The following is a 72,089-nucleotide window of genomic DNA, read 5'->3' as shown; positions in this document are numbered from 1 at the left end:
AAGAAACCTACCCCAAATTATGACCAGAACCAAATCAAATCATTGAGCAAAGTGAAGTTTATTGTACTGAGATTTCCAGAATTTTCATTTGAGCAGCAATGTTTGGAGGACTATAACTCTCTCTAGAAAACTCGGATTTAGGCGATTCTTGAACGATGGAAACCTAAGGCATAGTAGAACATTTCATATGAAGAAAGTTAGACCAAATTAGGAACTTAACTTGGTCAAATTACTGACCAAAGTTGGACCAAAATCTGCCAAAACCCAAAATCTCAGCAGGAACAGTGCATGTGAACAGTAAACTTATTTTGGCCATAACTTGAGCTACAAAACTCCAAATGGAGTGATTCAAAAAAGGAAATTCAACTAGACAAAATAAGGAACAACTTTTATGTTTACCATTTCCTCAAATTCCCACTGCAACAATGCTTAATGGAATAGTAAAGTTAAGTTTTAAAAACCGAAAATTGGCAATTTTGCCAAATGACCTAAGCTTTGAGGAAGTGACCAAAACTAACAAGTTTTAAATGCAAAATTTGGTATGTTGGGAATGCCAAAACCAATGTACATAATTTCTACCTAAAAGTCAATATTTTTGTTGACCAAAGAGGTGAATAGTGACACCAAAACTTGAAATTTAAAATTTGAAATTAGAAATGCATCTAGGGGACTTTAAATTGCAATTGGCAATTAGTACTAGCAAATATAAAACTTAAAATGTGGGATCTTGGTGTAATTAGAATTTATATATCCATTAAGTATAAAAAGTCAACATTTTAGTTGACTAGTAAGGTGAATAGTAATCAAAATAATTAGCAAATTAAGATGAAGACCTAGAACCAATTCTAAGCTTAAATGCTTAGAATGGTATGACAAATGTGGACTATGCATCTTAGTCCAAATTGTTAAAAAGGGAATTAAGAGCATAAATTTGAAATCCATGAAATTTTCATGGATTACTTGAAACATGAAAAATAAGTCACCTAATTGATGTAAATAGATAGTTAAGACTTATATGCCCATCACAAATGGAATTCATAAAATATTAGTAACTCAACTTGAAATATAAAATTTGTAATTACATAAGTAGATTCTTGAATGTATAAATGAGAAAGGAAAAATGTTTTGAATACAATGGTACATGTGAACCATTGTTTAGAATTGTGATCAATATGAATAACATAATGAATGGACAAATAAACCGTATTAATGTATGAATGAGACATTAGTTCTCATTATTGTAAAGAGGAGAAGTATTTTGAATACAATGGTATAAAAGGATAATTGATGTGAATTGTGATCATATAAATGATCAAATGAATGTATGAATTATGATTGAAATTTATCATGAAATAATGAAGTCATAAAGCATAATATATTAATATTTTAAAAAATTAATTGCCCTAGTATACCTAACAAGATTGGTTTGGATAGTTTGGCATGCCAATAGGGTATTGTTTTAGCGATCGCGAAAGGCTTTATGCTGTATTCATGGCTTTATGCCCGTATTCATGGCTTTTATGCCTATATTCATGGCTTTTATGCCAATTATGTGATATCATGGCTTTTTAGCCATCTTTTATATCGTGGTTGGCGTTCTGCGTCCCATGGTATGACGGCGAGAACCGCGCGGTGTCCAGTGCCAACGACCCATTATCCAGTCCAGTCGTCTAGTATAGGTTACTTGGGCAGTCAATTAAAGTATTATTCAATTTAGGCAGCTAAGTTAAGTTAAGTATAATGAAAATCCAGTACAATTAAATTAAGTATTGAATGAATAAGCAAAAGAGATTAGCAAAAGAAACATAACAAAAATAAAAATTGCGAGCAAATGCAGACTTGAAATACAATACAGATAGAATAAATTATATACCTGCTAGTATTACTGAAAAGTTATAAACTAAGCACTTCCAAAGAGGAACAAACTAGTATATAAGATTGTTGATACTAGAAATACCATACCAAATTAAATTGATTCTTGAGTATCTGAATTATCATTTATTTCTTTCTTTACTTGTATAGATTATTTACGGTTATATTATTGCACCACTAAGCATAAATGCTTAGCGCGATGGAATTGCTTCCTCACGCAGTCTTGAAGGTAAAACCAGATGGTATCATTGAGATTTTTGGAGTCGGATCTGCAGAAGTGTCAGAAGAGTTCAAGATTGTCACCTCCTCAGCAATGCATGTAGATAGGGCTCATTTTATACATGTTATGTATATTGTTCATTCCTAGCACATAGTAAATTATTTGTATATCTTGTACAAAATAAACTCATGTAATTAACCTATGAATTATGGAAGCTATTCAAAGTAAGTATTTTAGTATGTGAATTGAATTTGAGTTATAATGAGATTATACTTGTGAATATTGAGATATTGAAAATCTAATGAGATTTTTGAGAAATCTGGATACTGCATTGAGATACATTATGTTTGAAAATTTTTGAGACTATTAAGTTTGAGAAATTGAGTATATATTGAAATTGTCTTTGGCGAGTTCGGAAGAATCATTAGTCAAATTACAGTCGACACTTTGTCAGATTATCGTTAAAATTTTTGAAATTTCCAACTTAGTTAGATTTTGATAAAAGTAAAAATAGCCTAAATCTTCAATAAAGTTTTTGAATAAATAAATCAAGGACTGTAATGAAATTAGATAAAATAGAGTGCTCAGACTGCTTGAGTGGCATAACTTGCTCATTTACTGCTGTAGTCGGGTAAGGAGTGTCACATTTAGTGTATCGAGCGCGGTTTAGGCGTTCTGGACCTAGATAGATTGCATATCATGCATTGCATTCATAAGAGTCGAGGTGACACTATTGCAGATCTGTATTTTCTGTTTATTTTAGGTTAAGGTATGGAATAAGAGAGTGAAGAGACAATGAGATAGCGAATGGAGATGAGAAGGAGACTATATTTAAGATGAAAAAGGATGTGTACATAACTGTTTGAGGATAGGATTGAGACTAAGGAGAAAGTGAAGTAGGATAACACGGAAGGTGAAGAAATAAAGAGGTATTAGCTCCTTGGCTATTTACATTGGGTAAATTTCGAGGACGAAATTTAAATAAGAGGAAGAGTTGTAACATCCTCCGGTAGCAATTCATGATCTACTATTAGGTGACGGTGTCGGTCGACGGACTAGAAACGTCAGGAAAAATATTCAAATCAAAGTGAGGACCATAATTAACTCAAATATTAATGAGAAAAATTTAGTAAAAATTTTAGAAATAAAATCTGATTAAGTCAAAAGAGGTGCCCAAGCGATGGGTAACCAGGAGGGAAGTTGCGGTTCTCGCAACTAGGAGCCCTAGACCAGGGGAAAAATTATAAAATAATTTTTGGGACTCCAGAGAAGGGTCATTGAGGTTCCTATGGCATTAGAATGCCAAGAAAATACTTAGAAAAAATTTTCAATCTGTACAGACAATTTTGACCCGTTAAGCCAAACGGAGGGCATTTTGGTCATTTCGCCTTCGAGGTGATTTTGGCCGACTTGTCCAGTTGAGTAAATAATTAATATGACATAAAATATGAATAAATATTACTAAAAATTAATGTGAAAATGAGTAGAGAAAAGAATAAAAGAAAATTAAATAAAAACCTAAATATTAAATAACATGATGTAATTTGTAGTGATTCTACCAATCACAACCTAATAAGCCAAATTAAAAAGAGAAAAAAATGACAAATGAAGACACAAAATTTCTGGTTCTTCTTCTTCATTTGGACGTGAATCTCTCCCTCTCCCTCCACCATTTTATCAAGCTTTGAACTTGATTTTCTCTTCATCCACTCACTAAAACCCATAAGTCTCTTCATCAAAAATTAATCCCACACCTAGACAAAGCTTTTGGCTGCCTAGAAAAGGAAGGAAAGTGAAGTTTTAGCTTGAAGAAATCTGCCCTACAAGAGGTTAAAGTGAGGTTAGTGCTATCCTTTCACTCTCACTCCTTTAATCCTTGTTAAAGCATCATTTTAAGTTAAGAAATTATAAGAGTTTGAAGTAAGTTATATGTGTTAGGGCATCTTTAATTTTTGGCAGCCCTAAGGAAGGATGAGGTTGATTGTTTTAATGAATTTAGAATGGATAGAAATGATGTTTAAGGTATGAATATGCATGGATGTTGAATTAGTGTGCTAATTGAGGTTTATGGATAATTTAAATTGGACATTAGGGTTTTAAGAAGTGAAACTTGGATTTAGCTTATGGAATTGTGAAAGAACATCATAAGGGTCAATTAGTGACCATTTTAGGTATGTTGACCATGAATTGGACTAAAAAATAGTATAGCCAAGTGAATGTGTAGGTTTGCCTTGTTAGTGCTGTGAGGGACTGAAAATTCAGTCCACTTGCACAGCCATAACTTTGGCTGTGTAGGTCCAATTGATGTTTGGCCAATTGGACATGAAACTAGGCTTATAATGGCACATTTTTGCTGAAGAAACCATGCCCAAAAGACCAAAGCAAGAGGACCAGAAGTTGGCCCCAATCCAGATACCACATAAGCGACCCTGAGAATGACCAAATGAACAGTACATTTGGCCATAATTCACTGTAGAAATGGTCAATTGATCTGAAATGTTTACAGAAACAAGTTAAGACATAGACAAACAACTTTTATGAAGAAACCTACCCCAAATTATGACCAGAACCAAATCAAATCATTGAGCAAAGTGAAGTTTACTGTACTGAGATTTCCAAAATTTTCATTTGAGTAGCAATGTTTGGAGGACTATAACTCTCTCTAGAAAACTCGGATTTAGGCGATTCTTGAACCGATGGAAACCTAAGGCATAGTAGAACATTTCATATGAAGAAAGTTAGACCAAATTAGGAACTTAACTTGGTCAAATTATTGACAAAGTTGGACCAAAATCTACAAAACCCAAAATCTCGTGAGAGCGATTGCACGTGAATAGTAAACTTATTTTGGCCATAACTTGAGCTACAAAACTCCAAATGGAGTGATTCAAAAAAGGAAATTCAACTAGACAAAATAAGGAACAACTTTCATGTTTACCATTTCCTCAAATTCCCACTGCAACAATGCTTAATGGAATAGTAAAGTTAAGTTTTAAAAACCGAAAATTGGCAATTTTGCCAAATGACCTAAGCTTTGAGGAAGTGACCAAAACTAACAAGTTTTAAATGCAAAATTTGGTATGTTGGGGATGCCAAAACCAATGTACATAATTTCTACCTAAAAGTCAACATTTTTGTTGACCAAAGAGGTGAATAGTGACACCAAAACTTGAAATTTAAAATTTGAAATTAGAAATGCATCTAGGGGACTTTAAATTGCAATTGGCAATTAGTACTAGCAAATATAAAACTTAAAATGTGGGATCTTGGTGTAATTAGAATTTATATATCCATTAAGTATAAAAAGTCAACATTTTAGTTGACTAGTAAGGTGAATAGTAATCAAAATAATTAGCAAATTAAGATGAAGACCTAGAACCAATTCTAAGCTTAAATGCTTAGAATGGTATGACAAATGTGGACTATGCATCTTAGTCCAAATTGTTAAAAAGGGAATTAAGAGCATAAATTTGAAATCCATGAAATTTTCATGGATTACTTGAAACATGAAAAATAAGTCACCTAATTGATGTAAATAGATAGTTAAGACTTATATGCCCATCACAAATGGAATTCATAAAATATTAGTAACTCAACTTGAAATATAAAATTTGTAATTACATAAGTAGATTCTTGAATGTATAAATGAGAAAGGAAAAATGTTTTGAATACAATGGTACATGTGAACCATTGTTTAGAATTGTGATCAATATGAATAACATAATGAATGGACAAATAAACCGTATTAATGTATGAATGAGACATTAGTTCTCATTATTGTAAAGAGGAGAAGTATTTTGAATACAATGGTATAAATGGATAATTGATGTGAATTGTGATCATATAAATGATCAAATGAATGTATGAATTATGATTGAAATTTATCATGAAATAATGAAGTCATAAAGCATAATATATTAATATTTTAAAATATTAATTGCCCTAGTATACCTAACAAGATTGGTTTGGATAGTTTGGCATGCCAATAGGGTATTGTTTTAGCAGTACTGCGAAAGGCTTTATGCCTGTATTCATGGCTTTATGCCCGTATTCATGGCTTTTATGCCTATATTCATGGCTTTTATGCCAATTATGTGATATCATGGCTTTTTAGCCATACTGACTGCATACGTGGTTGACGTTCTGCGTCCCATGGTATGACGGCCCGAGGCACCGCGGTGTCCAGTGCCAACGACCCATTATCCAGTCCAGTCGTCTAGTATAGGTTACTTGGGCAGTCAATTAAAGTATTATTCAATTTAGGCAGCTAAGTTAAGTTAAGTATAATGAAAATCCAGTACAATTAAATTAAGTATTGAATGAATAAGCAAAAGAGATTAGCAAAAGAAACATAACAAAAATATAAATTGCGAGCAAATGCAGGACTTGAAATACAATACAGATAGAATAAATTATATACCTGCTAGTATTACTGAAAAGTTATAAACTAAGCACTTCCAAAGAGGAACAAACTAGTATATAAGATTGTTGATACTAGAAATACCATACCAAATTAAATTGATTCTTGAGTATCTGAATTATCATTTATTTCTTTCTTTACTTGTATATATTATTTCTGGTTATATTATTGCACCACTAAGCATAAATGCTTAGCGCGATGGAATTGCTTCCTCACGCAGGTACTGAAGGTAAAACCGATGGTATCAACTGAGATTTTTGGAGTCCAGATCTGCAGAAGTGTCAGAAGAGTTCAAGATTGTCACCTCCTCAGCAATGCATGTAGATAGGGCTCATTTTATACATGTTATGTATATTGTTCATTCCTAGCACATAGTAAATTATTTGTATATCTTGTACAAAATAAACTCATGTAATTAACCTATGAATTATGGAAGCTATTCAAAGTAAGTATTTTAGTATGTGAATTGAATTTGAGTTATAATGAGATTATACTTGTGAATATTGAGATATTGAAAATCTAATGAGATTTTTGAGAAATCTGGATACTGCATTGAGATACATTATGTTTGAAAATTTTTGAGACTATTAAGTTTGAGAAATTGAGTATATATTGAAATTGTCTTTGGCAGGTTCAGAAGAACTGTTAGTCCAAATTACAGTCGACACTTTGTCAGATTATCGTTAAAATTTTTGAAATTTCCAACTTAGTTAGATTTTGATAAAAGTAAAAATAGCCTAAATCTTCAATAAAGTTTTTGAATAAATAAATCAAGGACTGTAATGAAATTAGATAAAATAGAGTGCTCCGGCACACTGAGTGGCATAACTTGCTCGGCTGCTTGTAGTCGGGTAAGGAGTGTCACATTTAGTGGTATCGAGGCGCGGTTTAGGCGTTCTGGACCTAGATAGATTGCATATCATGCATTGCATTCATAAGAGTCGAGGTGACACTATTGCAGATCTGTATTTCCTGTTTATTTTAGGTTAAGGTATGGAATAAGAGAGTGAAGAGACAATGAGATAGCGAATGGAGATGAGAAGGAGACTATATTTAAGATGAAAAAGGATGAGTACATAACTGTTTGAGGATAGGATTGAGACTAAGGAGAAAGTGAAGTAGGATAACACGGAAGGTGAAGAAATAAAGAGGTATTAGCTCCTTGGCTATTTACATTGGGTAAATTTCGAGGCGAAATTTAAATAAGAGGAAGAGTTGTAACATCCTCCGGTAGCAATTCATACGATCTACTATTAGGTGTGGCCGGTGTCGGTCGGACTGACTAGAACGTCAGGAAAAATATTCAAATCAAAGTGAGGACCATAATTAACTCAAATATTAATGAGAAAAATTTAGTAAAAATTTTAGAAATAAAATCTGATTAAGTCAAAAGAGGTGCCCAAGCGATGGGTAACCAGAGGTAAGTTGCGGTTCATGCAACGAGGAGCCCTAGACCGGGGAAAAATTATAAAATAATTTTGGGACTCCAGAGAAGGGTCATTGAGGTTCCTATGGCATTAGAATGCCAAGAAAATACTTAGAAAAATTTTCAATCGATGCAGACAATTTTGACCCGTTAAGCCAAGCGGAGGGCATTTTGGTCATTTCGCCTTCCGAGGTGATTTTTGGCGACTTGTCCAGTTGAGTAAATAATTAATATGACATAAAATCTGAAGAAATATTACTAAAAATTAATGTGACAATGAGTATAGAAAAGAAGAAAAGAAAATGAAAGTAAAACATAAATATGACATCACATGAGGTCATTTGGAGGGCTTCAACCAATCACAACCTAATAAGCCAAATTAAAAGAGAAAAAATGACAAATGAAGACACAAAATTTCTGGTTCTTCTTCTTCATTTGGACGTGAATCTCTCCTCTCCCTCCACCATTTTATCAAGCTTTGAACTTGATTTTCTCTTCATCCACTCACTAAAACCCATAAGTCTCTTCATCAAAAATTAATCCCACACCTAGACAAAGCTTTTGGCTGCCTAGAAAAGGAAGGAAAGTGAAGTTTTAGCTTGAAGAAATCTGCCCTACAAGAGGTTAAAGTGAGGTTAGTGCTATCCTTTCACTCTCACTCCTTTAATCCTTGTTAAAGCATCATTTTAAGTTAAGAAATTATAAGAGTTTGAAGTAAGTTATATGTGTTAGGGCATCTTTAATTTTTGGCAGCCCTAAGGAAGGATGAGGTTGATTGTTTTAATGAATTTAGAATGGATAGAAATGATGTTTAAGGTATGAATATGCATGGATGTTGAATTAGTGTGCTAATTGAGGTTTATGGATAATTTAAATTGGACATTAGGGTTTTAAGAAGTGAAACTTGGATTTAGCTTATGGAATTGTGAAAGAACATCATAAGGGTCAATTAGTGACCATTTTAGGTATGTTGACCATGAATTGGACTGAAAAATAGTATAGCCAAGTGAATGTGTAGGCTGCCTTGTTAGTGCGTGAGAGGGTGAAATTCAGTCCACTTGCACAGCCATAACTTTGGCTGTGTAGGTCCAATTGATGTTTGGCCAATTGGACATGAAACTAGGCTTATAATGGCACATTTTTGCTGAAGAAACCATGCCCAAAAGACCAAAGCAAGAGGACCAGAAGTTGGCCCCAATCCGGATACCCTGCAAACAGCCCCTGCAGAATGACCAAATGAACAGTACATTTGGCCATAATTCACTGTAGAAATGGTCAATTGATCTGAAATGTTTACAGAAACAAGTTAAGACATAGACAAACAACTTTTATGAAGAAACCTACCCCAAATTATGACCAGAACCAAATCAAATCATTGAGCAAAGTGAAGTTTACTGTACTGAGATTTCCAAAATTTTCATTTGAGTAGCAATGTTTGGAGGACTATAACTCTCTCTAGAAAACTCGGATTTAGGCGATTCTTGAACCGATGGAAACCTAAGGCATAGTAGAACATTTCATATGAAGAAAGTTAGACCAAATTAGGAACTTAACTTGGTCAAATTATTGACCAAAGTTGGACCAAAATCTACCAAAACCCAAAATCTCAGCAGGAACAGTGCACGTGAACAGTAAACTTATTTTGGCCATAACTTGAGCTACAAAACTCCAAATGGAGTGATTCAAAAAAGGAAATTCAACTAGACAAAATAAGGAACAACTTTCATGTTTACCATTTCCTCAAATTCCCACTGCAACAATGCTTAATGGAATAGTAAAGTTAAGTTTTAAAAACCGAAAATTGGCAATTTTGCCAAATGACCTAAGCTTTGAGGAAGTGACCAAAACTAACAAGTTTTAAATGCAAAATTTGGTATGTTGGGGATGCCAAAACCAATGTACATAATTTCTACCTAAAAGTCAACATTTTTGTTGACCAAAGAGGTGAATAGTGACACCAAAACTTGAAATTTAAAATTTGAAATTAGAAATGCATCTAGGGGACTTTAAATTGCAATTGGCAATTAGTACTAGCAAATATAAAACTTAAAATGTGGGATCTTGGTGTAATTAGAATTTATATATCCATTAAGTATAAAAAGTCAACATTTTAGTTGACTAGTAAGGTGAATAGTAATCAAAATAATTAGCAAATTAAGATGAAGACCTAGAACCAATTCTAAGCTTAAATGCTTAGAATGGTATGACAAATGTGGACTATGCATCTTAGTCCAAATTGTTAAAAAGGGAATTAAGAGCATAAATTTGAAATCCATGAAATTTTCATGGATTACTTGAAACATGAAAAATAAGTCACCTAATTGATGTAAATAGATAGTTAAGACTTATATGCCCATCACAAATGGAATTCATAAAATATTAGTAACTCAACTTGAAATATAAAATTTGTAATTACATAAGTAGATTCTTGAATGTATAAATGAGAAAGGAAAAATGTTTTGAATACAATGGTACATGTGAACCATTGTTTAGAATTGTGATCAATATGAATAACATAATGAATGGACAAATAAACCGTATTAATGTATGAATGAGACATTAGTTCTCATTATTGTAAAGAGGAGAAGTATTTTGAATACAATGGTATAAATGGATAATTGATGTGAATTGTGATCATATAAATGATCAAATGAATGTATGAATTATGATTGAAATTTATCATGAAATAATGAAGTCATAAAGCATAATATATTAATATTTTAAAATATTAATTGCCCTAGTATACCTAACAAGATTGGTTTGGATAGTTTGGCATGCCAATAGGGTATTGTTTTAGCAGTACTGCGAAAGGCTTTATGCCTGTATTCATGGCTTTATGCCCGTATTCATGGCTTTTATGCCTATATTCATGGCTTTTATGCCAATTATGTGATATCATGGCTTTTTAGCCATACCGATCGCATACACGTGGTTGGCGCTGCGTCCCATGGTATGACGCCCGAGGCAATCGGTGTCCAGTGCCAACGACCCATTATCCAGTCCAGTCGTCTAGTATAGGTTACTTGGGCAGTCAATTAAAGTATTATTCAATTTAGGCAGCTAAGTTAAGTGTAATGAAAATCCAGTACAATTAAATTAAGTATTGAATGAATAAGCAAAAGAGATTAGCAAAAGAAACATAACAAAAATATAAATTGCGAGCAAATGCAGGACTTGAAATACAATACAGATATAATAAATTATATACCGCTAGTATTCTTGAAAAGTTATAAACTAAGCACTTCCAAAGAGGAACAAACTAGTATATAAGATTGTTGATACTAGAAATACCATACCAAATTAAATTGATTCTTGAGTATCTGAATTATCATTTATTTCTTTCTTTACTTGTATATATTATTTCAGTTATATTATTGCACCACTAAGCATAAATGCTTAGCGCGATGGAATTGCTTCCTCACGCAGTATCAAGGTAAAACCAGAGATCACAATCGAGATTTTTGGAGTCCAGATCTGCGAAGTGTCGAAGAGTTCAAGATTGTCACCTCCTCAAGAATGCATGTAGATAGGGCTCATTTTATACATGTTATGTATATTGTTCATTCCTAGCACATAGTAAATTATTTGTATATCTTGTACAAAATAAACTCATGTAATTAACCTATGAATTATGGAAGCTATTCAAAGTAAGTATTTTAGTATGTGAATTGAATTTGAGTTATAATGAGATTATACTTGTGAATATTGAGATATTGAAAATCTAATGAGATTTTTGAGAAATCTGGATACTGCATTGAGATACATTATGTTTGAAAATTTTTGAGACTATTAAGTTTGAGAAATTGAGTATATATTGAAATTGTCTTTGGCAGGTTCAGAAGAACTGTTAGTCCAAATTACAGTCGACACTTTGTCAGATTATCGTTAAAATTTTTGAAATTTCCAACTTAGTTAGATTTTGATAAAAGTAAAAATAGCCTAAATCTTCAATAAAGTTTTTGAATAAATAAATCAAGGACTGTAATGAAATTAGATAAAATAGAGTGCTCCGGCACACTGAGTGGCATAACTTGCTCGGCTACACTGTAGTCGGGTAAGGGGTGTCACATTTAGTGGTATCAGAGCGCGGTTTAGGCGTTTCTGGACCTAGATAGATTGCATATCATGCATTGCATTCATAAGAGTCGAGGTGACACTATTGCAGATCTGTATTTCCTGTTTATTTTAGGTTAAGGTATGGAATAAGAGAGTGAAGAGACAATGAGATAGCGAATGGAGATGAGAAGGAGACTATATTTAAGATGAAAAAGGATGAGTACATAACTGTTTGAGGATAGGATTGAGACTAAGGAGAAAGTGAAGTAGGATAACACGGAAAGGTGAAGAAATAAAGAGGTATTAGCTCCTTGGCTATTTACATTGGGTAAATTTCGAGGACGAAATTTAAATAAGAGGGGAAGAGTTGTAACATCCTCCCGGTAGCAATTCCGCACAGTCTACTATTCCGGTGACCGGTGTCGGTCCGGACAGCTAGAACGTCCGGAAAAATATTCAAATCAAAGTGAGGGACCATAATTAACTCAAATATTAATGAGAAAAATTTAGTAAAAATTTTAGAAATAAAATACAGTTAAGTCAAAAGAGCCGGTGCCCAAGCGATGGGTAACCAGAGGTAAGTTGCGGTTCATGCAACGAGGAGCCCTAGACCCAGGGGAAAAATTATAAAATAATTTTTGGGACTCCAGAGAAGGGTCATTGAGGTTCCTATGGCATTAGAATGCCAAGAAAATACTTAGAAAAAATTTTCAATCGGTACAGACAATTTTGACCCGTTAAGCCAAACGGAGGGCATTTTGGTCATTTCGCCTTCCGAGGTGATTTTTGGCCGACTTGTCCAGTTGAGTAAATAATTAATATGACATAAAATATGAATAAATATTACTAAAAATTAATGTGAAAATGAGTAGAAAAAAAAAAAAAAAAATGAAAGAAAAACCTAAATATGACATCACATGATGTCATTTGGAGGGCTTCTACCAATCACAACCTAATAAGCCAAATTAAAAAGAGAAAAAAATGACAAATGAAGACACAAAATTTCTGGTTCTTCTTCTTCATTTGGACGTGAATCTCTCCCTCTCCCTCCACCATTTTATCAAGCTTTGAACTTGATTTTCTCTTCATCCACTCACTAAAACCCATAAGTCTCTTCATCAAAAATTAATCCCACACCTAGACAAAGCTTTTGGCTGCCTAGAAAAGGAAGGAAAGTGAAGTTTTAGCTTGAAGAAATCTGCCCTACAAGAGGTTAAAGTGAGGTTAGTGCTATCCTTTCACTCTCACTCCTTTAATCCTTGTTAAAGCATCATTTTAAGTTAAGAAATTATAAGAGTTTGAAGTAAGTTATATGTGTTAGGGCATCTTTAATTTTTGGCAGCCCTAAGGAAGGATGAGGTTGATTGTTTTAATGAATTTAGAATGGATAGAAATGATGTTTAAGGTATGAATATGCATGGATGTTGAATTAGTGTGCTAATTGAGGTTTATGGATAATTTAAATTGGACATTAGGGTTTTAAGAAGTGAAACTTGGATTTAGCTTATGGAATTGTGAAAGAACATCATAAGGGTCAATTAGTGACCATTTTAGGTATGTTGACCATGAATTGGACTGAAAAATAGTATAGCCAAGTGAATGTGTAGGCTGCCTTGTTAGTGCTGTGAGAGGGATGAAAATTCAGTCCACTTGCACAGCCATAACTTTGGCTGTGTAGGTCCAATTGATGTTTGGCCAATTGGACATGAAACTAGGCTTATAATGGCACATTTTTGCTGAAGAAACCATGCCCAAAAGACCAAAGCAAGAGGACCAGAAGTTGGCCCCAATCCGGATACCCTGCAAGCGGCCTGAGAATGACCAAATGAACAGTACATTTGGCCATAATTCACTGTAGAAATGGTCAATTGATCTGAAATGTTTACAGAAACAAGTTAAGACATAGACAAACAACTTTTATGAAGAAACCTACCCCAAATTATGACCAGAACCAAATCAAATCATTGAGCAAAGTGAAGTTTACTGTACTGAGATTTCCAAAATTTTCATTTGAGTAGCAATGTTTGGAGGACTATAACTCTCTCTAGAAAACTCGGATTTAGGCGATTCTTGAACCGATGGAAACCTAAGGCATAGTAGAACATTTCATATGAAGAAAGTTAGACCAAATTAGGAACTTAACTTGGTCAAATTATTGACCAAAGTTGGACCAAAATCTACCAAAACCCAAAATCTCAGCGAGAGCGATTGACGTGAAAAGTAAACTTATTTTGGCCATAACTTGAGCTACAAAACTCCAAATGGAGTGATTCAAAAAAGGAAATTCAACTAGACAAAATAAGGAACAACTTTCATGTTTACCATTTCCTCAAATTCCCACTGCAACAATGCTTAATGGAATAGTAAAGTTAAGTTTTAAAAACCGAAAATTGGCAATTTTGCCAAATGACCTAAGCTTTGAGGAAGTGACCAAAACTAACAAGTTTTAAATGCAAAATTTGGTATGTTGGGGATGCCAAAACCAATGTACATAATTTCTACCTAAAAGTCAACATTTTTGTTGACCAAAGAGGTGAATAGTGACACCAAAACTTGAAATTTAAAATTTGAAATTAGAAATGCATCTAGGGGACTTTAAATTGCAATTGGCAATTAGTACTAGCAAATATAAAACTTAAAATGTGGGATCTTGGTGTAATTAGAATTTATATATCCATTAAGTATAAAAAGTCAACATTTTAGTTGACTAGTAAGGTGAATAGTAATCAAAATAATTAGCAAATTAAGATGAAGACCTAGAACCAATTCTAAGCTTAAATGCTTAGAATGGTATGACAAATGTGGACTATGCATCTTAGTCCAAATTGTTAAAAAGGGAATTAAGAGCTTAAATTTGAAATCCATGAAATTTTCATGGATTACTTGAAACATGAAAAATAAGTCACCTAATTGATGTAAATAGATAGTTAAGACTTATATGCCCATCACAAATGGAATTCATAAAATATTAGTAACTCAACTTGAAATATAAAATTTGTAATTACATAAGTAGATTCTTGAATGTATAAATGAGAAAGGAAAAATGTTTTGAATACAATGGTACATGTGAACCATTGTTTAGAATTGTGATCAATATGAATAACATAATGAATGGACAAATAAACCGTATTAATGTATGAATGAGACATTAGTTCTCATTATTGTAAAGAGGAGAAGTATTTTGAATACAATGGTATAAAAGGATAATTGATGTGAATTGTGATCATATAAATGATCAAATGAATGTATGAATTATGATTGAAATTTATCATGAAATAATGAAGTCATAAAGCATAATATATTAATATTTTAAAATATTAATTGCCCTAGTATACCTAACAAGATTGGTTTGGATAGTTTGGCATGCCAATAGGGTATTGTTTTAGCAGTACTGCGAAAGGCTTTATGCCTGTATTCATGGCTTTATGCCCGTATTCATGGCTTTTATGCCTATATTCATGGCTTTTATGCCAATTATGTGATATCATGGCTTTTTAGCCATACTGACTGCATACGTGGTTGACGTTCTGCGTCCCATGGTATGACGGCGAGGCACGCGGTGTCGGTGCCAACGACCCATTATCCAGTCCAGTCGTCTAGTATAGGTTACTTGGGCAGTCAATTAAAGTATTATTCAATTTAGGCAGCTAAGTTAAGTTAAGTATAATGAAAATCCAGTACAATTAAATTAAGTATTGAATGAATAAGCAAAAGAGATTAGCAAAAGAAACATAACAAAAATATAAATTGCGAGCAAATGCAGGACTTGAAATACAATACAGATAGAATAAATTATATACCTGCTAGTATTACTGAAAAGTTATAAACTAAGCACTTCCAAAGAGGAACAAACTAGTATATAAGATTGTTGATACTAGAAATACCATACCAAATTAAATTGATTCTTGAGTATCTGAATTATCATTTATTTCTTTCTTTACTTGTATATATTATTTCTGGTTATATTATTGCACCACTAAGCATAAATGCTTAGCGCGATGGAATTGCTTCCTCACGCAGTATCAAGGTAAAACCGATGGTATCAGTCGAGATTTTTGGAGTCGGATCTGCGAAGTGTCGGAAGAGTTCAAGATTGTCACCTCCTCAGCAATGCATGTAGATAGGGCTCATTTTATACATGTTATGTATATTGTTCATTCCTAGCACATAGTAAATTATTTGTATATCTTGTACAAAATAAACTCATGTAATTAACCTATGAATTATGGAAGCTATTCAAAGTAAGTATTTTAGTATGTGAATTGAATTTGAGTTATAATGAGATTATACTTGTGAATATTGAGATATTGAAAATCTAATGAGATTTTTGAGAAATCTGGATACTGCATTGAGATACATTATGTTTGAAAATTTTTGAGACTATTAAGTTTGAGAAATTGAGTATATATTGAAATTGTCTTTGGCGGAGTTGGAAGAATGTTAGTCAAATTACGATCGACACTTTGTCGATTATCGTTAAAATTTTTGAAATTTCCAACTTAGTTAGATTTTGATAAAAGTAAAAATAGCCTAAATCTTCAATAAAGTTTTTGAATAAATAAATTAAGGACTGTAATGAAATTAGATAAAATAGAGTGCTCCGGCACACTGAGTGGCATAACTTGCTCGGCTACACTGTAGTCGGGTAAGGGGTGTCACATTTAGTGGTATCAGAGCGCGGTTTAGGCGTTTCTGGACCTAGATAGATTGCATATCATGCATTGCATTCATAAGAGTCGAGGTGACACTATTGCAGATCTGTATTTCCTGTTTATTTTAGGTTAAGGTATGGAATAAGAGAGTGAAGAGACAATGAGATAGCGAATGGAGATGAGAAGGAGACTATATTTAAGATGAAAAAGGATGAGTACATAACTGTTTGAGGATAGGATTGAGACTAAGGAGAAAGTGAAGTAGGATAACACGGAAAGGTGAAGAAATAAAGAGGTATTAGCTCCTTGGCTATTTACATTGGGTAAATTTCGAGGACGAAATTTAAATAAGAGGGGAAGAGTTGTAACATCCTCCCGGTAGCAATTCCGCACAGTCTACTATTCCGGTGACCGGTGTCGGTCCGGACAGCTAGAACGTCCGGAAAAATATTCAAATCAAAGTGAGGGACCATAATTAACTCAAATATTAATGAGAAAAATTTAGTAAAAATTTTAGAAATAAAATACAGTTAAGTCAAAAGAGCCGGTGCCCAAGCGATGGGTAACCAGAGGTAAGTTGCGGTTCATGCAACGAGGAGCCCTAGACCCAGGGGAAAAATTATAAAATAATTTTTGGGACTCCAGAGAAGGGTCATTGAGGTTCCTATGGCATTAGAATGCCAAGAAAATACTTAGAAAAAATTTTCAATCGGTACAGACAATTTTGACCCGTTAAGCCAAACGGAGGGCATTTTGGTCATTTCGCCTTCCGAGGTGATTTTTGGCCGACTTGTCCAGTTGAGTAAATAATTAATATGACATAAAATATGAATAAATATTACTAAAAATTAATGTGAAAATGAGTAGAGAAAAGAAGAAAAGAAAATGAAAGAAAAACCTAAATATGACATCACATGATGTCATTTGGAGGGCTTCTACCAATCACAACCTAATAAGCCAAATTAAAAAGAGAAAAAAATGACAAATGAAGACACAAAATTTCTGGTTCTTCTTCTTCATTTGGACGTGAATCTCTCCCTCTCCCTCCACCATTTTATCAAGCTTTGAACTTGATTTTCTCTTCATCCACTCACTAAAACCCATAAGTCTCTTCATCAAAAATTAATCCCACACCTAGACAAAGCTTTTGGCTGCCTAGAAAAGGAAGGAAAGTGAAGTTTTAGCTTGAAGAAATCTGCCCTACAAGAGGTTAAAGTGAGGTTAGTGCTATCCTTTCACTCTCACTCCTTTAATCCTTGTTAAAGCATCATTTTAAGTTAAGAAATTATAAGAGTTTGAAGTAAGTTATATGTGTTAGGGCATCTTTAATTTTTGGCAGCCCTAAGGAAGGATGAGGTTGATTGTTTTAATGAATTTAGAATGGATAGAAATGATGTTTAAGGTATGAATATGCATGGATGTTGAATTAGTGTGCTAATTGAGGTTTATGGATAATTTAAATTGGACATTAGGGTTTTAAGAAGTGAAACTTGGATTTAGCTTATGGAATTGTGAAAGAACATCATAAGGGTCAATTAGTGACCATTTTAGGTATGTTGACCATGAATTGGACTGAAAAATAGTATAGCCAAGTGAATGTGTAGGTTTGCCTTGTTAGTGCTGTGAGAGGGTGAAAATTCAGTCCACTTGCACAGCCATAACTTTGGCTGTGTAGGTCCAATTGATGTTTGGCCAATTGGACATGAAACTAGGCTTATAATGGCACATTTTTGCTGAAGAAACCATGCCCAAAAGACCAAAGCAAGAGGACCGAAGTTGGCCCCAATCCGGATACCACATAAGCGACCTGCAGAATGACCAAATGAGCAGTACATTTGGCCATAATTCCTGTAGAAATGGTCAATTGATCTGAAATGTTTACAGAAATAAGTTAAGACATAGACAAACAACTTTTATGAAGAAACCTACCCCAAATTATGACCAGAACCAAATCAAATCATTGAGCAAAGTGAAGTTTCTCATCTTGAGATTTCCAAAATTTTCATTTGAGTAGCAATGTTTGGAGGACTATAACTCTCTCTAGAAAACTCGGATTTAGGCGATTCTTGAACCGATGGAAACCTAAGGCATAGTAGAACATTTCATATGAAGAAAGTTAGACCAAATTAGGAACTTAACTTGGTCAAATTATTGACCAAAGTTGGACCAAAATCTACCAAAACCCAAAATCTCGTGAGAGCGATTGCACGTGAGCAGAAACTTATTTTGGCCATAACTTGAGCTACAAAACTCCAAATGGAGTGATTCAAAAAAGGAAATTCAACTAGACAAAATAAGGAACAACTTTCATGTTTACCATTTCCTCAAATTCCCACTGCAACAATGCTTAATGGAATAGTAAAGTTAAGTTTTAAAAACCGAAAATTGGCAATTTTACCAAATGACCTAAGCTTTGAGGAAGTGACCAAAACTAACAAGTTTTAAATGCAAAATTTGGTATGTTGGGGATGCCAAAACCAATGTACATAATTTCTACCTAAAAGTCAACATTTTGTTGACCAAAGAGGTGAATAGTGACACCAAAACTTGAAATTTAAAATTTGAAATTAGAAATGCATCTAGGGGACTTTAAATTGCAATTGGCAATTAGTACTAGCAAATATAAAACTTAAAATGTGGGATCTTGGTGTAATTAGAATTTATATATCCATTAAGTATAAAAAGTCAACATTTTAGTTGACTAGTAAGGTGAATAGTAATCAAAATAATTAGCAAATTAAGATGAAGACCTAGAACCAATTCTAAGCTTAAATGCTTAGAATGGTATGACAAATGTGGACTATGCATCTTAGTCCAAATTGTTAAAAAGGGAATTAAGAGCATAAATTTGAAATCCATGAAATTTTCATGGATTACTTGAAACATGAAAAATAAGTCACCTAATTGATGTAAATAGATAGTTAAGACTTATATGCCCATCACAAATGGAATTCATAAAATATTAGTAACTCAACTTGAAATATAAAATTTGTAATTACATAAGTAGATTCTTGAATGTATAAATGAGAAAGGAAAAATGTTTTGAATACAATGGTACATGTGAACCATTGTTTAGAATTGTGATCAATATGAATAACATAATGAATGGACAAATAAACCGTATTAATGTATGAATGAGACATTAGTTCTCATTATTGTAAAGAGGAGAAGTATTTTGAATACAATGGTATAAAAGGATAATTGATGTGAATTGTGATCATATAAATGATCAAATGAATGTATGAATTATGATTGAAATTTATCATGAAATAATGAAGTCATAAAGCACAATATATTAATATTTTAAAATATTAATTGCCCTAGTATACCTAACAAGATTGGTTTGGATAGTTTGGCATGCCAATAGGGTATTGTTTTAGCAGTACTGCGAAAGGCTTTATGCCTGTATTCATGGCTTTATGCCCGTATTCATGGCTTTTATGCCTATATTCATGGCTTTTATGCCAATTATGTGATATCATGGCTTTTTAGCCATCTTGCATACGTGGTTGGCGTTACTGCGTCCCATGGTATGACGGCCCGAGGCACCGCGGTGTCCAGTGCCAACGACCCATTATCCAGTCCAGTCGTCTAGTATAGGTTACTTGGGCAGTCAATTAAAGTATTATTCAATTTAGGCAGCTAAGTTAAGTTAAGTATAATGAAAATCCAGTACAATTAAATTAAGTATTGAATGAATAAGCAAAAGAGATTAGCAAAAGAAACTTAACAAAAATATAAATTGCGAGCAAATGCAGACTTGAAATACAATACATATAGACTAAATTATATACAAGATAGTATTCCTGAAAAGTTATAAACTAAGCACTTCCAAAGAGGAACAAACTAGTATATAAGATCGTTGATACTAGAAATACCATACCAAATTAAATTGATTCTTGAGTATCTGAATTATCATTTATTTCTTTCTTTACTTGCATATATTATTTCTGGTTATATTATTGCACCACTAAGCATAAATGCTTAGCGCGATGGAATTGCTTCCTCATGCAGTCTTGAAAGGTAAAACCAGATGGGTATCATTGAGATTTTTGGAGTCGGATCTGCGAAGTGTCAGAAGAGTTCAAGATTGTCACCTCCTCAGCAATGCATGTAGATAGGGCTCATTTTATACATGTTATGTATATTGTTCATTCCTAGCACATTGTAAATTATTTGTATATCTTGTACAAAATAAACTCATGTAATTAACCTATGAATTATGGAAGCTATTCAAAGTAAGTATTTTAGTATGTGAATTAAATTTGAGTTATAATGAGATTATACTTGTGAATATTGAGATATTGAAAATCTAATGAGATTTCTGAGAAATCTGGATACTGCATTGAGATACATTATGTTTGAAAATTTTTGAGACTATTAAGTTTGAGAAATTGAGTATATATTGAAATTGTCTTTGGCAGGTTCAGAAGAACTGTTAGTCCAAATTACAGCTGACAGTTTGTTGGATTATCGTTAAAATTTTTGAAATTTCCAACTTAGTTAGATTTTGATAAAAGTAAAAATAGCCTAAATCTTCAATAAAGTTTTTGAATAAATAAATCAAGGACTGTAATGAAATCAGATAAAATAGAGTGCTCCGGCACACTGAGTGGCATAACTTGCTCGGCTACACTGTAGTCGGGTAAGGGGTGTCACAGCACCAGCTCATTTAACTTGGTTGTATTTTATTTCTAAAATTTTTCCTAAATTTTTCTTATTAATATTTGAGTTAATTATGGTCCCTCACCTTAGTTTAAATATTTTTCCGAACGTTCTAGCTGTCTGGACCGACACTGGTCACCGGAACAGTAGAATGTACAGAGTTGCTACAGGGAGGGTGTTACAACTCTTCCCCTCTAATTTAAATTTCGTCCTCGAAATTTACCTAATGCAAACAGTTGAGGGAACTGTTGCCTCATCGTCTCTTCACTTTCCCATGTTGCCTCCTCACTGTTGTGGTGCCTCCAAAGCACTTTCACCAGTGGAATCTGCTTATTCCTCAACTCTTTCACTTCCCGAGCTAGGGTTCGTATGGGTTCTTCTTCATATGTCAAATCCGGTTGTACTTCAATTTCTTCCATGGAGATGACATGTGAAGGATCTGAGCGGTATCTTCTTAGCATAGATACGTGGAACATATTATGGATCTTGTCCAGCTTTGGTGGTAAAGCTAGCCTGTATGTTACTGGTCCCACACGTTCAATGACTTCATATGGGCCAATGAACCTAGGGCTCAACTTACCTTTTCTTCCAAATCTCAGTACCTTCTTCCACGGTGACACCTTGAGGAACACTTTGTCGCCAACTGCATGTTCTATTTCTTTTCTCTTCAGGTCGGCATAAGATTTTTGTCTGTCTGAGGCAACCTTTAGATTGGCTTTGATTAGCTTTACCTTCTCCTCAATTTGTTTCACCAGGTCTGGCCCTACCAGTTTGTCTTTACCCAATTCAGTCTAGCATGCTGGAGTTCTACATTTTCTTCCATACAGTGCTTCATACGGTGCCATTTGGATGTTAGCTTGGTAGCTATTGTTGTATGCAAAAGTCAATATTTTAGTTGACTAATGAAATAAATAGTAACACCTAAACTTAAATTTCAAGAATTGTACAATTTAAAAGTGAAACATACCCTAGTACACCTAGCAAGATTAGTTTGGATAGGTTGACATGCCAACAGGGTTCAGTTAGCAGTACTGCACATGGCATTATGTCATTCTGTGATTTTATGGCTTTTAGCCATTCTGACATTGTGTTGATACTTGGCCTTGTGCCTAATGTTATTACAGCTTATTAGTTGTTCTGTTGCACACCGGGAGATGCATATGTGACCGATGGTGTGATGGCCCGAGGTACTAGATACCCAGTGCCAGTTTACCTATTTATCCAGTCCAGTCATCCAGTATAGGTTACTTGGGCAACCAAAAATGAAAGTGAATAAATTTAATAAAATTATGAATATAACAAGTACAAAATAAATAATATTACCAATAATGATCGAAAAATTATCTGCATAAGATATTAGAACATGCACTGCTTATTTATTTTCTGTTATTTCTTTTTATTTTATTATTGGCACCACTAAGCATTATTGCTTAGCGCGTTGCTTTTTGCCACGCGTAGGTTCTGGAGAGACCGACTGAGAGCCTAGTAGACCACAAACTGGTTGAGACCTTCTGCAGCTCTGCATAGTGTCTGTGTCACCTCACCGTCATCAGTGCATTAGTAGGACACTAGGTTTTATTTTGATATTTTGTAATTAACTTTTATTTTCTCATGTGAAATTGAGACTCATGTAATATATTTTGTTATCAATGTAAATAGTGAAAATTATGTTTATGAATGAAAAAGTAAATATTTATTTATGATTTGTACATGAATATCCTATGAAATGAATGAATGAGAATTGGGAGTATATTTGAGAAATATTGAGATTTTGTTGATGAAATGGAGTTTGGGATTGATTGAGAATTTTGGAAGTGTTTTTCTCAGGTTCCGAAGAACTGTTTTCTTCATTTTTAGCCGGTACTATGCCGGATTTTCTATAAAATTTGCGGAATCTCAAATAAATTTATGATTTCAATAAATGACTTCAATGAATGATATTTCTTGAATTATACTTCATAACTATGAAAAAAATAAATTAGGAAGGATAAAATGATTGAAATAAAATAGGGTGTTCCGGTATACTGTGTGATATATCTTACTTGGCTATACTGTAGACGGATAAGGGGTGTCATAATGAGAGTCACTACTTTGCTTAAATGAAATAACATGTTACATGATTATGTCATTATTCTGAATATGCAAATAATTATATAATTATGACAAATGATGTTAAAATGATGAATGGTAATCCCTTGTGGATGTATGAATGGTTGAATTATCTAAGATCAAGTTATGAGATTGTTAAGGCCCAAAATTTCATTTAGCTTGAAAATAGAAACCGGAGAGAAGTAAGTTAACAGATTTGCAAAAGGAATTGAACCTATATCTTTGATGATTTAAAGACAGTATCTGAAAAACAGTGTCACAATGTATGTACTGATTTTAAAATGGGCATGTAAGACAACAACTGAGAGAAGGTATTGCAGTGGTGAAAAGGACACGTAAGACAACATCCGAAAGAAGATATTACAGTAGTAAAGAGGAAATATAAGATGACATCTGAAAGAATGTGTCGCATTAAAATCTTAGTATTCTACATAAGGAAAATTATACTAGGAAGAAATTGGGCTTTTAAAAGGAAATAATAGAATGACCAATATTCATGCCAAATAAGTTACTCATTTGTTTATAAATTTAGATATTACTTTGATTAATGAATAACTTAATTTTATATGCATATTTCATAAGCAAAATCAGTTGATCTCAGTTAAATAGTTACAATGGAATGCTTTTATACATTTTTGCAAATTTATTATAAATTTTTACTTGATTGAAATTATTCTAATTAGTTGTTAAATGTCTATAGCATGTATAGCTACAGAGGACTATAATTAGCCCTCTTAAGCTAGACTTGCACCACTAAGCTCTATGTTTAGTACGATGGGTTTTTACTTTGTGCAGGTACTAATGCCAAGGGTTCACAAAGAGTAGATCATTGAAGTCTGCATCAAAAGAGCAGTGTTTTGTTAAGAGTTTAATTAGGATTGATTTCTTTATTTATAAATGATTCATTTTGTATAAGTTGTATAAATAACTAATAATGAAAATTTTGTATCCAAGTGAATGATATAATATATAAAATTTGTATTTTGTTTATGTGACATATAATGGAATATTCATATGAAATTGAGATACACCTCTTAATACAAGTTATGGAAATTATAGGTAACGCTCCCGGTTCAGTTGTTGTGCTACCGGATCGAAGATTATTATATATTTCATTAATTTTAAATAAAAAAGTTTAAAATTAAATACATTTCATTATATAAAGTGGATACAATTATAAAAAAATTTAATAAAAATAAAAATGAATTATTAAGGCATAGTTTTTGTTAATGGCTATCCTAAATAGCAATTTTAACTAAACACGTAATAAGCAATTTTTGTATTCAATAACAGTTTTCTATTTTATCAGTTTTGTATTTGATATCCTTAATTAGTGATAGTACGGAGCTAAGTTCTAGAAACAAGAGAAGGCCATAGCCCTAAACCCCTGTGGCTCCTCTTAGAAAAATATGACATAGTTTTCTATTTTTTTATTTATAAATATTTTAAATTATGTATTTAAAAATTTAAAGAAATTTTTATATATATTATATTAAAATATTTGGATTATTTATTAAAAAATTATTTTTCTATTATTGATTTTATGCTTTTTTTATTTTATAAATTTAAAGTTTAAATACAATAATTATCTAATAAAATTTTACTATTTTAATTAATATTTGTTAAACATATGGTATTATAAATAGGATAATTATTTAATGAATAATATTTAAAAGTATTTCAAAATGTTTATGGAACATTTTTTCAATTTTTTTATATTTCAAAATATTTTTCAGCCAATTTAATTTTTACATTAACATTTTGAGATATTAATAAAAAATTATAATGACGGTTGGTATGTACAAATGAATTGGTAATTGTCCCAAGCAAACACAGTTGTCAAAAAATGACGTAATTCTACGTCATATCAAATAATTGATAATTTGCGTACGTGCCACACACTTTTATATTGAGTATTTTCCTCAAAATGTATTTGGAAACTGTGTTAATCTTTTTAATTTTGATTAAAATTTAAAATTAATATTTTATAATTTTATAAATAACTTGCATATTTTTTAAATTAAAATATATTGATAATAAGTGTTAACAATTTTTTAGTATCACGAGTTATTTTTTTTTTTTTAATATGACAAGAGAGCAGTGATATTTGAATACTATTTATTTTAAAAATAGTATAGCTATTATAAGTTAAATTTTATATAAAAAGTGTGATTAATAATTATTAAATTATATATTTATATATAAATTTATATATTTATTATGCATATATTTTAATTCTACATAAATTTTAATACAAATGTTTAATTTAATGACATTCATGTCATATTTAAAAAAAGTTAATTGGACAAAAAAATATTACAATTTTTTTTATCAATTTATAATTTTATCTTAATGTTTTAATTTTGATTTTGATATTTTAATGTTTGATATTAGGTACAATTATATTTAATTTTTAAAATCAAATTTGTAATTTGATATAAAAGTTAAATGTTTGTTGTAATTTAAAATTATATCTAAATAATTTAATTTTGGATCATAAAACCAAATCTTTAAAAATTATAACTAAAACTTAAAATTAATTTAGAGAAATTTAAATTTAGTCCACTAAATTTAAAATTATGGTAATCAAATGCTATAAAGTTTAAATATTATTACCAAAATTCATAAAAATTCATCTATATATATTTTTAATGAGTTTATTTTATTCTTTTGATTGATGTTATAATTTTTAAAACAGTTAATCAACTTAATTTTCAAAGTGCAAAAATTTTTTGGAGCGTACTATAATAAATATTAAAATTAGCAATAAAAATGATATAGTAATAATAATTTTGCCGCATATAAATCTATAATAGTAAAATGAATAACTTCCACTAAGGTACATAAAAAAAATATGGCAATAATAATAATTATTATTATTAAATATTTTTGGCATCAAAATTTTTTTTTAACAACCATAATTTTGTTATAAAATATTTATAGCTATCATTTTATGGTAGCAACATACAATAATATATATATTATTGTTGTAAATTTATTGTTGTGAATTTTATATATTTGATAGTAAAAATTATTGTTATTAAATTCAACAATTTTTTTGTTAGCGTTTGATTACTATAATTGTAAATTTAGTCATTTAGTTATCATAATTATAATTTTAATGAATAAAATTTAAAAATTTTCAAATTAATCTTAAATTTTGACTATAATTACAATCAATTTTAAAAGTTGAAATTAATTTTATCTAAAATTAAAAAATATAGTTATAATTACAAACTACAACAAAAATTTGACTTTTTAAAATTTATTTTAAAAATTGAATATAATTACACTAATTTCAAACATTAAGATATCAAAATCAAAATTAAAATATTAGAATAAAATTATAATTAATGAAATAAAATTATAATTAATGAAAATGTTTAATATTTTTATCCAATTATTTTATTTAAAACTATAAAATTTTAAGTTTGTCTCTCCATCAAAGTTAATTGTATAAAAAAAACTTATAAAGGAAACTTATGTTGGATACACGTTTTAGCAATAATGGCAAAAAGCAAAATTACCGCGGATGATTGGGATTCCCCTTTCTCATCTTTTTTCATATTTTTATTTTTTGTTTTTTTTTCTCATTAATTTTTTTACAATTGTCCGCATATTTTTTTTATCAGCGTTATCTCTAGATTGTTTTTTTATTTGTTTTTTGTATTTTTTAATAAATTATTATATTAATATTCATTTAAAATAAATTTATTAAAAACGGATATGAGATTTCTTCATAATATTAGGGTTTGATTGCTAACTACTAGAGTTTTTCTCTGTTTAATAGGATTTTATTTTTGTTATTTATAATATTTGATATCACTTCATCTAAGTAGTTTGCGCTTAGCCGGTTCCAAGCCCGGATAAAGGAGAAAGGTTGAGGTAGGTGACAACTAGAGTAAAAATTTCGTCACACCTTATGATATGGATTCAAATGATATAAACGTTGGGGCGTCCTCTACTTACGATGCGCTACATCAGAGTCAGGGTGTAGTGAGAAATATGCAAGAGTGTAGGGCGTTCACCGAAAGCAATGTGCCATGCTGGGGCCCGAGTGTGTTGTTAAGTGAGCAAGGGTTCTCACATCATGGACGGGTGTGGGTAAAGAAGTTAGTCTATAGGACAGATAGTAGAACAGATAGTGGAACAGAATACAAGATAGACACAAAAAACAATAGAATATATCATAAAAGGAGACAAATTAGGAAGGAACAAAATAGAAGGAGGATCAGGGTTGGTATTTGAAATATTGGATCACTTACAGAAAAATTAATGGAGTTTGTGGATAACTTGGAAAGGAGAAGAGTGAATATTGCTTACATTCAGGAGACTAAATGGGTAGGAGAGAAAAGCAAGGAAGTGGGTAATTCAGGGTACAAACTGTAGTTTATCGGAAAGGAGAGAAATAAGAACAGAGTGGGCATAATCATAGACAAGACATTGAAAGACGCTGTAATAGCTGTGAAAAGAGTAGGAGATAGAGTTATACTAGTAAAGCTAGTACTAGAATGAGAAATAATAAATGTAATTAGTGCTTATGCCCTATAAAGAGGACTAGATAGTGAGAGTAAACAAAGGTTTTGGGAAGATATGGATGATTTAATGCAAAGCATACCGAATGAAGAGAATGCTTTCATTGATGGAGAATTGAATGGACATGTAGGAAGTGATAGACAAGGTTATGAGAATGTTCATGGAGGTTTTGGTTTTGGTAGTCGAAATAAGGAGGGAAAAAGCATAATGGATTTTGCTATGGCATACGACCTAATACTAACAAATACCTACTTTATAAAAAGAGAGTCACATTTAATGACTTTTAAAAGTGGGCGACATAGAAGCCAAATCGACTTCCTCTTAACCAGGAAGACAAATAGAGCTCTATGCAAGGATTGCAAGGTCATTCCAGGAGAGGCTTTAATAAGTCAACATCGGTTAGTGGTCTTGGATGTTAAGTTTAGGAACAATTCAAGTAAGGTCAGAAGAAATAGTGTAGCTCAAACAAAGTGATGGGAGTTCAAATGAGTAAAGCAAGTGAAGTTCAAAAATGAGCTTCTCGAATCCGAAGTATGGAAGCTGGATATGGAGGCCAATGATATGTGGATGCAAATGGCATCAAAGATTAGAGAAGTAGCTAAAAAAGTACTTGGAGAGTCTAAAGAATATGGACCATCCTCAAAAGAGAGATGGTGGTAGAATGAGGAAGTACAAAATGTAGTGAAGAGAAAAAGGGAATGGTATAAGAAATTACCTAAATGTGATAATAATAATGCATATGAACAGTACAAGATAGTAAAGAAAGAGGCAAAAAATGCAGTTAGTCAAGCAAGAGCATAAGCCTTTGAAAAGTTATATGAGAAACTTGAAACTAAAGAAGGGGAGAAAGATATTTATAGATTAGCAAGGAGGAGAGAAAGGAAATGTTAAGATCTCAATCAAGTTAGGTGCATTAAGAAAAAAGAAGGAAAAATGCTGGTGAAAGATGAGGACATTAAAGAAAGATGGAGAAATTATTTTAATGATCTCTTTAATAATAGTCAAAATGGTAATAGCATGAATATAGACTATAGAATAATAGAGAAAAATGTGAATTATATTAGAAGGATTAGATCTTTAAAAGTAAATGAAGCACTTAAGAGAATGAAAGTGGGTAAAGCCTGTGGACCCGATGGAATACCAATTGAAGTGTGGAAGTGTTTGGGAGATATATGAGTGGCATGATTAACTAAATTATTTAATAAGATTCTAAACTCAAAGAAAATGCCTGATGAATGGAGGAGGAGTATTTTAGTACCTATTTTTAAAAATAAGGGAGACATACAGAGTTGCTCGAACGATAGAGGAATTAAACTCATGAGCCATACTATGAAGTTATGGAAGAGAGTTGTGGAGCATTGACTACGCCATGATATTTCTATCTCTCTCAATCAATTTGGCTTCATGCTCAGTTGTTCAACTATAGAAGCGATCTTTTTCTAATTAGAAGCTTGATGGAGAAATATAGAGATGTGAATAAAGATCTACACATGGTTTTTATTGTTTTGAAGAAGGCTTATAATAGTGTTTCAAGATATGTCTTATGGAGTGTGTTAGAACAAAAGAGGGTATCTATTAGGTACATACAAGTGTTAAAAGATATGTATGAATGAACAACTACTATTATGTGCACAGTGAGAGGGGACACAAGAGATTTTCCGATCTCAATTGGATTACACCAAGAATCAGCTATAAGCCCTTACCTTTTTACACTAGTTTTAGATGAATTGACGAAACATATACAAGAGAGTATTCCTTGGTGCATGATGTTTGCGGATGATATTATTCTGATAGATGAGACGCGAGAAGGAGTCAATAGAAAGCTAGAGTTTTGGAGAAGTATTCTAGAGTCATAGGGCTTTAAGTTAAGTAGAACGAAGACAAAATACATGTATTGCAAGTTCAGTAAAGGGCAAAATGATGATAGAGAAGGAGTTAATTTGAATGGAGTGGTACTATCCTAAAGTAATCACTTTAAATATCTCCGCTCAATTTTTCAAGTAGATGGGGGATGTGAGGAGGATGTTAGTCATAGGATTAAAGCCGGATGGTTGAAGTGGAGACGTGCCACGGTAGTTTTATGTGATCCCAAGATTCCCAATAAGTTTAAAGGAAAATTTTACTGTACAATCATACGACCGGTTATGTTTTATGGTAGTGAGTGTTGGGCATTGAAGGAGTCGTATGCGTCTAAGATAAGAGTTGCAGAGATGAGAATGTTAAGGTGGATGAGTGGCCATACTAGACTAGATAAAGTCCGTAATTAGAGTATTAGAGAAAAGATAGGAGTGGTGCCAATTGAGGATAAGTTGAGAGAAGGGAGATTGAGGTAGTTTGGTCATGTGAAGCGTAGACATACAGAGGCTCCAGTTATACAAATAGAGCACATTAAATTAGAAGATAGAAAGAAAAAAAGAGATAGACCTAAATTGATTTGGAGGAGAGTAGTACAATATGATCTAAAAATATTACACATTTCTAAGGATTTAACCCAGTCAACTCTAAATTTTTGAGATACAGACTTAGTTGAGTTGAATTATAATACTTGATATGTTTTTTAACAGGTCAAGACAAAGTGTGATTATTGACTCTTTTATTTAGAAATCTAAACTTGAATTTACATCACAAATTTCTTTTATCGTTCAAATTAAAAAAAAAAAATTACTATTGGAAAATTACTTTACTATGTACAAATCATCTTACATAAATTTTCTGTTCTCTATTTTTTTTTCTATTATGAATGTTTATCAATAAATTGCTAAATTTTCTTTTAATAAAAAAGTGGATGATTGGGATACGCAATTAGCGAGCCGCAAGCTATGTTGAATATTCTGGAGCCAACAAGGCAAACCACTTTTCGAGGTTCACGCACTATCTTCTCCTCAGTCACGTGCATGCGAATTGCATGCCACGTTGGACCCCAATGCATCATCTGGGTCCATATCAAACGCTTGGCTGCCACACACATTCTACAAAGCCCCGAAGCAAGCAGCCTAAGCCTAGGTTGTGGTGGTGGGGAAGGCTGCTTCGGTCAGCAGTGGTGGCTGGCGGTGGCTGCGCTTTAGCTTCCCAAAACGATTGGTTTTTTTGGCAAGCTATCGCCGCTGGCCATGGCTGTTCCTTTTGCAAAATCACATTTTTTGTGGAGTTTTCTGTCGATTTTCTTACATATTTTGGCTGTTTTTCTGTTATTATTAACTACTTATGTCTCTGCTCATACCTTCTCTGGTGCGTTTAATCTTCTTTCTTACTTTTGTTCTGTATCCTGGCTGGCTTTATTTTTTTGTTTGTTTGTTTATTCTTGATGTGGGTTTGGTAGCAAGAAGTATTTATTGTTTATTATTTTTAATAATAATAATAATAATAATATTTTTTTTCTGTTATTGTTTTTGTGATGATGATTTATGATGGCGATTGTTGAATTTTGAATATTGTGAAAATAATAAGATATTGGAAGTGAAGATGTTGATAGTAGTAGAAGGAATGATTTGTATTCCGAAATCTTGAGAGATGAGGCTTTGGCAAGGCTCAATGAGCTTGGAAAGGTACTATTCGAGCTTTCTCCACTCTCTTTAATTTATATGATTAAAACTTCTTTTCTGCGTTTCACTTAGGCAGGCTACTGTTTGGTTTGCTCTGGAAATGAGAATGAAATGCAACTTTTGGCTTGTTTAGTGGGAGGAATTCAAAATTTATTTTATGATCTTGATATGAATTTTATCTAGTTATTTTTAAAATAAAGATGGAATAGGATTCCTGGGCTTTAGACATTCAATTCTATTCTCATTCAATCTCCAAGGCGATTCAATTATGCCCTTAATGAAATAGCTATAATAGGTATTCATTATTGTTTTAAGTACTTATTTTTCTAAGCCTGAAGTACAAGCTTGCGTTCATTGTTGAGGCCATCAAGCAGCAAGGTTTGAAGGAATTGCAATAACTGTTAGTAATATGGATCATCATTAGCATATATGTCCCATCCATCCACTTGTTCTTAAATTTACTTTATTACAAAACCCTTATGCTCATAATTTAATTTCAAGTTACAATGATTCCTGTGGAAGTCGCAGTTTGGTCTTCTTGAGCGTCAATAAGAATATGATTGCCTGTATCAACAGGTGAGTGATGCTGATGGGTATCTTGAAAGGACATTCATGAGTGCAGCTTCTCTGAGGGCTGGAAATCTTATTCGTTGTTGGATGGAGGATGCTGGTTTGACAACGTTAGCATTCTTCCTTTTCGTACTGTGAACAAGATTTCTGAAAAGCTTGACTGATGCGTATACACTTTCCAGGTGGTTTGACCACATGGGCAATTTACATGGTCGTTTTGAAGGAATGAATCGAAGTGCTGAGACTTTATTGATTGGTTCTCATTTGGTGATATTCCTATTGTATTTTCCTCTTGCAAATTTTTAATATTTTTTTGCCTTTCTATTTTCATAGTAGGCAAAAAGCATGTGGTGTATCAGTACTAAGAATTGAGTGTTTTGTTTCCTTAATAGGATACTGTTGTTGACGCTGGGATATTTGATGGGTCATTGGGCATAATCTCAGCATTGTCTGCCTTAAAGGTGTTGAAAAGCAATGGAATGCTGGCAAAATTAAAACGGCCTGTTGAGGTCAGTGAAGTATCTGCTTCTGCTATTATTTTTTTTTTTAAAATGTTGCTCAAGTTTTAATCTCCATGATCACAACAGTGTTTTTTCATTTAAACAACATATTACTTGCTGTTTGTTTCTAGAATTTTTGTAGTTTGTCTTACTGTCTCATTTGGATAGGCTATTGACTGATTGATTTTTCATGAAATTGATAATTTTGGTCTTATTGTCTCATTTGGACAGGATATTGACAGATTGATTGTCATGAATTGACAATTTTATGTGATAATATAATCTTCTAAGATGGTATTGATAATCAAATTCTATTTGTGCTAACCAAAAATTAAATGAATAATAAACTTCACCCACGCTTGCGAAAGTGAATCTTGAATGAATAAAATATGTTTCTACCTGCTTTTTCTTTTTTAAAGAAATGTCTTCTATTAATACAAGGTAAAAGACAATGAACAGATTATTCTCGACTGGGCTGGAAGGATGGTGGAGCTACTGCAATCTCAGTTCTCTATGAGCGAAGCTTGTAAGAGCCAGGTCAATAGTAAAAAATAATTAAAAAAATGCTATAGAATAAGCTAGATCTGATTGGATGAATGGGGAATGAAATATATAAATGATTTTCATATCTCAGTTTAATTTCCCTATGATGTGCAGGTAGAACATGTTTATTTTTCTGTTTCATCTTATTCAAATAAAACAGCAACAGGCACTAGAATCATTATTGTTTCCTAATGTTTTAGTTCTTAATGCAATATTCACTATGCAAGACCAAAAAACCCTTTCAAAAAGTTTATTTGAATGTCTTTGAGCTGTTTCCATGCAACAACATTTCTCATTGATATCATGATGTCTTGTGGCTTATATCCTGAACCTTGCAGGTTATTGCATTTAGCGACGAGGAGGGAGTGAGGTTTCAGTCTACTTTCTTGGGCAGTGCTGCTATAGCTGGAATTTTACCGGTCTCAGCATTGCAGATATCTGATAAGAGGTTTCCTTGAGTAAACTATCCCCTCATTTTTGTTCTTTCCTGTATTTGTTGTGGTTATATTGATGTGTAATCCTTGTTCAGTGGTGTAACAGTGCAAGACAGTCTGAAGGAGAACTCTTTAGGAATTACTGAAGAAAGTCTATTGCAACTCAAATATGATTCAAAGTCTGTTTGGGGTTATGTTGAGGTATATCAGTGTACACTGATTCTTGTTGGCAACAATATTATTATTATTTATTTTTTAAAATTCTGATTAGCCAGTTCAGTTTGGTTATACTGCTTAGTTATTTTAGCTTTATTTAGGTCCTGTATTTCCCAATGCTGCAGGTTCATATTGAACAAGGACCTCTACTAGAATGGGTTGGTTTTCCTCTAGGTGTGGTTAAAGGCATAGCTGGACAGACACGGCTAAAGGTATCTGATGTATTTTCAGCATACACATCAAAATTTCAACCAATTTATTCCCTCAGACAAGGAAGAGTTTTGATGTGAAATTTTATTTTGTAGCATCTGACTCTAGAATTTGCAAAAACTTCTGAACAAGGAAAACGTAATATCTGAAACGGCTGAAGGCTAGAAAATTTAAAATTACCCTTGTATTAGATATCAGCATGAGATCAATCTCTATTGCAGAGACTGCAGCAGAATCCGAGAACAAAAGAATTATGAGATGAGAAGAAAGAAAGAGTAGATGAGAATAGAATATAATCTTTGAGAGAGAAAAGTATATTTTGTTATTGATTCAATCAGAAGAATGAATTGATACAAGCAATACACCTATCTATAACAGAGTAGCTTATCAGCTACTAACTAATGCAGTTATGATAACTGCACACTAACAATCAGATGTGTTAACTGCTACTTTCAACAATATTTCCCTTGAAAATCCCTCCTTATCCAACATCCCTTACTACTTATTCTTCCTCCTCTTCGTATAGTATGTTACAATACCCTCCCCAAGAGAATCTTCTTGTCCCCTAGAAGATTGAAATTCAGGAAATTGAGCCAGGATGAAAGACTGGTCCTACCAAGTGGCTTCCTCTGCTGGTAGGTTGATCTACTTAATGAGTCCTTGAAGAATCATCTGAGAATCCCTGGAAATGACTCTTTGTCTTTAGCACTTTTTCAGGAGCAACTATAATAGTGCCATCATGCAGAACTGGTGAAGTCTGCACAACTGTTGCACCCTCACCCACTTTCTTTTCTAAAAGGGAAACATAAAAAACAGGGTGAATAGATGCTGAAACCTGCCTATAAGGCTGAGGCTTGAGATATACCCAATCACCTACTTGAAATGCCCTTTCTATCTTTTCTTATCTCCATCCTGTTCTAAGCCGTTAACAAATTCCCCGTAATCAATGGTGACATGTGCTGCCTTTCCTTCACAAATCTGATATAGCCCCAACTGAAGTGGATTCACAAGGCAAAAAGGTCAGAGGAGCAGGCTTATACTCATACAAGGCTTCAAATGGAGACATCTTCAAAGCACTGTGGTGGGTAGTATTATACCACCATTCTGCTAGAGACAAACACTTCCACCAAGAAAGTGGCTGTTGAAAACATAAACACCTCAAGTACCCCTCCACACTTCAAGTACCCCTCCAAACTTTGATTCAACCTTTCTGACTGCCCATCAGATTGGGGGTGGTAAGCTAAACTAAAGGCTAGTTGAGTACTTGTCATTTTAAAAAGTTCCTTCCAAAAGAGACTAGTGAACACATTGTCTTTATCATCAATTATAAGCACAGGACAGCCTTGGAGCTTGAAAATATTATCTAGAAACAGTTTAGCAACATCTTTAGCTGTAAAAGGGTGTTGCAATGCCATGAAGTGAGCATACTTGGTGAATTACCAAAATAGTGTCCTTTAGGTAATTGCTTTATAAAGTCCATTGTGACATGTGGCCAAGCTTGAGATGGGATGGGAAGAGGTTGTAAAAGACCTGGTGAAGCACAAGTCTCACTTTTGCACCTTGCACAAATATCACAGCATTTGATCCTGCATTATTGCTTTTAATATATTAGGCTAGACAAAATGCCTGCTGAGTCTCATGTAAGTAGCATAATGCCAGAGTGACCCCCGAACTGTGAACTGTGATAGAGATTTAACAGATGCTCTCTTAGATGTCTTCTACTTCCCGCATACAATTTGTCTTTGTGAAATAGTAGACCATTTTTGAGGGAAACCCAGGATGTGCGTTGCTATCAATGGACAGATGAGTAATATAATCCAATGCTTGTTTGTCCTCAACCTAACTTTGAATGAGCTGATTCATCCAAGTGGGCTGTAAAAAAGAATGCAGAAGTAATAGCCAACATTCATCATCAACAAGTCTCCTAGACATGGCATCTGCAACTTTATCAACTCCCCTTTAGTACAGTATTTTATATTGCAGCCCTAACAACTTTGAAACTCCTCTCAGTTGCAAATTAGTGTGCAATCTCTATTCCAAGAGATGCTTAATACTTTCATGGTCTGTCTTTATAAAGAAAGGCCCCTACTCCAAATAATGTCTCCATTTAGAGACAGCAAATGTAATTGCTAACAATTACCTTTCATATACTGATAAGGCTTTAGTTCTTGGGCCAAAAGCCCTGGAAATAGAGGCTATAGGATGCCCATCTTATTGGAACGCAACCCCCATACCTATGCCACTAGCATTTGTCTCCACCACAAAGGGCTTTGAAAAGTTGGGCAATGCCAACACTGGAGCTTGAGACATGGCCTCCCTAAGCGGCTCAAAAGCTTTTTGTGCCTTATCATCCTATTGAAAAGCATCTTTCTTAAGCATATCAATTAAAGGTTTACTGATAATACGCTAATAATGCACAAACTTCCTATGGTATCCTGTCAAACCCAGAAAACTCCTTAAATACTTAACATATTTTGGAGTGGGCTAAGAAACCATTGCTTGAACCTTGGTAGGTCCAGCAGCAACACCCTTGCCAGAAATTATGTGCCCAAGGTAGTCAATTTTAGCTTGCCAAAAGAGCATTTGCTCAATTTAACATAAAGCTGCTGCTATAACACTTTAAAAACTTCCATCATATGCCTTAAATGCTCCTCCCAAGATGAGCTATGGATCAGAATGTCATTAAAAAAGACCAATACATCAATACAAACTTTCTTAAGAAAAGCTGAAAAATATGGTTCATAAGGCCTTGAAAAGTTGCAGGTGCATTGGTTAGCGCAAATGGCATTATAGTAAGCTCATAGTGTCTATGGTGTGTCCTTAAAGTAGTTTTATGGACTTCTCCAAGATTCATCCTTGTTTGATAACATGCTTTCAAGTCAATCTTAGAAAAGATTAAGGCCTCATGAAGCTCATCTTAAAGATCATCTATTATGGGTATTGGAAATTTATCCTTGATGGTGAGATCATTCAATTTTCTATAATCAATATAGAATCTTCAGGACCCATCTTTCTTCTTAACTAGCATTATTGGAGAGGAATAAGAATTGTTACTTGGCCGTATGGTGCCATGATCTAGCATTTCCTCCAAAAGTTTTTCAATCTCAGCCTTCTGGAAATGTGGGTACCTATAAGGCCTTACATTCACAGGCTGAGCAGAAGAAACCAGTGGAATGAGTGAGGCAGACCCTTTGCATCCTAAAAAACACACTGGTATTTAGTCAACAAAAGTTGCAAATTAGAAGGATAAGTAACAACAAATGAAACACCATCCATAGTAGCATGGTGAGGATGATTGTACTGCAATTGGGATAACTAAATGCAAAACAATGGAGTTTGGAAGTTCCCACAAAACTTAGTAGTCGACTGCTCCTCATGCACACAATGCAACAACTTAGAATGAAGGTCTGCATCAGTAATTCCCTTTAAAATCACCTTAACATCTCCATTTTGAAAAGTGACGGTTGAAGTATGGAAATTAAATAAGACAGGGTTGAAGGTTTTCATCCAATCCATACCCAATATCATATCTAAACTGCCTTTCTCTAGTATTCTGAAATCAAAATAGAAGGAATAATGGTGAATTTCCAATTAAAAGCAAGACAAGTGTTGATGCTAAAAGTTTTCCTTCCATTAGCTATTGCTACATCAAACGGGGCCATATCTACCAAAGGAAGCTTCATTCCTTGGCTATCTTAGCATTTAGGAAACTATGAGTGCTCCCACTATCCATAACAATCAACAACTCCATATTTTTATGCTGCCCCCTCATTTTAATAGTATTTGACCCCTGTTTGCCTTTAATGGCATGCACTGACAAGGTCATTTCCTCCATGGGACTAGGATTATCTCCTTCAGACACTTCATGCCGCACTTCCTCTCCATCATCTACTTGCTTGCAATTGAAACAGAACTCCATCACTCTCAGATGCTTGCATAGCCATAACAGACTTCTGCTGTTTACATTGATGACCGGGGAAGTATTTCTCCCCACATTTAAAACATGGCCTTGGTTGTGTGATGGTATTGGTACTGTTATTAACAACAATATTTGTTTTGGGTGCAGGTTAAGTGACAGAAACTTGACTGGATGCAGATGAAGATTTCTTATTAGTCACTGGTAGTTTATGATTAGAATTTGGATCTGAATTGTGTGGTTTGGGTGTATAGGAATTGGTGAAGTGAGTCCTGGCAGATCCGTAAGAAAAAGGTGCTGAAGAAGTGGAAGATGCAGATCTGAAATTGCTTGAATAAGGTCTAAGGTTGGTGTTAATTTTCTTACTACTATTCAAGAATTGTTCTTGGATTCTAGTAGTCTTAAAGACTTGAGAAAGTGTAGAGGGCTTCATCATTCTAACCACAGGCATAATGTCATCCCTTAGTCCCCCAATAAACACAGACAGAAAATATGCTCCTCCCAAATTAGGCATAGCTCTTTCTAGCCTAGTTCTGATATCTTTAAACTTATCTTGATACTCCTCAATTGTCCCATCTTATCTCATTATCATAAATTCCTCAATCACATCTTCTAGTCCATCCTCCCCAAGTGAACACAATTCCCTCTCAAAATCCTCTCAAGAATGGGATCCAACTCCTTTAACCCAATTATCCATTAGAAACAAACTAGCAATTCCTACCATTTGATCCTTAGGTATTCCATAAACCTCAAAGTACTTGATATATTTCCTAATCCAAGCCCTAAGTTCTTTCTCATCAATAGTAACAAGCTGGACTTTAGGTAACTTTTTAGGCCTATCTTCAGTTTTTAATATTGATCTAGCACTATTAGACTCCTTCTGTGACTGATTCCCATTTTCCCTAGGTATTGGTAAAATTCCCCTACCTCCGAAAGAAGCAACAAGCGGTACTCGCTTCCTCATTTTCTACAGAACTGATTCCCTTGCCTTTATCTACCAAATTAGCCCCAATCACGGCTCACATCTACTCTAATATCACATTTCTAGTTTCCTCTGCACTCTGTCTAATTTCTCCATCACATTTTCATTATCTTTTTTTGCAACTGCTTGCATAACCCTAATTTGATCCTCCAACTCAGTTATTCTTTGCTGCATTAGCCAAAACCTGAATAACTACTCCAGATCTGGTCATCTTGACAATTTCTGAATCCACAATTGGAAGATCAGTTCCTCTTGCAACCTTCGCAGTTACCAGATCTACGATTGGAATATTTCCTCTTGCAACCTTGGTAATTACCAAATCTACAATTGGAAGATCAATCCCTCTTGTAACCTAGTTCTGATACCAAAATGTTAGATATCAGCCTGAGATCAATCTCTATTGTAGAGTTTGCAACAGAATAAGAGAACAGAAGAATTATGAGATGAGAAGAAAGAAAGACTAGATGAGAGGAGACTAGAATCATTGAGAGAGAAAAGTATATCTTGTTATTGATTCAATCAGAAGAATGAGTTGATACAAGCAATACACCTATTTATGACCGAGTAGCTTATCAGCTGCTAACTAATGCAGCTAGGATAATGTCACATCCCGACTTAGCGGGCCCCAGCTCAAGCCCCTCTCTGGGTGGCCATCCTAGAGGCCGGCGACTCAGAGGCCAGTCTCGCTCTGGTGGAGTTCAATCGCCGCAGAGCTAGGATTCGAACCCTTATCACCACGGTTTGTAGCCTCTTACCAATTGCCCCGCACCAATTGGTAAGAGGCTAAGCAAACCCGAGAGGAGATAAGGGTTCGAATCCTAGCACAGCAGGACGAAGCGATTCAACACCACCAGAGCTGACAGAACCGATTTGAGTTGCATCGCCGGCCTCTAGAGGGGTACGCCGGCAAGATGGCCACCCATAGAGGGGCTTGAGCTGGGGCCCACTAAGCCGGGGTGTGACAGATAACTACTCCCTAACAATCAGATATGCTAACTGCTACTTTCAACAATATTTCTCTCCACAATCCCTCCTTATCCAACATCCCTAAGTACTTATTCTTCTTCCTTCTCCTATAGTATGTTACACCTTATTGGCTAATTGTGAAAATCTACATACTTAGAAAATGCATCTTTCTATTTTTTCCCAAGGATAGTCTTTTTTAAAAACTCTCAATTTGAAGTCCTCGTGAGAAAAAAAAAATTATTCATGCCTGTTCTCAGGTTAAAAATATTAGTACATGAACTATTTATTTGGGTATAGTTGAATCATGGTTTCTAGATAATGCATCGACAAATTGCATCAGCTGGGGCATGGTATTGAAGACCAGAAAGACCCATGTTTCCCCATTTCCCCTTCTATTGTTCTAGTCATGAACCTAGGAGAGACTTAGAATGATGTAGCCTAGCCAACTAGATATTGGGGGAGAGTGAATTTTGAACTTAACAAAGAAAGAATAAATATTTAGTATCCATATTTTGTAACAAAAAATAAACACTGCATGTTTATATTGAGTCATTTAAAAAAAGGAATAACTTAGGATTAATATGATTGTTAATTTAGCTTAGGATTTACATTTTTGGATATTGATGTGGAATTGGTTTCAACCAGAGCTAAATGGCATAAAAAGATCCATATAGCCTTTTTACATACTGACAAGGCAGGGTTAGTAGCAGCTGCTTCTTCTCGATAATTATCACACCTTACCCTTCTGTAAGGTATAACATGATCCCGTAGTATAACTAACGAATTATCGAACTTCACCTACAGATAACTCATTAAATATACTACAAGGATTTTAAAATAATTCTAATACATTTGAGAGTTTTAAGCGATCATAAAATAGTGGTTAAAGTGTCCTTTTAAAATAGATGTTATAATTTTTTTTTCCATATTTTTAAAATGTTGTGGAAAGCCAATCAATATATTATTTCTCTGTATATTCTGTATTCTGTATTCCTATTTAGGATTTCTTCCTAATTAGTAGAACACAATTATAGAAATTAATTATATATATACCCATGTACAGATTAATTGAACTTAAGGAGAATCATCTATTTCTACATGGTATCAGAGTAAGTCATCTATCTAGGGTGACTATTTGTTCTTACCACCCAGTTCAGGAGAGACCTTGACCGCCGACCGGCTGTCCCCTTTGATCCAGTCGTCGGAATCCAAGCACGTGAGGCTCACGCGCCCAACTCAGGTTCTCGCCGTTTCTTCACTCATCGGCACGTGGAGGCGCGTCTGTTGGCCGTTTTGACTTCCATCAGCATCGTCAGCGTCGCCTCAACCCTCTCATTTCACCACTGTGTTCTGTTGCCTGATCCAGTACACCATTAAAGGACTTCTAAGGTTTCGCTCTTAGATCCTATTTCGATTATTTGCTTGATTTGTGATTTTGGGTTATTTTGCGGCTATAAGCACTTTGGATTAGTTTTTCGGTTAGTTTTTTTTGTCTCAATAAATAGCAGACAATAAGAATGTTATTTCTGATGTGATTCCGGTGATGACTAAGATCACGGAACACAAACTTAATGGTTTGAATTACTTGGAGTGGAGTAAGACTATTAGGGTTTATTTGCATAGCATTGATAAGGATGATTACCTTACTAAAGACCCACCTACTGATGATACACGGCAAACTTGGCTAAGGGAGGATGCTCGGTTGTTTTTGCAGCTTCGAAATTCGACTCACATTGAGATAATTAGTTTTATTAATCACTGTGAATTTGTTAAGAAATTTATGGATTACTTAGATTTTCTGTATTCTGGTAAAGGGAATATCTTCCATATTTATGATGTTTGTAAGGCATTCTACCTTGCTGAGAAAGAGGATAAATCTCTCACGGCTTATTTTATAGATTTTAAACGGGTATATGAGGAACTTAATGTATTGTTGGCTTTTAGTTCTGATGTGAAAGTTCAAAGACGCCTAACGGAGCAATCGGTCATTATGAGTTTTCTTGTAGGCCTTCCTTCAGAGTATGAGACTGCTAAATCTCATATTCTCTCCAGTTCTGAGATCTCCTCTTTGCATGAAACGTTCACACGAGTCCTTCGTACAGAGAGTACTCAATCTTCACAGTCTGCCAGTAGTGCTTTTATTAGCCATAATCCAAATGGACAACAGGGTAATAGAAGAGGAAGTAGAGGAGGAATTACAGGCAACAGAGGTAATCAGCGTAATGGGGAGGCTAGTTCTAATTAGGACTCAAGAGGAGTCATTTGTTATTATTGCCATGAGCCTGGCCATACAAAATATAATTTTCTGCAACTTCAGAGGAAAAATCATAGGGTGTGACGAAATTTTTACGCTGGTTGTCACCTACCGCAACCCTCCTCCTTTATTCGGGCTTGGGACGGGCTAAGCGAAACTACTTAGGCGGAGGAAGGCCAAACTGGTGATAGGGAAGGAGTTAGTTTGAATGGAGTGATACTGCCCCAAAGTAATTACTTTAAATATTTAGGCTCAGTCCTTCAAGTAGATGGGGGATGTGAGGAGGATGTTAGTCATAGGATTAAAGCCGGATGGTTGAAGTGGAGATGTGCCACGGGAGTTTTATGTGATCGTAAGATTTCCAATAAATTGAAAGGAAAATTTTACCGTACAGCCATACGACCGGCTATGTTATATGGTAGTGAGTGTTGGGCACTGAAAGAGTCGTATGCATCTAAGATAAGAGTTGCAGAGATGAGAATGTTAAGGTAGATGAGTGGCCATACGTGACTAGATAAAGTTCGTAATGAGAGTATTAGAGAAAAGGTAGGAGTGGTGCCAATTGAAGATAAGTTGAGAGAAGGGAGATTGAGGTGGTTTGGTCATGTGAAGCGTAGACATACGGAGGCTCCAGTTAGACAAGTAGAGCTCATTAGGTTAGAGGATAGAAAGAAAAAAAAGGGGTAGACCTAAATTGACTTGGAGGAGAGTAGTACAACATGACCTAGAAGCATTACACATTTCTGACGATTTAACCCAAAATCGTTCAAAGTGGAGAAAGCGAATCCATATAGTCGACCCCAATTTTTTGGGATAAAGGCTTAGTTGAGTTGAGTTGAGAGGAAAAATCAACGATCACAGATGGCAAATATGGCAGCAGATGATTCTACAGTATCTTCCTCTGAGAAAATTGGTTTGGTATCTGCAGAGAACTTTGCACAGTTTTCCTAGTATCAGGCATCTCTAAAGCCTACCAGTTCCCCTGTTACTGCGATCGCTGAGTCTGGTAAATTCACTACATGCCTTGTGCTTCTTCGTCCAAATGGGTTATTGATTCTGGTGCAACAGATCACATGACAGTTAATTCTAGTCTTCTATCTACTTTTCAGTCTAATCTCACTTCCTCTACTGTTACTTTAGCTGATGGTTTTACTTCTTGTGTCATGGGTTCTGGAACTGCGAACTCGACTTCGTCAATTTCTTTATCATCTGTTTTGTGTTTATCAAAATTCTCTTTTAATCTACTTTCTGTTAGTAAACTTACTCGTACATTAAATTGTTATGTTTCCTTTTTTCCTGACCAGTGTTTGTTTCAGGATCATATGACGAAGCAGATTATTAATAGAGGACGTGAGTCAGGTGGTCTCTACATTCTGGAAAATCATGTACCGCGGTCGCTTGTTTGCTCCAGTACCTTAACACCTCTTGAAGCTCATTGTAGGTTGGGCCATCCTTCTTTGTCTACCATAAAGAAGTTGTGTCCTCAGTTTTTGTCTTTATCAGTACTAGAATGTGAGTCGTGTCAGTTTACAAAACATCGTCATTTGCCTTCTGTGTCTAGAGTCAATAAACGGGCTTATCCCCTTTTGAGTTAGTTCATTCTGATGTTTGGGGTCCTTATTCTGCTGCTTCTAAAACTGAAATTTCGTTATTTTGTTACTTCTGTTGATGATTACTCTCGTGTTATCTGGGTATATTTAATGAAGAATTGTTCTGAGTTGTTTTCTATCTTTTATGCCTTTTGTAATGAAATCAAAACTCAATTTAATATTTCTGTGCGCATATTAAGAAGTGACAATGTCAAAAAATACTTTTCAGTACAATTTCAGTTTTATATGACACAAAATGACATTCTTCATCAGTCTTCCTGTGTTGATACCCCATCCCAAAATGGAGTGGTCGAAAGAAAAAATCGGCATCTTCTTGAGGTAACTCGTGCTCTTCTTTTTTATATGAAAGTTTCTAAACACTTTTGGGCGGATGTAGTTTCTAGGGCATGTTTTTTGATCAATCGTATGCCGTTTTCTGTCCTTAATGGGGATATTCCTTATACTACTTTATTTCCTACAAAATCTTTGTTTGTTGTTGAACTCCGTATTTTTGGTTGTACCTATTTTGTGCGTGATGTTCGTCAACAGGTTACTAAATTGGATTCGAAGTCTCTCAAATGTGTCTTCCTTGGGTACTCTCGGCTCCAAAAAGGGTATCGCTATCTCTCCTAATCTTAATCGTTATCTTGTTACTGCAGATGTCACATTTTTTTAGTCAATTCCATTCTTTCCTCAATCATCTGCGTATGAGAGTCAAGGGGAGGAGGATAATCTTTTAATATATGCTGTCCAACCAATGTTTAGTCCTCTCCCACAGCATGTTCCTTCTATATCCAGACCTACTTGACCTCCCGTTGTTCATGTTTATTCCAGGAGATGGAGATTCTTGACTCAGATCCTCCACCAGCTACTTCGTTGGGAGATCCTGTACCTCATACTGATCATGATTCTAATATAGACTTACCAATTGCTCTTCGTAAAGGTAAACGTTTATGCACTTACCCTATCTTTTATTTTGTTTCTTATAATCAATTGTCTTCTTATTCTCAGTGTTTTGCTACTTCTTTAGACTCTGTTCCTATCCCTAATACTGTTGGTGAGGCACTGTCTCATCCTTGCTGGTATGCTGATATGAAAGAGGAAATGGAGGTTTTAGATGCTAATGGTACATGGGAACTGTTGCCTTTGCCCATTGGTAAGAAAGCGATTAGTTGCAAATGAGTATTTACAGTAAAGGTAAATCCTGATGGTTCTGTGACTAGGTTAAAAGCACGCCTTGTGGCAAAAGGATATGCTCAGACATATGGGATTGATTATTCTGACACTTTTTCTCCTATAGCTAAACTTACTTATGTTTGCTTGTTTATCTCTTTAGCAGCTATATATGATTGGCCTCTGCACCAATTAGATATCAAGAATGCTTTCCTTCATCGTGATCTTCAGGAGGAGGTGTATATGGAGCAACCGCCTGGGTTTGTTGCTCAGGGGGAGTTGGGTAAAGTTTGTAGGCTTCGAAAGTCTATTTACGGCTTGAAACAAAGTCGTAGGGCATAGTTTGGGAGATTCAGTGAAGCAGTACAGGAATTTGGTATGCAAAAGAGTAAGTGTGATAACTCAGTATTTTATAGGTAATCTGAGGCTGGTCTAATTCTCCTGGTAGTCTATGTAGATGACATTGTCATCACTGGGAGTGACTCTGCAGGTATTTCATCTCTTAAAACCTTCCTTAAAACCCAGTTTCAGACCAAAGACTTGGGATTGTTAAAGTATTTCTTGGGTATTGAAGTTATGAGAAGTAAGAAGGGTATTTTCTTGTCTCAAAGAAAATATATCTTCGATCTATTGACAGAGATAGGAAAATTAAGTGCTAAGCCTTGCAGTGTACCAATGACTCCAAATTTACAACTGTTAGCAGGGGATAGTGAGTTGTTTGAAGATCCAGAGAGATACAGGAGATTGGTAGGAAAATTGAACTACCTTACAATTACTCGTCCTGACATTGCTTATGCCGTTAGTGTGGTAAGTCAGTTTATGTTTTTCCCAACTGTTGCTCATTGAGAAGCCTTGGGACAAATCTTGTATTATCTGAAGGGCGCTCCAGGAAGAGGTTTGTTATATGGTAATCATGGGCATTTGAATGTTGAATATTTTTTAAATGCCGACTAGGCTGGATCTAAGGTTGACAGGAGGTCAACTACTGGATATTGCGTTTTTGTTGGAGGAAATTTGGTGTCTTGGAGAACCAAGAAGCAGAGTTTAGTTTCTCGATCTAGTATTGAATCGGAATACAGAGCCATGGCACAATCAATATGTGAGGTAATGTGGATACTTCAATTACTAGATGAGACAGGTTTTAAGACCTCTCTGCCTACGAAATTGTGTTGTGATAATCAAACTGCTCTTCATATTGCTTCTAATCCGGTGTTTCATGAGTGGACCAAACATATTGAGATTGATTGTCACTTTGTTTGTGAAAAGATTCAACAACAGATCATCTCAACAGGACACATCAAAACTGGAGAGCAGTTAGGAAATATTTTCACAAAAGTTTTGAATGGAGCTAGGATTGACTACATTTGTAACAAGTTGGGCATAATTAACATCTATGCTCCAACTTGAGGGGGAGTGTTATGAAAAGTCAATTACTATATTATTTCTCAGTATATTCTGTATTCTGTATTCCTATTTAGGATTTCTTATTTAGGATTTCTTCCTAATTGGTAGAACACAATTATAGGAATCAATTGTATATATATACCAATGTACAAATTAATTGAAATTAAGGATAATCATCTCTTTCTACATAAAATTTTACAAAAATTTTGACAGAATAACGGCTATAAATATAAGAAAACAGTTCTTCAATTCACCTGAAAAAGCAATTTGCAATAATATCCAAATCCAATTGAACATTTTCAACATTTCACAATTCATTTTCCATTTTCATTTCAAAGAAATTAACACATAGATACAAAAGTAAAATTTCAATATTTATAACTCAAATATTAGAAGAGACTTTTTATACAACTGCTCAATATTCATGATTACATACATATATGTAACTGTAATTACATCAAAAAGGAAAATACAATGGGTATTTTTAATATACCCGAAAATGAAACCACAAAATGCTTCAATTTACTACTCACTCAGTCTTCTATGCAGACAAAAGGAAAATACAATGGGTATTTTTAATATACCCAAAAATGAAACCACAAAATGCTTCAATTTACTGCTCACTTAGTCTTCTATGTAGACTTTTCCTTACTCCTACCTGCGACAACATAACAATTTATTGCTGAGTATTGTACTTAGTGGTGCACAACCATAATTTAATACTTGAGATAAACACAAATTACTAAAATTGTAATAAGAGTTCTCTATATTAATCTATTTATAAATCATTATCTAACATTCATATGTTCAAAAATATTTTATCAAAATAATTTTAAATGCTAGTGTTGCCATAATTCACACAATTTAGGTCACGACACAAAATTTTCAATCAATACCGTGTTGTACATCACATCAAAGCAATTTACAACCTTACCAACCGAAATTAATGTGGGAGGTGGCTTGCTAGCTATATGAGCACTCATCCGAACTCAGCCTCAACTGGCAAGCCAGAGAGGGAGGAAATATAATCAAACTCAACTCCATAAATGGAGGAGGAACACAATAAAATTTTTCATGACAAGTGTGGTTTCAAAAATCAATTCAAACTATTTCATTCAAATATTTCATTACAAATCACTAATAATATTTCATCCAAAATTTTCACTTATAGAGTAGGCAACACACTATTTCTCAAATTAATTTCTCAATGCCACAACAATAAAAACTCATTCACACATTTATTGAAATCAATTTCCAAATGAAAAACAAATAATTAAAATTAGTTGTGCACAAACCTCTTTATCTTCTTCTTACTTAGTTCAACTTCTCCTTGTCCTTTGAGATTTCTTTATCCACTGAAAATATATAATAGAGATGTCTTAATACTTAATTCAATTACCACTAATAGCTAATTAATTAAATGCCCAATGAATGACTAAGTTACTTGAGCAATTTCAAAGAGTTTGGATTCTGGACTGATTTATGCCCTGACTTTTGAACCCAATTTGAACTTATAGTTCTAGTCATAATTTAGTGAGGTATTCTTTATGAAAATTGTACCTCTATGTTTTAGTTTTATTTCTCAATTTGAATAACTCCATTTCGAGTTTTGTAGTAAAAATTATGGTTTATTTACCATTCGGGTATCAAGTGATAAATCTGACCAGGTGCAGGAATTTCCAGAATTGGATTCCTAACTTGTCCTAGCAATTTTTCTAAGTTACATTTGGTTTTGGGTTCTGGTCAAAACATTAAAGTTATAGTTCTAGGTTTTATAAAGGTTTTGGTTTTTGAATCACTGCATTTGCAGTTTTATGGACCAAGTTATGGTATTTTTGCCAAAACTGGTCGGATTGCCATTTGTCCAGGATTTCTAGGTCAAATTTGGTTCTGGTAGAATTGTTGACCAAACTTGTTATAACAAATTGATTGGGTTAGAGTCAGAATTTGGGCTCATGGTCCGCATAAGAAATGTTCTACTATGTCTAAGCTTTCCAAAGGTTCAAAAATCAGGTCATTTGGAGCTTTCTACAATGAGTTATGCCTAATTGACCAAACACTGTTCATTTGGTCATTTCAGCCCAGGTCCGGGACACTAATTCCGGATTTAAGCAATTTTTAGACCAACTTATGATCATTTTTGGGCAATTTTTCTTTATGAATAATGTGACTTTAGGTCTTAAGTTTCATCTCCAATTGGCCTCACACCAATTGGAGTTGTGTAACTCTAATTATGGTCATTCAAACACACTGGACTCAAAAGGTCCAGAATTCAGCAGTTCAACAACCATTATTTTTCTCAATTTCATTCATCAATTCTCATTTCTAAACACACTAAATGACCATAATTAAGTATTATAAACATCAATTGGTCAATATTTTGCCAAAATCCTAGTTCTCAACAAAACCCTAATTCTCTTGTTCACAATTTCATACACATATGCAATTTCCATACAATTCACCACTCAAATCATGTTCACATCATCATTTAAGTAAGATTACATATTTAATTCCCTTAAATCACCTCAAACTATGCTCCCCCCATGGCTGGCAGAAGTTTTAATCCCTCCATGCATGTATGTTATCTTTAATTTCTTATCTCAATTCTTCAAAATTAAACTTAATTTCAAGAAAGGAAGTGAAAAGAAAACTAGATGGTTCACTTACCTCTTATGGAGTTCTCCCAATCTTCCAAACCTTCAAGCTTCTTCTACTTTCTTTACTTCTAATCTTCAAATCAAGGTTTAATTTGAGATTTTCTACTAATTTGGTGGGAGTTTTATAAAGGGAAGTGGAGAAACTTAAGCTTAGGTGAAAATGGAAGAAATTTGAGAGAATGTGAGAGAGAGAGAGAGAGAGAGAGAGAGAGAGAGAGAGAGAGAGCTGGCTGAATTTTTGAAGAAGATAATTTGTTTCTTTTTTTAATTTGTCTTTATTTATGTATAATTATCCCAAATTTATAAAATTTAAAATTATAAATTTAATTAGGTCATGCTTAGGTAATGCTTATGTCATAAAGCATTAAAATTAAGATTTTTCGTTTTTCATTTTTTTTCTCCACGTATCTCTATATTTTTAGTTATTTTTCATTATTTTAATCTCATACGTTTAAATGGACACTTAGGTCAAAAATCACCTCTAGGGGTGAATTGACCAAAATACCTCTCATCGATTTAATCCATCTTTCTAATAGTGCTTGCTAACTCTTTGAGTGTTGATTTACTTATTTGATTTTGTTCTCTTTTCTTTTCTATGGTTTTCTAGTTTCCAATAGTTTCGCAATTATCCCTTGACCTAGGGTTTCATGGGGTCTCACACAAATTTAGGGTAGCAACTGAGCTCGTAGTCGCTTCCCTGGTCGGTCACCCATCGCCAGAACCTCAGCTCATTTAACCGATTATGCTTGATTTATCTTATTTCAATTTCACTTTCATGTGATTTCTATTAACTTTTATTTATGGCTTTTCTAGATGACTTAGATATGGTTCTAAACATCTTGACTGTCCGGACAGACACTGGTCACTGGACAATAGAATGTATAGACTATTTAGTGCAGGGGTGTTACAATTCTCCTCCCCTTAAAATAAATTTCATCCCGAAATTTTACCTGGTGTTAGTCTTTGAATAATTGTCGGTGTTGTCCTCTCATATTTTCCTCACGCTCCCATGTAGCCTCCTGGCCTGAATAATGGTTCTACAACACTTTTACTAGAGGTATGTGCTTGTTCCTCAGCTGCTTCATCTTATGTGCCAAGATCTCTATGGGCTCTTCCTCATAATTGAGGTATGGATTCACTTCAATCTCTTCTATTGGTAGAACGTAAGAGGGGTCTGATCTGTATCTCCTCAACATAGATACATGAAAAATATTATGAATCCTTTCTAATTCTGGAGGTAATGCCAATCTGTATGCTAATGGACCCGCTCTCTCCAAAACCTCATATGGTCCAATAAAGCGAGGACTCAGCTTCCCTTTTCTACCAAACCTCATAATTTTCTGCCAAGAGGAAACTTTAAGAAATACCTTTTCACCCACAGCATATTCAATATCTCTTCTTTTCAAATCAATGTAGGATTTCTAACGGTCTGATGCAGCCTTGAGTCTATCTTGAATAAGTTTAATTTTCTCTTCAGTTAGCTGTACAATTTTTGGGCCAATCAGTTTCCTTTCACCTACTTTATCCCAACACAAGGGAGTTCCACACTTCCTGCCATATAAAATTTCATATGGAGGCATCCCAATACTTGACTAATAGCTATTGTTGTAGGCAAATTCAATCAAAGGCAAGTGTGTGTCCCAACTACCTTTAAACTCAATCACACAAGGCTAAAACATGTCTTCCAAAATCTGAATTACTCTTTTAGATTGATCATCTGTCTGTGGATGGAATGCAGTGCTAAAGTTTAATCTAGTTTCTAAGGCTTTTTGGAAACTACCCCAGAATCTAGAAGTGAACCTTGAGTCTCTATCTGATACAATGGACACTGGTACTCCATGTAGTCTCACTATCTCATCAATGTATAATTTAGCCAATTTGTCCAGACTATAGTCCATTTTCACTGGCAGAAAGTGTGCAGACTTGGTTAATCTATCAACAATAACCCAAACTGCATCATCATTCTTCTGTGTTCTAGGAAGTCCCATCACGAAGTCCATGGTGATTCTCTCCCATTTTCACTCGGGAGTTGACAATGGCTATAGCAAACAAGTTGGCACTTAATGTTCTGCCTTTACTTGCTGACAAGTAAGGCATTTCACCACATACTTTGCTTTGTCTGTCTTCATACCCATCCACTAATAGTGCTCTTTAACAGTTCTGTACATTTTTGTTCCACTAGCGTGCATGGCAAAAGGTGAGACATGTGCTTCCTTCATAATGACTTGTCTCAATTCAACATCATTTGGAATGCACATTCTGTCCTAGTGTAGTAGTAAACCGTTATCATTCACTGAAAATTTAGGTTTCTCGAGCCTCTTCTATCAATTTCAAATACTTTTCATCATTCTGAGCGGATATTTTAATTTGATCAATCAGCATCGGCTTCACTTGCCAAGTAGCTATCATCTGCTCATCATCATCAATCTCCAAATAAGCATGTAATGCCCTCAATTCATGCACCATGGACAAGGGTGGCACTTTCATACTAGCCATAGTTTTTGTTACGACCCAACTTATGGACCGGACCGGCACTAGGATTTGGGCCAGTCTAACGCCCCCGAGGCCCGTAGTAAGCCTAACTATTTCTCAATCCATCTCTAAGGCCTATTTGGGCCCAATTTTAAGAATTCAACTGGACAGAGTTCGGCCATAAAATGGATCATTTAATAGAGAGTTTTTGACTCGCCCGACTTGTAAACACAATATATAATAAATTGGGGAGCTCAGCTCACCCTCCACATAATCAAAATGTCATAACTCAAATGGGAGCTCAGCTCCCTCATCCAATCCCATCATGCATACAATTAATAATTTTGCAGGTTCAACATAACTTTTATAATACAGGCCCAAAATAAAAATAAGTGCTTCTAACATATGCAGAGTTTAAAAATTTAACTCAATTATACAAAATACATTAAATACTATCAATGGACCTACGAAGAAGAAGTGCAGGTTAGCCACAATAAATAATTCTCTTGTAGCCTGGAAAAATAGATGAACAGGAGTGAGCGTTTGACTAAGAGAGTAAAATATCAATTTTAATCATAATCTCTTTAACTATCTAAAGCTAATGCACCATGTGAAGTGAAATGCAACATTGTTATAATTTTCATATCGTAACAACAAAAAGGCAATTTGGAGCACTTACACATCCAACACTGTCAATCAATACATATATGGGAGCTGATCCCCTATACAGCCCTCTTAATCCAACCTCTGCCAGCGAGTGTCTCTCAAGCCAGACTTTCGCTTAATAAACTAAATGCAGGGTCCCAACGAGTGTCTCTTAAGCCATGTCTACCCCGAAGGACCAAGTCTCAGCGAGTGTCTCTCAAGCCGTATCTACTCATCCTGTCTATATCCAATACCATACCACACGCACGCCATGTACACACATTATTTCAAATTACCACAAACAATATCCATGACACTTCAACGATTATGAATGCAATATAAAACGTGTCTAGTAGTTAACTATATAGATACATATTTATAAGTGATGCATGAGCATGCTTGAACATATAATAATATCAAAATTACAATTAAAATTATTATTTTACTCACAGACTTAACCGAAGTAACTGTGGCGGCTGGGCGGAGGAGGAAGGCTGTCCAGCTCACTTGACAATTTTATTACAATTATTTAATACATTTAACTCAATAAAACTACGAAAAGACAAAAGATGTTATAAGTCGTGCCGAAAATCCAACAGAGTCTCCCCTATACCTAGGACATACACAACTTGCAAAAGGGCTTAAAACGCACTTTTGTATCTATAAACCACTCACTCACAACTCAATCACATCACACACCCCCTCCTGGGCCTATCCAAACAGTCAACAATCATAATATGAAAAATTACAGTTTAGTCCTTATAATTGATCCTTTTGCAAAAACTATCCAAATGAGCTCTAAAAATTTTAAAACTTTGCCTCGCGGTCCTTAGTAATATTACTAAATTAATGCAAAAGGAATTATAATATTCTAAGCTACCACAAATATTCTATGAATTTTTAATCCAATTCAAGCACTAAATAATTAAGAAAAAGTAAGGTTCAGGTTTACCTATGCCGATTTCAACTCCGGGAATGCGCTCGGGATGTCTGACAACGGTGAAATATCCAAAATCTCGATCCAATTCCAAGACTTTTTCGGTAGTCTGTCTGTCCTGCCCGAAATTTACAGACCTGGGCAACCGTTGAATTTCCGCGAATTGAAGGTACCTACATGAAGCCCACAACACGGGGGTTAGTATATAATTTTTATGGAATTTTCTAAGCTTATTTAGTGCTCAGAAAAACACCACAAAGTTTCGCGGGACCCACCGAAAAATGGTGTCAAAATATTTTGAAATTGGATTACCGCGAAGCTCTCTACGAGTGGAGCACTCCGATACTCTCGGTTTTCTCGTGGGGTTCACGGTTTGCGAGAAATTTAGCCTAAAAGTTGAAATGAGCTAAAATTTCTCAGACAAAAATTAGGCACATCGCTCGATGGATTTTGGTGTTCTTGGTGTCTATGAAAAGTTCTCGAAGTGTAGATGAGGTTTGGCATAAGACCCGATTCGATTGGTGGCAGAATCTGCTGGAATCGACCTAAGAAGCCGAATTGCTGCGCTGCATGTTGGAGCATCTTCAGGGGTGTTTTCCCGGCGCCTCAAGTGACGGCTGTCGAGGGGGATAGGCTAGGGCGGCGAGAGGAGGAGAGAAGAGAGAGAAAACGAGAGAGAGGGAGTGTCGGGCGCGCGCATTGAGGGAAAAAGAAAAGGAAATGGCTGGTCTGATTCGATTGGTTCCTATTCAGAATACAAAATTTTGAATTTATACTCTGCTTTGGGATCGAAAACGAGGCCCAAAAATTTCAAAAAAATTCTAGAAAATTCAGAAAAATTCGTAAAGCCTAAATATATTTTTAGTTTTGTCACGTGGTCTTTAAATTAATTTTTAAAAATTATCAAAATTTTATATTTTCGGAAAATCGAACCCGATTTCTAAAATTCGAAAAATTTTAAATAATTTCCTAAAATTTAAACAAAATAAAATATTAATATCTATCCATAAAATAATTAATTTAAAAATTAGGGGTGTTATATTCTTTCCCCCTTACAGAAAATTTGTCCTCGAATTTTACACAAGGCAGAATAGAAGATCATAATTACACATTAAATAGATAAGGTGCACTCTTCCACTGACTGGCTCTTCCACAAAACTTTAACCATAGGGATCTGTTTTGATCTTAGTTGCCTCACTTGGTAGTCCACTATGGCTACAAGTTGCTCTTCAAACGTCAAGTCTTCATTTAGCTCTATTATATCTGGTTGTAACACATGAGAAGGTTCAGGTATGTATTTTCTGAGCATGGAGATGTGAAATACAGGATGAACATGAGAAAGGTTGGATGGTAATTCCAACCGATAGGCAACTGCTTCAATTCTATCAGTAACCTCAATAGATCTAATATATCAAGGTGCCAACTTGCTCTTTTTTTCAAATCTCATGACTCCCTTCATCGGAGAAACCTTCGGGAACATGTAATCGCCTACTGCGAACTCTACATCCCTCTGTCTGTGATCTGCATAACTCGTCTGCCTACTAAAGGCTGTTTTCAATCATTCCCTGATTAAAGAAACTATCTTTGAAGTGTACTACCCTAGGTCTATATGATGCACCCTCGCTTCTCCCATTTCCGTCCAACACAGAGGAGACCTACACTTTCTGCCATATAATGCCTCATAGGGTGCCATCTCTATACTGGAATGATAACTGTTGTTGTAGGAAAACTCCATCAAGGGTAGCTGATAATCCCATTGACCTCCAAAATTCAAAACACACATGCGAAGCATGTCTTTTAGTGTTTGGATTGTCCTTTCGGACTGCCCGTCTGTTTGAGGGTGGAAAGCGGAACTAAAGTTCAACTGTGTGCCAAGTGCGTCCTACAACTTCCTCTAAAACCGAGAAGTGAACTGGGGCCCTCTGTCAGATATTATGGAAGCAGGAACTCCATGCAATCTGACTATTTCTCGAATATAAAGCCGAGCGTACTGTGCAACAGAATATGTGGTCTTCACAAGCAAGAAATGAGCTGATTTAGTCAGACGGCCTACAATTACCTATATCGAATCATATCCCCGCATGGTACGAGGCAACCCAGTCACAAAATCCATAGTAATCATTTTCCACTTCTATTATGGGATAGAGAGCTCTTGCAGCTTCCCTGACGCCCTCTGGTGTTCAAACTTCACCTTCTGATAAGTCAAGCACTTGGACATAAAGTCTGCTATGTCTCTCTTCATACCATTCCATCAGTTGCTATTTTTCACACTATGATACATCTTGGTGGAGCCTGGGTGGACATTTACAGTGTATAGAGTGCCTCTCGCATGATTTCATTTCTGAGATTGTCCACGTCGGGCACACATATCCTGAAACCTTGCATAAGGGCGCCATCATTGGCAAATATAAACTCACCACCTTCACCATGCTATACTCTTTCTATGATCTTCATCAATTGTTGGTCTCTGTGCTGGGAAACTCTGACTCTATCTTGCAGGTCTGGTCTCACTGAAAAATGGGCTAACAATACCCCCTCATCAGAAAGATCTAAAATCAGACTTTAATCCATCAACTCATGTACTTCCTGAATCAACGGTCTCTTCTCCGTTGATATGTGCGCCAAGCTGCCAGAAGATTTTCTGTTCAAAGCATCTGCTACTACATTGGCCTTCCCAGGGTGGTACTGGGCTCCATCCATCTCCTCTGTCTCAAATTTAAATCCCTCTGTTAGAAGATGTACTTCAAACTCTTGTGGTCAGTGTATATCTCGCACACTTCACCATACAGGTAGTGTCTCCAAATCTTTAGTGCAAAGACTACAGCTGCTATTTTCAAATCATGGGTGGGGTAGTTCTGCTCATGCCTCTTTAGCTGTCTTGAAGTATAAGCCACTACTTTTCCATTCTGCATCAAAACACACCTTATGCCAACTCTGGAGGCATCATAGTACATGGTATATCCTTCACCACTCATCGGTAATGTCAACACAGAGGTAGTGGTTAGACACTTCTTAAGCTTTTGGAAACTCTCCTCACAATCATCTATCCAAATGAATTGAACATTCTTCCGAGTTAATATAGTTAAGGGAGCTGCTATTTTGGAAAAATCCTGCACAAAACGCCTATAGTAGCCAGCTAGGCCCAGAAAATTTCGCACCTCAGTGACTGTTGTAGGCCTAAGCCAACCAGTTACAACCTCAATTTTCTTGGGATTCAGTTGAATGCTTTCACTAGAAATCACATGTTCCAAGAATAAGATGCTTTCTAGCCAAAATTTTCATTTTGAAAATTTGGCATATAGCTGGTGCTCCCTCAAAGTCTGCAACACACATCCTCAAATGTCACACGTGTTTTTCCTCGGTCCGAGAGTATACCAAAATGTCATCTATGAATATGATGACAAAATAGTCTAGGAATGGCCTGAACACTCTGTTTATCAAGTCCATGAAGGCCGCTGATGCATTAGTGAGTCCAAAAGATATTACCAAGAACTCATAAAGACCATATCTTGTCCTGAATGCTGTCTTGGACACATCCTCATTTCTGATTCTCAACTGATGGTAGCCTGATCGTAAGTCTATTTTGGAAAAGAATCTAGCCCCTTGGAGCTGATCAAACAGATTATTGATCCGAGGAAGTGGATACTTGTTCTTCACAGTCACCTTGTTCAGCTGTCTATAATCAATACACAACCTCAAGGACCCATCTTTCTTTCTCACAAATAGAACAGGAGTACCCCAAGGTGAAGTGCTTGGACGTATAAAACCCTTGTCCAAAAGCTCCTGTAATTACTCCTTTAGCTCTTTCAATTTCTGCTGGTGCCATCCTGTAAGGCGGCATTGATATGGGGTTTGTACTTGGCACAACATTAATGCAGAACTCTATTTCTCTTCTTGGTGGCAACCCTGAAAGCTCCTCAGGGAAGACATCCATGAATTCTCTGACAACGGAAACATTTTCCATGTTAACACCTTTTACAGATGTGCCTCTCATCAATGCCAAATACCCTTGACATCCATGCCTCAACATTTTTCTAGCACTAATTACTGACACTAAATTATATGGAGCCACGTTTCTGTCACCATCAAAGCTAAACTCTTTCACACCAGGTATGTGAAAATACACATTTTTATTCCTGCAGTCTAAAGTGACATAATGAGTTGCCAACCAATCCATTCCCAAAATTATATCGAAATCCATTACTAGTAAGGGAATCAAATCTGCTGGGAGGATTCTTCCATCCACTACTACTGAGCTACTCGGAAAAATCATATCCACATCTATGTTGTCACTAAGCCGGGTAGCTACAAACAAAGGGCATTCTAAAGTTGTATGGTTCCTACCCAATCTCATGGCAAAAACTAGGGAGACAAATGAGTGCGTAGCACCCGGATCTATCAAAACACAAGCCTCATAGGAACAGACTAGAATAATGCCTGCTACAACTGCATTGGAAGCCTGAGCATCCTGGTGGGTCAAGGTGAAAACTCAAGCTTGACCCCTACCCTGCGTTGCAGAACCTTGATATTGATTTCTACCTCCTGACCTGCATCCAAATCCACGTTCTCCTTGTCCTCGGTCCTGTTGGCCATTGAACTGACTGCTTGCCATGCTGGAAGCACCAGCATACAACTGACGAGGAACATTTACAACAGAACCCTGTGACCCTATCTGTGGCTCGCTGAACACTGGATATTCTCTAGCAAAGTGACACTGCTGGCCACATTGGAAAAATACCCCTGAACCCATCATACAAGGTCCTGAATGTCCTCTTCTACACTGTGTGCAAGGTGCAAAGGAGGATCCTGAACCAGACCCAGAACTATTATAACTTGAGCTATGACCACTGCTGGATCCGTACTTTAGTCTGAATCCTCGAGATTTGTGTTTAAAACCACCCTTCTTATTGCTTCTACCTCTTTCTCTGTAGTGACTTTGACCGCTACTATCCGTGGTACCCGTGTAGGGAACACTTGAAGAACCTTCTGCTCTATTCTTTTTCGCTCTTCCACTGTCATCTCCTGTATAGCTAATCTCAATCTGTCGGGCTTGATCAACTACCATATCAAAAGACTGATCATACATAATTGCCAGGTTTGCATACCTCCTGTCCAGCCCCTTTAGGAACCTTGTTACCTTCATACTTTCTGTAGCCATTGCTGTAGGGGCATACCTGCTCAGTTCTAGAAATTCTGTAGCATATTCATCTACAGATCTGTCATTTTACCTTAAGGTCTCAAAGGCCTACTGCTTTTGATCTCTGAAACTTTTTGGCACAAACCTGTTGATAAACAATTCCACAAATTGGGTCCAAGATAATCCCTCAATATGAGGTAGTACGTAGTCTGTCATCAACTGTCTTGGCATTAGCCCCAATACATGCTGCACACTCTCTATAAGCCTCATATCAGTCAACTACAACTTTATCCTTGCCTGTTTGCAGGAATTCAAAAACCAATAGGCATCGTCTGACACATCATAAGTACCAGACACCAACTTCTTGAAATTTATTATTTGTTTGTAAGGTTTCCCTCTTGGTGCAGTGGGCTACTGCTGTTGGGGAGGGTGGATTATATACTGTGCCATTATATCGATGATTCTCTGCAATCCGGCTAAGGTAGTTGCCATTGGGTCCATGGGACCCTGAGTCATAAAAAGATCGATTCTGAACTGGTGGCAACTGCTCTTCTACTTGAGCAGTTCTAAGCCTCCTACCCCACCTCCTCGGGGCAGGCGCCTCATCCTGTGCTGACACCTCGTCAGGCACATCCGGTTCTGGTGCAGTGTTAGCTCGTCTGCTTCTACGCATTTTCCTAAAATTCAACAGCATTAGCCCATAAAATTCAAAACGGCATGTTACACAGCTCTATAGACTTATATTTACACACAATTATATAAAGCAGAAACTAGAAGTAAAGATGATAATGCAAGACGAATGTGGACCCTATTTTCCTCATGTGACTCCTATTAGACTCTTCCAAACACCTTAGATAAATATTCCTTATGAATCTGGAGCCTAAGCTCTGATCCTACGTTTGTCACGACCCAACCTATGGGCCGGACCGGCACTAGGATCTGGGCCAGCCTAACGCTCCCGAAGCCTGTAGTAAGCCTAACTATTCCTCAACCCAACTCTAAGGCCCATTTGGGCCCAATTTCAAGAATTCAACCGGACAGAGTCCGGCCATAAAATGGACCATTTAACGGGGAGTTTTTGACTCGTTCGACTTGTAAACACAATAGATAATAAATTGGTGAGCTCAGCTCACCCTCCACATAATTAAAATGTCATAACTCAAATGGGAGCTTAGCTCCCTCATCCAATCTCATCATGCATATAGTTAATAATTTTACGGGTCTAACATAACTTTTATAATACAGGCCCAAAATAAAAATAAGTGCTTCTAACACATGTGGAGTCTAAAAATTTAACTCAATTGTACAAAATACATTAACACATGTGGAGTCACAACAAATAATCCTCCTGTAGCCTGGAAAAATAGATGAACAGGAGTGAGCGTTAGACTTAGAGAGTAAAATATCAATTTTAACCATAATTTCTATAACTATCTGAAGCTAATGCACCATGTGGAGTGAAATGCAATATCGTCATAATTTTCATATCATAACAATAAAAAGGCAATTTAGAGCACTCACACATCCAACACTGTTAAACAATACATATATGGGAGCTGATCCCTATATAGCCTTCTTAATTCAACCTCTGCCAGTGAGTCTCTCAAGCCGGATTTTGGCTTAATAAACCAAATGCGGGGTCCCAGCGAGTGTCTCTCAAGCCGTGTCTACCCCGAAGGACCGGATCCCAGCGAGTGTCTCTCAAGCCGTGTCTACCTGTCCTGTCCATATCCAATACCATACCACATGCACACCACACATACACATTGCTCCAAATTATCACAAATAACATCCATGGTATTTCAACAATTATGAATGCAATATAAAACGTGCCTAGTGTTTAACTATATAGATACATATTTATAAGTGATGCATGAGCATGCTTGAATATATAATAATATCGAAATTACAATTAAAATTAATATTTTGCTCACAGACTTAACCGAAGTCACTATGGTGGCTGGGCGGAGGAGGAAGGCTGTCCCGGCTCACCTGACAATTTTATTATAATTATTTAATACATTTGACTCAATACAAACTAAGAAAAGACCAAAGATGTCCTAAGTCGTGTCGAAAATCTAGCAGTCTCCCCGGTACCTAGGATCTACCCACCCTACAAAAGGGCTTAAAACGCACTTCTATATCCACAAATCACACACCCACAACTCAATCACATCACACAGCTCCTCTTGGGCTCATCCAAAAAGTCAACAATCATAGTAGGAAAAATTACAGTTTAGTCCTTATAATTAACCCTTTTGCAAAAACTACCCAAATGAGCTGTAAAAATTTTAAAACTTTGCCCCGCAGTCCTTAGCAATATTACTAAGTTAATGCAAAAAGAATTATAATTTTCTAAGCTACCACGAATATTCTATAGATTTTTTAATCCAATTCAAGTACTAAATAATTAAAAAAAAGTAAGGCTTGGGTTTACCTACGCCGATTTCAACCCCGAGAACGCTCTCGGGACGTCTGACAATGGTGGGGTAGCTAAAATCTCGTCCCAATTCCAAGAATTTTTCGGTAGCCTGTCTGCCCTGCCTGAAATTTATAAACCCGGGCAACCGTTGAATTTTCGCGAGTTGAAGGTACCTACACGAAGCCCACAACACGGGGGTTAGTATATAAATTTTTACGGAATTTTCTAAGCTCATTTAGTACTCAGAAAAACACTACGAAGTTTCACGGGACCCACTAAAAAACTGTATCGAAAAATTTTGAAATTGGTATTGCTGTGAAGCTCTCGACGAGTTAAGCACTCCGGTACTCTCGATTTTCTCGTGGGGTTCACGGTTTGCGAGAAATTTAGCCTAAAAGTCGAAATGGGTTAAAACTTTCCGGACGAAAATTGGGCAAACCGTTTGATAGATTTTGGTGTTCTTGGTGTCTATGGAAAGCACTCGAAGTGTAGATGAGGTTTGGAACAAGACCGGTCCGATTGGTGGCCGAATCGGCCATAATCGGCCAGAATTGGCGCTCTGCGCGTTGGAGCATCTTCAGGCGCGTTTTCCCGGCGTCTCATGCGACGGCCGGTGAGGGGGACAGGCTGGGGCGGCGAGCTGGGAAGGCGGTGGGGCGGCGAGAGGAGGAGAGAGAAAACGAGAGAGAGAGAGGGAGTGTCAGGCGCGTGCGCAAAGGGAAGAAGAAAAGGAAATGGTGTCCGTTTCGACCGGTCCGATCCGGTCCGGTTCGATTCGGCCGATCCGATTTAGGATATAAAATTTTAAATTTTTACTCTGTTTTAGGATCGAAAACGAGGCCCAAAAATTTCGAAATAATTCTAGAAAACTCAAAAAAATTCGTAGAGTCTAAATATATTTTTAGTTTTGCTATATGGTCTTTAAATTAATTTTTAAAAATCATCTAAGTTTTATATTTTCGAAAAATTGAATCCGATTTTTAAAATTCGAAAAATTTCAAATAATTTCCTAAAATTTAAACAAAATAAAATAATTAATTTAAAAATTAGGAGTGTTACAGTTTTGTGACTCAAAGCATCAGCTACCACATTTGCTTTCCCCGGCTGATAGTCTATCAGGCAATCATAATATTTTATCAGCTCTAGCTATCGCATTTGTCTCAAATTTAATTCTTTCTGTGTACCTAGATATTTCAAGCTTTTGTGATCTGTATAGATGTAACATTTCTCACTATACAAATAATGTCTCTAGATTTTCAAAGCAAATACTATAGCAGCAAGCTTCAAGTCATGTGTAGGATAATTCCTTTCATGGGGTTTTAGCTGGCATGAAGCATAGGTAATGATATTTCTATCTTGCATCAGCATACAGCCTAACCCATTATGAGAAGCATTACTGTATACAGTATACTCTTTACCCGGAGTGGGTAAAGTTAGGACTGGAGTTTCAATTAAACATCTCTTTAACTCATCAAAACTTTGCTGACATTTATCAGTCCACTGAAATTTCATATCTTTCTTGAGCAGCTTGGTCAGTGGAGATGCTAACATGGAGAATCCCTTTACAAAACGACGGTAGTAACTAGCTAAGCCTAGAAAACTGTGAACTTCTGTAACATTTCTGGGTGGCTTCCAGTTAAGGATAGCTTCTACCTTGCTGGGATCCACTTTAATACCTTCAGTTGATACAATGTGCCTCAAGAAAGCAATTTCCTTCAGTCAAAATTCACACTTCGACATCTTGGCATACAAATGTTTCTCCCTTAAGGTTTATAGCATAATTCTCAGATGCCTATCATGCTCATTTGCATTCCTTGAATATACCAGAATGTCATCAATGAATACCACAACAAATTTATCTAAATATGGCCTGAAGATAGTGTTCATCATGTCCATGAAAGCAACTGGAGCATTAGTCAACCCGAATGGCATTACTAAGAACTTGTAGTGGCCATATCGAGTCCTGAGGGCAGTTTTTGAAATGCTCTGTTCTTGTACCCTTAACTGGTAATAACTCGATCTCAAGTCAATTTTGGAGAACATAGCTGCATCCTTCAACTGATCAAATAAATCATCTATGCGAGGCAATGAATATCTATTCTTTATGGTTATCTTATTCAACTGTTTGTAGTCAATACACAGACGGAGAGTACCATCTTTCTTCTTGACGAATAGTACTAGTGCTCCTCAAGGTGACACACTAGGGCGGATGAAGTCCTTATCAAGTAATTCCTGTAATTGTACCTTCAACTCTTTCAACTCAGCAGGTGCCATTCTATATGGAGTAATGGAGATTGGTTCCACACTAGGTATAACCTCTATTTCAAACTGCACTTCTCTTTCCGGAGTTAATCCTGGTAATTCTTCAGGAAAAACATCAGGAAAGTCACATACAATAAGAATATCCCTCAATGCTGAACTTTCTACTTGGGTGTCTATCACGTGGGCCAAATATGCTTCACACCTCTTTCTAACCATCTTTCTAGCAAGTGCAGCTGAAATGAGATTTGATGGCAATAATTGCCTCTTCCCATGTATTACCTCATCACCATACTGAAGGAGACCAAAAGTGATTGTCTTCAATCTACAGTTAATTATAGCATGATGTCTGGCTAACCAATCCATGTCCAAGGTGATATCATAATCCCGGAAGGGCAATTCAATCAAATCGGATAGGAAAGTATGTCCTTGGATCACCAAAGGAAAATCCTTATACATTATGTTTACCTTAACCTCCTGTCCCAAAGGACTGGTTACTAACACATCATAATCCATTTTTAAGCAAGGCATAGCAGCAGAATATATAATATTAATACTGGCATATGAATGTGTGGAGCTAGGATCAATTAGCACAAACATCTTGATCAAAGATGGAAAAAGTACCAGTCACCACATCGGATGTCTCAGTCTCTTCCCTCTGTCTTATGGTGTACACTCTGGCTGGTGTACCACCCTGCTCTGGCTGGTTCACAGTACCTTGGCTACCAGATGTACTAACCCTACCTCTGTCCCGGCCTCTACTAACTGATGGTGAACTTTTGGGGGTAGAACCTTGGGCTGATCCCTCTGGAGTAGTAGGTGGTCCAGAACGGCATGCACTTGTACAATCTTTAGCAAAATGACCAGTGTCGCCACAATTATAACATGCCCATGTGGCTCTATAGCATATTCCTCCATGCACCTTTCCACATATTTCACAGGTACGGACTGACACTGCCCCCCTGGGTGTCTGTTAGGTAGACTTGGGTGGCCTCTGTCCTGAGGATTTACCTCTACTAGACTTGCGAAAGCTGAATCCTCCAAAATATTTCCTCTTTCCTGACCCACTATCAGAAGCTTAGCTCGAAGTTTTCCCACTCTTATCTTTTTCTTCTGTTTCCTTTTTAACTGTCCCTTCAATTTCAATTCTTTCTAGCTCCAGGACTTGTGAAATTAGTTCTGAGAAGTACGAGTGTCTGAACCCCACTACTTACAGTCTCAAACTAGGCCTTAATCCGACTTCAAATCGTTTACATCTGTCCCTGGCAGTAGTAAGTAAGTTCCCGGCATAATGACTGAGGTGAGAAAATTCCCTTTCATTTTCGGCTACAATCATGTTCCCCTGCTTCAAACTGAGAAATTCTTGTAATTTCATATCTACATATGTGTTAGAAACCAACTTTTGCCTAAACTTCCTTAGAAAATCTGCTCATGTTAGAACTGAAGGCTCCACTAAACTATGTGGGATGGTCTTCTATCACTCATATGCATCTCCTTGTAGTAAGGACACTGAATACTCAAACTTCAGATCATCAGTGCAATACAGCATTTTGAATACTCTTTCCATCCTCTCAAGCCACTGTTCTGCTTCCAGAGGATCTACTATGCCTTTAAATTCCTCAGCCCCATACTTCTTTAACTTTTCATAATGTCTGACTGGGGTTGGTGGTTGCACTGGAGGTGGTACCGGTGCTGGTGCAGGAACATTTCCAGCCATTTGCTGGAATAAGGTAGCCATTTAATGCATAAATTGAGCAGGGAATTGCGTCGGGGGAGTTGGTGCAGCTGGGGCTCCCTCACTCTGAGGAGTTGGAGCCTCACCTTGAGCTTTTACTGCAGCAGACTATTCTGGCGAATGGTCCCTCTCTTCCATTTCGATTCACAACAATTTCTACCTCCTAAACCACCAATCCAAAGGAAATTTTCCTTCATTAGTCCATATTCATGATGTAATGCATCATATGTATCAATCAATAATATTGAGCAGTTGTACTAATAAAGAAATATCTCAAATTCGTAGCTCAAAACATACTTTGAAAACTAGCTCTGATACCATTAAAACATGTCATACCTTACCTTTCTGTAAAACATAACATAATCCCATAGTATACCTAATTAATTACCGTACTTTACCTACCAATAACTCATTAAATATACTACAAGTGATTTTAAAATAATTCTAATACATTTGAGAGTTTTAAGTAATCATAAAATAGTGGTTAAAGTGTCCTTTTAAAATTTGGTTAGATGTCATAAATTTTTTTTTCTGCATTTTTAAAATTTTACAAAAATTTTGGCAGAATAACGGCTATAAATATAAAAAAATAGTTATTCAATTCACTTGAAAAAACAATTTGCAATAATATCCAAATCCAACTCAATATTTTCAACATTTCACAATTCATTTCCCATTCTCATTTCAAGGAAATTAACACATAGATACAAAAATAAAATTTCAATATTTACAACTTAAATATTAGAAGAGACTTTTTATACAATTGCTCAATATTCATGGTTACATACATATATGTAATTGTAATTCCATCAAAAAGGAAAATACAATAGGTATTTTTAATATATCCGGAAATGAAACCACAAAATGCTTCAATTTACTGCTCACTCAGCCTTCTATGCAGACTTCTCATTATTCTTATTTGCGACAGCATAACAAGCTATCGCTGAGTATTATACTCAGTAGTGCACAACCATAATTTAATACTTGAAATAAACACAAACCACTAAAAATGTAATAAGAGTTCTTCATATTCATCCATTTATAAATCATTATCTAACATTCATATTTTCAAAATCATTTTATCAAAATAATTTCAAACACTAGTGTTGTCACAATTCACACAATTTAGGTCACGACACAATTTTCAAATAATGCCGTGTTGTATACCACGACAAAGCAATCTACAACCACACTAACCGAAATTAATAAGGGAGGCTAGTTAGCTACATGTGTACTCATCCGAACTTAACCTCAACTAGCAAGCCAAAGAGGGAGGAAACATAATCAAACTCAACTTCATAAATGGAGGAGGAACACAATAAAATTTGTCATGCCAAGTGTGGTTTCAAAAATCAATTCAAATAATTTCATTCAAATATTTCATTACAAATCACTAATCACATTTTATTCAAAATTTTCACTTATAGAGTAGGCAACACACTATTTTTCAAATTAATTTCTCAATGCTATAACAATAAAAAATCATTCAAACACATTTATTGAAATCAATTTCCAAATGAAAAACAAATAATTAAAATTAGTTGTGCACAAACCTCTTTATCTTCTTCTTAGTTCAACTTCTCATTGTCTTTTGAGATTTCTTTCTCTACTGAAAATACATAATGGAGATGTTGTAATATTTAATTCAATTACCACTAATAGCTAATTAATCAAATGCCAAATGAATGCCTAAGTTACTTAAGCAATTTCAAAAAGTTTGGGTTCTGGACAGATTTATGCCCTGACTTTTGAACCCAATTTCAACTTAGTTCTAGTAATAATTTGATGAGGTATTCTTCATAAAAATTGTACCTATATGTCTTAGTTTTATTTTCCAGTTTGAATCACTCCATATGGAGTTTTGTTGTGAAAGTTATGGTTTATTTATCATTCGGGTATCAAGTGGTAAATCTAAGCAGGTGTAGGAATTTCAAGAATTAGATTTCTAACTTGTCCTAGCAATTTCTCTAAGTTGCATTTGATTTTGGGTTCTGGTCAAAACATTAAAGTTTTAGTTCTAGGTCTTATGAAGATTTTGATTTTTGAATCACTGCATTTGCAGTTTTGTGGACCAAGTTATGACATTTTTGCCAAAACTGATCGGATGACCATTTGTCCAGGATTTTTAGGTCAAATTTGGTTCTGGCAGAATTATTGACCTAACTTGTTCTGGCAAATTGATTGGGTTAGAGTCAGAATTTGGGCAATTTGGGCTCATGGTTTTTATAAGAAATGTTCTACTATGTTTAAGCTTTCCACAGGTTCAAAAATCAGGTTATTTGGAGTTTTCTACAATGAGTTATGCCTAATTGACCAAACACTGTTCATTTGGTCATTTCTGCTCAGGTCCAGGACACTAATTCCTGATTTAAGCAATTTTTAGACCAACTTATGGCTAGTTTTTTATCAAGGTTTCTTCATGAAAAATGTGGCCTTAAGTCTTATGTTTCATCTCCAATTGGCTTCACACCAATTGGAATTGTGTAACTCTAATTATGGCCATTCAAATCCACTGGACTCAAAGGTCCATAATTCAGCAGTTCAATAACCATTAATTTTCTCAATTCCATCTATCAATTCTCATTTCTAAACACACTAAATGGCCATAATTAAACATTATAAACATCAATTGGTCAACATTTTACCAAAACCCTAGTTCTCACCAAAACCCTAATTTTCTTCTTCACAATTTCATGCACATGCAATTCTCATGCAATTCACTACTCAAATCATGTCCACATCATCATTTAAGCAAGATTACATGTTCAATTCCATTAAATCACCTCAAACCATACTCCCCCCATGGCTGGCCGAATTTTTAATCCCTCCATACATGTATGTTATCTTCAATTTCTTATCTCAATTCTTCAAAATTAAACTTAATTTCAAGAAATGAAGTGTAAAGGAAGCTAGATGGTTCACTTACCTCTTATGGAGTTCTCCCAATCTTCCAAACCTTCAAGCTTATTCTACTTTCTTTGCTTCTAATCTTCAAATTAAGGTTTAATTTGAGATTTTCTACTAATTTGGTGGGAGGTTTATGGAAGGAAAGTGGAGATTTAAGCTTAGGCTTAGGTGAAAATGGAAGAAATTTGAGAGAATGAGAGAGAGAGAGCCAGCTGAATTTTTGAAGAAGAAGATAATTTATTTTTTTTTTTAATGTCTTTTTTTACATATAATTTTCCCCAAATTTATAAAATTTAAAATTATAAATTTAATTAGGTCATACTTAGGTAATAATGTCATAAAGCATTAAAATTAAGATTTTTCATTTCTTTCATTTTCTTTTCTCTACACATCTCTATATTTTTAGCTATTTTTTATTATTTTAACCTCATACCTTTAAGTGGATACTTAGGTCAAAAATCACCTCTAGGGGTGAATTGACCAAAATGCCCATCATCGATTCAATTCATCTTTCCAATAGTGCTTGGTAATTCTTTGAGTGCTGATTCACTTATTTGAGCTTGTTCTCTTTTTTTTTTTTTCTTATGGTTTTCTAGTTCCTAATAGTTTCGCAATTATCCCTTGACCTAGGGTGTCATGGGGTCTCACACGAATTTAGGGTGGCAACTGAGCTCACGGTTGCTTCTTGGGTCGGTTACCTATCGGCGGGACCTCGGCTTATTTAATCGATTATGCTTGATTTTTCTTATTTTCATTTCACCTTCATGTGATTTCTATTAATTTTTCTTTATGGCTTCTCTAGATGACTTAGATATGGTTCTAAACATTCTGACTGGCCGAACAGACACTAGTCACCGAAACAGTAGAATGTATAGACTACTTAGTGTGGGGGTGTTACAAGAATAGTCACATGTCCCTCTTAATGGTCTATTAGATAAGGATCATTTACACTGTGATTACTGTGGAAAATCAAGGCATACTAAGGTACATTGCTGGAAGCTACATGGTCACCCATCCAAAAGAGCGTGGAGATAAATGAATGAGATCAGTAAGATCCTACCCATATTCAGTAGAAAAGACATGAGAAGAAATTGAATGAAAAGGCCTAGATGGAGAGTTGCAACCTTGAACTTTTGAAATTTTAGCTAAAAACTTCTCTAAAAACCTTGCAGATTTGTTTGTCTCCTTTTGCCTCTCTTGAGGATGATGTGCTCTTTTGAATGTAGAAAGGTTCTTCCCTCTCAAATCCTGACTTAGTATATTTATATCTGGTATAAAAATTCTTATTTTAGAGTTCTAGAAACCTTAGAAATACTCTCGAATCGAGTGAGAAAGAAGGAAAATCGAGTTAAAATTCCTATCTGAAGTATTTGCATGGCCTGTGCAATGTTGCATGGGTTAGGCCATGTAATGTTCTATTGTCCTTATTTCTTGGATTTCCTTTGTACAGAAGGTTGCATGGATCACTTTGCACGGGCTGTGCACTTTGTATTCTACAGTGCAATATTGCTCAGGCTGTGTACTATGATTACACGCCTTGTGGAATTCCTTTTGCTTCCAAAACTTTACTTTCAACCTTCGAACTTCTTTCAGACTCATCCTTGGTTCTTTGGATTCATTAATATGCTTGATATAATATAAAAATCAAGGGATTAGGTGGGATTAACAGGTTTTTTTAAAATATAATAAAAAATGCTTGAAACTATGCAACAAACTAGTTAAATATGAATGAAAATGCAACAAATGCAGTCCTTAAATGCCTATACAATGCAAATGCATCAGCAAGCCATTTTGCTTTAGTTTACCAACATTTATACCTTATAATTTTCTTGTACATTGCTGATATGGGATTTGTTCCTAGTCCCACAAGTCATAGTCTAACATGACCTAAGGTCCATAGTGCTTGATTTCTAAAAACGTGAGGACCAAAATGTGATGTACTGAATTTCAAGATTTTTTTAAAATTATTTTAATATATTTATCCCATAAAAAATGCAGGTTGTGGTGAAAGGCTCACAAGGGCATGCTGGCACTGTTCCAATGTCTTTACGGCAAGACCCCATGGCTGCTGCTGCAGAGTTAATTGTACTGTTGGAAAGGCTCTGTAAAAATCCTAAAGATTTTCTGTCTTATGATGATCAGTGCAATGATTCAACAATTGAATCACTTTCCAGTTCCCTTGTTTGTACTGTTGGGGAGATATCCACATGGCCAAGTGCAAGTAATGTCATTCCAGGCCAGGTAAGAAACTGTTTTCTGGGTTTCCTGATCATTTTAATGAGTGCATGGGAATACATTATATTCCTATGATTCGGCAGTAACTGTTAAAATCAAATTATTGGTTGTAGGTAACTTTCACGGTAGATATACGTGCTATGGATGATATGGGACGTGAAGCTGTCCTTTATGAATTATCTAATCAGATGTATCAAATATGTGATAGGCGCTCTGTTTCTTGCATCGTTGAAAGCAAGGTGAAGACTACTAATTCTTGACTAATAATAGTAATGGCAATTACTTTCTCTGCATAATTTGTATTTTTTTCTTTACAAGTATAACCAATTTAAAATAGCATCATTTGATGCATTTGTTATTATTACAAGTAAAATTAATGACAACTTCCTGTGTTATCGCTTATTTCAGCACGATGCAAAAGCAGTGGTCTGTGATTCCGAACTAAGTTCACAGCTGAAGTTTGCAGCCAATGTTGCACTCAAGAGAATGACTGGTGAGATTCAAGATGAAGTTCCTATATTAATGAGTGGAGCAGGACATGATGCAATGGCCATGTCTCATCTATCTAAGGTTTTTCCTCAGCTTCGCTAACGTCGTCTAAACATTAAATTTTCACTACATGAACACGTACTTAATTTGATGTCCTGTAACAATTTGAACAGGTTGGGATGCTATTTGTCCGCTGCCGTGGAGGCATAAGTCACTCTCCTGCAGAGCATGTGTTGGATGATGATGTCTGGGCTGCTGGGTTGGCAATCGTGGCATTTCTTGAGACCCACTTGTAAATAGAGCATTCAGTGATTTTCGTACTGAAAATAATTTCTTTCTAGTATAATCAATTTGTTAGTATTTGTTGATTGAAATTTGTTTGCTAGTTTTATAATCACCGTAAGTGCATGGATCGCTAACAAGTAATAAAGTAATGAATAGAGTATCATTCCTATAAGAATCGTGTTGAGTATCAAGCTATAATGATTTTAATTAGCTAGACGATCAAATTGTATAGAGAAATAATAATTAAATCTAAATTAAAAAAAATAAAGTCTAAAATAATTATCTAAACTAAAATAACAATTTTGATTTTCTAATATTAACCTTCACCTTTCAGTCTTTAAATTAATATCTGTGATCAATACTAAGTGGATACTAACACATAGTATGCATTAAGATCACAAGAGAAATCAAAGAATAAAATACTCAATGTATTAAATAAAATTAAACCAGTTCCATAATGAAATTGAGAGTGCTACACTCTAACCCTAGAATAAAGAACTTACTCATGGTGAGTTTTACAATCAAGTTTATAAAAAGATAAAGAGAAGACATGAGAAGAAAATAGAGTGAAAGAAATTAGAAGGAGAGTTGCAGCCTTGGACTTTTGGAACTTTAGCTGAAAATTTCTTCTAGTAATCTTGTAGATCTTGTTTCTCCCTTGCCTTCCTTGAGGTTGATGTGCCTCCTTGAATGTAAATTGGCTCAATGTAAATTATCCCATTTTCAATTTTTGACTTGTTATATTTATGTCTGGTGTAAAAATCCTAATTTCAGAGTTCTAGAAGCATATGGAGTTCATCCTGGTCGAGTAGAAGCAAGAAAAGTCGCATTAGAATTTGCTGTCAGGAGACTTTACATGGGCCGTGTAGTGATACACGCCCTGTGTAAATTTTTGCCACTTCATTTTCACGTTTTCTTCAATCTAAAGAGTTGTACTAGGTCCAAGAAGTTACACGGGGCAGGTTACACGGCCCGTGTAATGCTGCTGGCCCTGTATTCTTCATGTTTTGACTTCCAAATATCTTCCAAACTCGTCTTTAATTCTAGAACCATATAAAAATACATGATAAAATATAAAAATCAATGAATTGAGTTGGATTAACATGTTTTCTAAAATAATAATAAAATCACATAAAAATAAACATAAAAGGAGACTAAACGCTAACAAAATGCAATGAATGTTAACCTTAAATGTCTATATAATTTGATGTAATCAAATACCCTCAAACTCAAATATTTGCTTGTTCTAAAGCAAAATGAAATTTTGTGAAAATTCGTTGGGGTACTTAAAACATAATAAAAAACTTAACTTGCACATAATTAGACACTCTTCAACCTTCATACAAATTTCCACTTTCAAGGCATAGGGACCTCAACAGTTGCTCGTTAGAACCTCACCTCCTTCATGGTGCTTTAACTAATTATTCCTCTATGCAAGACCATTAATAAGTCATAAATAACCTATTTTATTAGGATAGACTTAAGAAACACTTACTTCCCCAAGTTTCCTCTATTGAGGATTATTGTGGGGAGTTTGATTTAATTCCAACTCCATAGGCATATCTCAATTCCCTATCTTCACTAATATAGCATACACTTTTCAAAAGATCAAAAGGTCTTTAAAAGGACTGTAATGGAGCTAAAGAGATAATGA

The 72,089-nt window shown here is 35.1% G+C and overlaps 1 protein-coding gene across 1 annotated transcript; it reads left to right on the top strand.

The window, feature by feature from the left end:
* The first annotated feature begins 30,806 nt into the window (after positions 1-30,806).
* On the top strand, positions 30,807-70,610 carry LOC110634260 (allantoate deiminase 2). Its single transcript, XM_021783204.2, has 12 exons — positions 30,807-31,184; positions 31,404-31,501; positions 32,075-32,178; positions 32,251-32,335; positions 32,461-32,577; positions 33,450-33,559; positions 33,641-33,746; positions 33,887-33,973; positions 69,425-69,667; positions 69,775-69,900; positions 70,070-70,231; positions 70,324-70,610. Exons 1-12 carry the CDS (start codon positions 31,067-31,069, stop codon positions 70,444-70,446), a joined length of 1,479 nt encoding a protein of 492 aa, XP_021638896.2. The 5' UTR covers positions 30,807-31,066; the 3' UTR covers positions 70,447-70,610.
* Positions 70,611-72,089: the final 1,479 nt, after the last annotated feature.

The sequence above is a fragment of the Hevea brasiliensis genome, chromosome 11 (assembly GCF_030052815.1).
Source record: "Hevea brasiliensis isolate MT/VB/25A 57/8 chromosome 11, ASM3005281v1, whole genome shotgun sequence".
Lineage (NCBI taxonomy): Eukaryota > Viridiplantae > Streptophyta > Magnoliopsida > Malpighiales > Euphorbiaceae > Hevea > Hevea brasiliensis.
Note: the sequence above shows the minus strand (reverse complement) of the source record. Positions and strands in the feature narration are given on the sequence as shown.

What these genes read in the sequence shown, in the direction of transcription:
- LOC110634260 (XM_021783204.2), top strand. Translation starts at nt 31,067, where the DNA reads ATGGCTGTTCCTTTTGCAAAATCACATTTTTTGTGGAGTTTTCTGTCG. An exon ending in GAGGATGCTGGTTTGACAAC is followed by an intron (nt 32,179 to 32,250) that starts GTTAGCATTCTT and finishes TACACTTTCCAG; the next exon opens with GTGGTTTGACCACATGGGCA. An exon ending in GTAATGTCATTCCAGGCCAG is followed by an intron (nt 69,668 to 69,774) that starts GTAAGAAACTGT and finishes TATTGGTTGTAG; the next exon opens with GTAACTTTCACGGTAGATAT.